General features: G+C 41.3%; 1 protein-coding gene across 2 annotated transcripts; it reads left to right on the top strand.

The window, feature by feature from the left end:
• On the top strand, window positions 34161-48353 carry LOC109232052 (beta-glucosidase-like SFR2, chloroplastic). 2 transcript variants are annotated; one of them, XM_019397702.1, is made up of 10 exons: window positions 34161-34520; window positions 35274-35628; window positions 35831-35969; window positions 36594-36760; window positions 37160-37381; window positions 46362-46530; window positions 46635-46868; window positions 46965-47114; window positions 47181-47310; window positions 47864-48353. In XM_019397702.1, exons 1-10 carry the CDS (start codon window positions 34343-34345, stop codon window positions 48058-48060), a joined length of 1941 nt encoding a protein of 646 aa, XP_019253247.1. In that variant the 5' UTR covers window positions 34161-34342; the 3' UTR covers window positions 48061-48353. The 2 variants fall into 2 exon arrangements, with proteins under 2 accessions (XP_019253247.1, XP_019253246.1); XM_019397701.1 differs by having other exon boundaries at window positions 34162-34520; window positions 35271-35628.

Below are 72089 nucleotides of genomic sequence, written 5' to 3'. Positions count from 1 at the left end.
GAGCCATTACTTGCAAACTTGGTGCTGCCTCATTCGAGGGCTTACGATTCCGGAGTCTCCGGCCCGGAGTCCATGTGGCTTTTCAGTTTTCGATGCCAGTCCTCGAGTGTTCGGGGAATTTCCGACCTTGGAGATGTTTTGTGATTTTCATGCTGCCTCGTTGAGGGCTTATGAGTTTGGAGTCCCGACCTGGAGGTCGTTCACGTGTTAGATTATTGACGCCAGTCCCCGAGTGTTTGGGACGTTTCTGATAGAGGAGCCGTTTTTGCAAAGAATACCAAGATTCTCTTGACGTGCGAAATGCTTTGATGTAAAGTATTCTTCAATCACTTGGTACAAGTATACATGCCTTTGCTGTTAGGAGCTTGGTTGTTCTATGCGGACACAGTTCGTTTGACCGTTTGGTCCGGTACATTATTTTCCTATTGGGACCCTGTTCAGCATGTCTTAGCTTTTCCGAGAAGGTGATCTTCCAGGGGGGTGCCCCCCAGTATTCGAGGTCGATTGCAAAAGAAGCCCTGAATACTTGTTTAGTTTGCTTTAGGTAGCATGTAGGTGTTGCCTCGTTAAAAACCTTGCCGGTAAAACCCTTTTTGGGATGAAAACCCGATCGAAGGAAAAGAGTGCAACGCGTGCTTTTGAAACCTAAGGCCTTCAAGTTAGAGAGTGCTTTGGCCGCTTTGATCGAATACCTGCACATACGTCAGCGTAGAATGTAATTGAAAGAGAAAAGAGACGGTCATACCTTAGTGTGGAGCGCGCCGGCGATGTTTCAACCGTTTGTTATGAGGACGCGGTATGGTCCTTTGCTTCGTTTGGTTCGGACTTAGCCGAGGGCGTAGCTTGCTATCGTTATTTTACTGTTTGATTATCCTTTGTCTCCTTCAAGGGTGGATGCACTGGTGTTGGTGTTACATCGTGCACCGCGAACATTTCCCGCCGCATGCTATTCCCCGTAGACAATTTTAATCCCATCCTTTGTCGGGAATTTCATCATTTGGTGGAGGGTGGATGGTACTTTTCTCATGCAGTGTATCCACGGCCTCCCAAACAAGGCGTTGTACCTCATGTCTCCTTCAATGACATGGAATTTGACATTTTGGGTTATGTCGGCCACGTTGACTGGGAGGGTGATTTCTCCTTTTGTTGTTTCACTCGCCTTGTTGAATCCGTTGAGGACTCGAGTGGTGGGCACGATTTGGTCAAGCAATCCAAGCTGCTCTATTACCCTCGACCTGATAATGTTGGCCGAGCTACCTAGATCCACGAGTACACGTTTTATTTGAAATGTATTTACGAGGAAAGAGATTACCAGTGCGTCATTGTGAGGTTGAGACAAGGTCTCAGTATCCTCTTTGCCGAATGTGAGGGCGTCTTCGGGTATGTACCCCCGGGTTCGCTTCTCTCTGGTGATGGATATTTTTGTCCTTCTCATCACGGGTTCCTGTGGAGCATCGATGCCTCCCAAGATCATGTAGATGACATGTTCTGGCTCATTTGCTTCGTTCTTCTTGGCCGCCTCTCTTTCTCGGAACTGATTTTTGGCCCGATCATTAATAATTCTCGGAGGTGACCTTTATTGAGTAGTCTGGCTACTTCTTCTCTGAGCTGGTGGCAATCCTCGGTCCTGTGGCCATGTGTGTTGTGAAACTCACACATTAAATTATGATTCCTTTGTGAAGGATCCGATTGCACAGGCCTTGGCCACTTGGCATCTCTGATTTTGCTGATGGCGAACACGATGTCTGATACATCAACGTTGAAGTTGTTTTTTGACAAGTGAGGTGCCTCTGCTGGCCCCGTATGCTTATCAAACCCGGTTCTATTGACGATTCCCCGAGGATTCTGTCCTCGGTCCATCCTTCGATCGGTGCGGGGTACGTTGCGCCTCGGGGCGTTCCTCCTATCTTCGATGTATGGTTGATATCTTTCTTTGTTTGGCTTCGGTTCCTTTGTCAGGAGTCTACTTAGGTATACCGAGCCCGAGGGGGCCCCAATTGGTCGTCCTGGACCCTGATTTACGACTGGTATTGATTGTGCACATCCGACCAAGTCACGGCCAGGTACTCGACCAGGTTCTGCTTTAGCTATTTCGAAGCCACCGAGCTCCGTTCGTTTAGACCTTATGTGAAGGCCTGTACTGCCCAGTCATCAGAGACCGGTGGCAGTTCCATTCGTTCCATTTGGAAGCGAGATACCAACTCTCGCGGCATCTCATTATCTCTCTGTTTAATCTTGAAGACATCGGATTTCCTTGTTGCTACTTTGATGGCGCCAGCATGTGCCTTAACGAAAGAATCCGCTAACATGGCAAATGAATCTATCAAGTTTGGGCCCAGGTTGTGATACCACATCATTAACCCTTTAGAGAGCGTTTCCCCGAACTTTTTCAGCAGGACGGAGTCGATCTCGTTGTCCCTTAGGTCGTTGCCCTTTACTGCACAAGTGTAGGCGGCGACGTGCTCGTTAGGGTCTGACGTTCCGTTATACTTTGGGAGGTAGGGCATTCTGAACTTCTTTGGAATGGGTTTCGGGGCCGCTTCCTGTAGGAATGGCTTCTGTACGAACTTCTTTGAGTCCACACCTTTCAAGATTGGGGGCGCTCCTAGAATTTGGTCGACCCTAGAGTTGTAAGTCTCGACCTTCTTATCATTGGCTTCTATCATTTTCTCGCCCGATTCGATCCTTCTGGTGAGGTACTCGAACATATTTACGATGACGGGATTGGCCATCGACCCATTATCACTCGACCTCTCTGGTACCTGTTCGGCCGGGGGAGCTGTCCTCGGTGGTATTGTGCTAGGGGTTTTCTGGTGTCTTTGCAGCTGAGCTATAGCCAACTGTTGTGCCTGCAACATTTCAAAAATAACATGAAGGCTAACCTCCCGTTCTCCCTGGGCTGGGGTTTTCTGGGCTTCTTGTTGGTTGCCTTGGTGCATGCTCCTGTTAGTGTGGGAGCTTATTTCGATGTGTTGAGCGTCGCGCGAGACTTCGTCCACCGGAATTGGTCCTGGTGCGTTCTCAAGGTTTTGTGGTGGCTCACCAACACCTGGAACGGCCACACCATTCTCTCCGTGGTTCTCAAGGTTATTGTTTACTGAATCAGACATTCCGACTTGAAATCAAAGATCTTTGGACAAGAAAAAGCGTGAAAGATAACTTGCGTTGTGTAATGGAACCAGCAAGAAAATAATCACTATTATTTTTAGCCCCACGGTGGGCGCCAAACTGTTTACCGTGAAAATGGTAATTACAACTAAATTTGATTATGGGACTCTAAAAATACGTGATCTATTTTTATGTCGGTTGTTAAGCAGTTGATGCTATGTTTGTGAGACTTAGAAGCAAAATAAGAGTTAAGGATGAAATGATAATCAAACCGATAGGTAGACAATCGGGGGCCTCGAGCTTGTCGATCCGGGGCCTCGAGGTTGATTCCAGGGCTCGACCGTGAGCTATCGAAGGTAGTCGAGGTATGACTAACAGTTATGATAAAATCATAGAAGGCTCTTTATGACCAATGATAAGCAATAAATGATGAACAATGATGAAGATAATAAATGAGAGCAATAATATCAGGAAAATATGTAAGAGAGCAGAGAGAATGTTGTTTTATATCTCTTATGGAGCAGCTGAAGCAACAGATCCTTTACAATATGACAAGGACTCCCTTTATATAGGAGGGAAATCCCCACATAGTAAAAAATACATTAATTACATAGATATGGGGATGGGATGGCTGAATGACGCCCTAATTTACCTATTTGCTTTTATTGTTAGATTTTTGGAATAACTATATCTTTTTATATTTACATTTTAACTCGCCTACTTGAAACTTGGAGTCTTGAGTGGGATGATTCAATGGAGGATAAGCTTAGGTGGTGTTGTTTGCTCTCTATTTCCTCTTTTTAGAGTACCATTATCTACCCAACTAGGATACTAAACTTATAATTTGTGTTGTTCATGACATGTCAACAGTTTACATTGAATTGCCACAACAGAACTTGGTAAAACTTACTTTTGCATTATAATTCTCAGTATAGTTTTATGCAAAGGTATACCGTGGTCAGGTATACATATCATGCTGTGCCAAAATCTATCGCATTTCTAGTGCCACCCTCGTGCTTTGGTTTGAATATAACCGTTGCAAAAGTCTAAAAGACCTTTCTTATAAATTACATCAATCGACCAAGATGATGATTTTGTAGAGGAGTGAGTTCTGTTGTAAGTGTGGAAACTCATCTTTTTCCCTTACTTTTTTCCTTTTTATGAATTTTTTATTTATTGAGTAAAGTATATTATCTATCTATAATCGTAGGTGACTTTATCCCAGAATGATCATTGGAAGAGGAGCGTAACTGCCTCGAGTAAATTACATTGGAGAATCAAAATAAGTAATAAAACATAGCAAAAAGAAAGGAAGTGAAAATGTGTACAAGGTAGAAATCGACGGCTCGATTTCACGAGCATCAAGGCGACTCGAGGGTTATCAGTAATCGACCCCGAAAATTCTCGATGGGCGACTCCGAGATAGTATAAGCGGTGACCGGCCCCGAGGAAGGGTGAATTAGCGGTCTCGGCGGATCAAGGTGGAGTTCCTAAGGCGCGTACATATAGCTGGCCTAGTCTAGTGGGCTAGTCAGAAAAGCGAATCAAGGCATTAAATTGTTGTACCGGCCCCATATCTTTGTAATTAATGCATTCGTACTATTTTGGGATTCCCCCTCCTATAAAAATGGGATCTTTGTCATTTTGTAGAGGTTGGTCGCTCAATACTAAGAAACACACGAACATTTTCTGTGCTCTCTAACATATTCTCTTGAGTTCGTTACTTTATTTATTGCTTATATTTATTGTGTTTTATCTATTGTTCTTCATTTATTGCTTATTATTGGGCATAAAGAGCCGTCATTGATTTTATTATAACTGTTAGTCGTCCATCGATTACCCCCGATAGCGTCCAGCCAAGCTTCAGACTCGACCCCGAGGTCCTCGAATAAGCCAGCTCAAGGATCCGGCTATTAATAATTCGGTTTGGTTATCACCTTGCTCTCAAGCTCTAATCTCGTTTCTAAGTCTTTCACATAGCATCAACTATTTGACAACTAGCATAAAAATAGATCACGTATTTTTAGAATCCCATAATATAATTTAATTGTTATTACTATTTTTACGGTAAACAAAATGTAAATGTAAATGCTCAAGTTACATTCGTTAATTTTTTAAAACAATTTTTATCTCTTTCTTTTTTATTAGACATTTAAAATATATGAAAAAGCTATAAAAACATAATTTTAACTTCCAAGAGGAATATACGTATTTATGTACAAAGTTAAAAAAATATAATATTCATAAGATAAAGTTGAAATGTTTCAGACAAAAAAAAAAGTTGAAATGTTAAAATTATGTAACAAAAAACTAGAGGAAACAATATTTTTGTAACTTCTTCAACCACTATTAACTTTCATTGAATAGATCAACCTTTGTTTGGTCGCCTTTAAGCTTCGCATTATATTGCTATATACGACCTTTTTTCAAGTCCACTAATTCGTAAAAATTGTACGGGGCATTCTATTTGGTTGCCCCCATTTAACCTATACTTATATTTTTAAAATTATGTAACCTATATCCTAATTTTGACAACTTCAGACACTTCCTCTTCTTCCTCCTGACCTATGCGCTCCTTTCTTCCTCCTTTTCTTTTCTGATGAGGCTGAGAACAGTTCAATTTAGGACCTGACCAAACCTATTAGTTTTTCCCCTTTTCAAAGAGGATGTGCTTTTGAGATAAATAGTGTAAAAGGATGCCAGTGATTTTGAGCTGACCGTTTTTCCTTGAATTCTATTTTTAATGCTTTTATCACCTATTGTTTCTAGCCGTATAAGGGGAGTTCTCTAGAAATTTCCTCTCAAAGTTCCAGGTTATGTTATATATTGCTGGGCAAAAAGTTAAAAATCTCAAAACATCACTGATGTGGAAATTTGCACTACAAATTATCTGAAGTTTGCACTATCTGAAGTTCAAATATAACAAGTTGATTTTGTCCTGAAGTTTGCACTATAAATTGAAGAACTTCGGATTAATTTTCCTGGAGTTTGCACTATGAAATGAAGTTTTCCCGATTACCTTTGCAAGTTAGGCAAAACATCAGGTGAAAATATTTTGAAGTTTTGTTTTAATAAGGCCACACTTCAGGCAAAAAAATTCTCAAGTTCAAACTTCAAACATACACAATTGAAGTGAAGTTTTCCCTTGCTATGAACTGAAGTTTGCCTCATTGCCTTTGCAAGTCAGGCCAAACTTAAGGCAAAAATATCAGAAGTTTTGCTTTGATAAGGCTACACTTCGGGCAAAAAATTCCGAAGTTCAAACTTCAGACATACACAATTGAACTAAAGTTTGCCCTTGCACTATGAACTGAAGTTTGCGTGACTGCCTTTGCAAGTCAGGCCAAACTTCAGGCAAAATATTTGAAGTTTTGCTTTGATAAGGCTACAGTTCAGGCAAAAAATTTTGAAGTTCAAACTTCAGACATAATTTTTTGCTACATCAGGCCCGTATGTCTGGAGTTACCCGAAAAGTAGGTACACTTGCAATTTTTTGTGTAAAACAGGTATAAGTTAAATGGTGACTCAAAAACTGAGTATAGATGCAAATGCGCCCACTAATTCGTATGATTTATCATGTCAAGGATCCTTTTCTGCATTCCCTAATATATGGAGATGAAATGTTTCATCTAATTATTATTTTTACCAAATTATTATTAAACGTTCGCTCTCTTTTTCATACTACTCGATGAAGTCAAACCACCTCCTTTAGTATGTGGATTCTTGCAATATCATTTTTTTCCTATTCAAGTTCATCAACATCAATAAAACTTTGTTTGCTCACCTAAAATAGTTTTTGCAGTTTTATGCTAGGATGGTTGTATACGGTTAAAATCAGGGTAAGCCGATTTTAAGGCTTTGATGGCGTTTTCGAGCCCGACCTCGGTAGGATCGAAGCGCAGTTCAAAGCTCGTCCTCGAAGCACTCGCCTCAGTAGGGCACATCGAAGACTCATTGCAACGTACCTCGAGGTAGCATGAAAATCGACGATCGTCATAAAGAGGCAGGAGGCTCCCGAGAGCACGTGATGAGGACTGACAGAGTCTGCAAAAATAGTATAAATCCATACTGAGCCGTTGCACAGCTGTACTAGTAGCATTTATTCTTTATTTATTAGACATGTACTATGTTGGGATTCACCCCTCCTATATAAGGGGGACCCTTGTCATTTTGTAAGCATATAACATATTGAATACAACAACATTCTCTGCTCTCTTTGCTAACACAACTGTTCTACACATTTATTGCTTATTCTTACATTGTTCACTCATTGTTCATTTATTGTTCTTCATCTATTGCTCATTATTAATCGTAAAAGGACATCTTTAAGGCCTTCATTACCATCGATTCTTTATCAATAGTTCATCGTTATTAGCCCCATCTAGACCTCGAGGTCCTGCTTCAGCCAGCTCGAGGCCCAGCTTTGTGACCCCATTGGTTTGCATATCTTTTTCTCTTTACTTATACCTAGCATCTATTACTTAACAACTAGTATTAAAATAAATCACGTATTTTTAGAACCACAAAATCAAATATAATTGTAGTTACCATTTTCAAGGGTAAATAGGTTGGCGCCCACCGTGGGGCTAAATATAATAGTGATTATTTTGGTGCTGGTTTTCTGAAAACACAAGTTATTCTTCACATTTTTTCTTGTCCAAGAGTCTCTGATTTCAAGTCAAAATGTCTAACTCAGAACATGCACGCGAAAACAACGGCATTGGGCTTCAGGGAGAAAATAGTGCAGACGTCGGTGTACCACCGCAAAACCCAGGGGTAGCACCAGCAGATGTCGGTGTACCACCACAAAACCCAGGGGAGGCACCAGTACAAATTGCCATCGACGTGAGCTCACGGAACGCTGCACATGTCGATGAAAGCTCTCCTACCGACGGAAGTGTGCGCGGTGAGGAAAGAGACGTTAGTCTTCAAGTTACTTTTGAAATGCTTCAAGCACAACAAGTGGCCATTGCTCAGCTAAAAATCACCAAAAAACTCCAAGCACAGTAGCACTGGAAACGGCTCCTCGAGTCGAGCAGGCACCGGAGAGATCGAGTAACAATGGGTCAGCAACAGACCCCGCTATTATGAAGATGCTCGAGGACCTCACCAAAAGGATCGAATCAGGAGAAAAAAAATAGAGGATAACGATAAAAAGGTCAAGACTTATAACTCAAGGGTCGATCAGATCCCGGGCGTACCTCCGATCCTGAAGGGCATAGATTTAAAGAAGTTCATACAGAAACCATTCCCACTAAGCGCGGCTCCGAAGCCCATCCAGAAGAAATTCAAAATGCCCGATGTCCCGAAGTATAACGGGACCACGGACCCCAATGAGCACGTTATCGCCTACACTTGTGTTGTAAAAGGGAATGACTTAAAGGACGACGAAATTGAATCAGTCCTGCTAAAGAAATTTGGAGAGACGTTGTCGAAGGGAGCCATGATGTGGTACCATAACATACCCGCGAACTCGATAGATTCATTTGCCATGTTGGCAGACTCTTTTGTCAGGTCACACGCTGGTGCCATTAAGGTCGCCACCAGGATGTCCGATGTCTTCAAAATCAAGCAAAGAGATAACAAGATGTTAAGGGAATTTGTATCCCGCTTTCAGATGGAGCGGATGGAATTACCATCGGTCTCTGATGAATAGGCAGTGCAGGCCTTCACTCAGGGCTTGAATGAACGAAGCTCGGTAGCTTCGAAGCAGCTAAAACAAAATTTGATCGAATATCCCGCCGCGACTTGGGAAGATGTACATAACATATACCAATCAAAGATTAGGATCGAGGACGATCAATTGGGAGGCCCCTCTGGCTCAGTATATCCAAGCAGCCTCCTAGCAAAGAAATCAAAGTCTACAGTAAGGGAGTCGAAATCAGACAAAGAGAGGTATCAGCCATACTCCAAAGATCAAAAAGACACTTCGAGGCGGAACGTACCTCGAAAAGAGCGGAGAGTGGATCAGGGCCAAGAATCCCGAGGACTTATGGGCAAGATCGGGTTTGACAGGCATTCGAGGCCAATTGGGGCACCCCGATTATCAGAATACAACTTCAGCATCGATGTCTCAAACATCGTATCGGCCATAGGTAGGATCAGGGATACCAGATGGCCAAAACCCGCACAGTCAGACCCTTCTCGAAGGAACCCCAACTTGATGTGCGAATTCCATGGCATCCACGGCCATAGGTGTCACGCCCCAAAATCCGAAGAGCGTGACCAGCGCTCAATCGAGTAAACCCGACTGAGCAAGCCTGTTAGGTTTCATACTACCCAAATTCGTCTTTGAATAAAGAGGAAATGTACACCATTAATCAAATTCTATAAACATGTCATTAACGATTTCCATTTCATTTCCATTAGCAACTTCGTTCACAATTTTGAAGATATTACAAGTTTTATACATCATTGCCAAACATCAATATTTCTATTTTAATTCCAATACCCGACACTACCCACAACCTGTCTACGGAGCCTCTAAATACAGCTGAAGAGTAAGATGGAAATACCGACAACAAGGCTCCGGCTATACCTCAAAATACAAAGTACATGATAAATAACGGTACAGGACCCCGAAATGAAGTGGGGCTCACCAAGTCAGCTGAAAGGAAGATGCGTCACTAGCTGCGACCAACACTGCCTGCTATGGAACCACCTACATCCATTTAAAGATGTAGCGCCCTCGGCAAAAGGGACGTTAGTGCCGTCGAATAGCACTAGTATGTATAACTAAACACCATCTCATTAGAAAGAACTATCATACAAAGACAAAGAAATCATGAACACCGTCTCATTAGAAAGAACTATCATACAAGAATAAAGAAATCATAAAGGTCAATCAAAGCTTTAAACAATCACCACATCATCAAATCGGAGAATCATATAATTTTCACATAATTTCCATAGCTTTAGGTTGGGGTATTTCATACTATTGCATCATCATTTACATTACTACCGCTTTCTTGCGCGGAGTCCGATCACGGCCCGATCGGCTAAGCTGCCTCATTTGAGACATATACCTCAATCACTATTTCATTCTCACTTTTCGGGTTCAATACCAACACAATACCACCATGTGTGTAGCATGGCGTCCGATCACGGCCCGATCGGCTAAGCCGTCTTACCAAGACGTTTCCCTTTTCCATCAATCATCTCATTTCAATTTTTATTTCACATATATCAGTTTATTGGCACTTGGGGCCACAATTATCATATCATACTTGGCACTAGGCCATATTTCGTAACTCACATTCCACATCACTTTCACTTTCAACATCAAACTTGCAATTTATGATAATGGGAACATACAAGAGCAATTCAAGTTATAAGCATAGAGAGGAATTCTCATGATTCGGCATAATAATCACAATTTAAACTTGACTTGAAATCTAGGCAACTTAGCATATAGTTCACACTCTTCACATATCCCCAATTTACCAAGAATAGCACATTGAACACATTGAGACACACCTTTCACATATATTCCTGCAACACCAAATCCTTTGAAATAACAAATACTACATAAATCAAATTCCCGGACTTACAACATATGCGGGGTCACCATGGGAGCTCAACTTCTAAGAAGAGGGGATTTTAGCCATATGTACCTCAAAGAGCTTTTCCTTATGTTACTACAACATTCCGGAAATTCTAGCAATTCCAATCCACTTTGAGACATAACAAAATTGAACACAAATTAGGAAGATATTCATGGTTTTGGCTCATTTGAGCATTTTATCTAACACTAGTTGTGCATCTTGATTTCCTTCATTACCCAACCGAATCTTTACTTATTCGTGTTCAACAATCTTCCCACAAACCTAATTTGTACATGCATGTATACATAATACTATTACACCCAAGAATCATACCTCAATAACCCATCTTATACCCCAAACTCGAAATTAAAGTCTAATGTATAGAACCTTACCTCCTAGATGAAGAACATGTGATTGGGTTCTTTGATTCTTGAAGACTTGAGCAAGATTTGGGTGATTATGAAGCTAGGCTCCTTCTTTCTCTCTCTATATGCTCTCAGCTCTCTCTAAAATCGGTAGAAAAATGACCCCAAATGAAGCTCTAAAGCCTATATATTAAAATGGGGTCGGGTTATAAAAATAGGAAAAATAAGCATCCGAAATTGGGTCTGTGGTCGCATAATGGACGCAAAACAAGAATGTGGGTCGCAAAATGCATCACGGAACTAGTGCCCAAAACTGGGCTACACTGGTCCAGTTTGCGACCAGATTTGCGGTCGCAGATCAATTAAGCAAACCGCATAATGGTTTTGCAATCGTAGAACTGACACAGGATCGCATTTTTCCAGCCTTTAGTAATTTGATCATAACTTTGTGTAGGAATGTCCAAATGATGAACGGTTTAAAGCGTTGGAAACTAGACTCGAAGACCTTTCATATGATAGGTTTATCATCACATAAAACCCTTTATGTATTTACATATGCTCGTTCAAAATGTGGACTTGTGCAAACTCATTTGGAATTTTAGCCTATTATGAAATTTTCCAATTTGACTTAGACTTAGGCCCCTCCTTGGACCCCACATTACTTATTATAAGACTTATACACTTGTTTACCAAATCGAATTGATGTCTATCATGTTAATAGCACATAAAACATTATAATTAGTCTACCTGGCACCACGAAGTCCTAAATTACTTAGCAAACTTTTCCGGGGCCTTACAACAGGACCGAGGATTGTAGGCAGCTCCGAGAAGAGGTGGGCCGACTGATCGACGAAGGGCACCTCTGGGAATTCCTAGGCAATCGAGCCAAGAACCACTTTCGGGAAAAAGAGGTGGACAGAAAAAATTGTCCAGAAGAACCTCGGTAAATCATTTACATGATCGTTGGAGGAACCGACGTTCCGCGGGGACCCAAGTTCAAACGGGCCAAAGTGTACGCCACAACGGCAAGGCAAACTCAGTGTTATATACCCAAAGGTGCCCTTGTATTTGTAGAGGAAGACATCGAGGCTTTGTCCCAACCACATAATGATGCGCTGGTAATTTTTTTCTTTTGAATAACGTTCAAATTAAACGTGTGCTCGTGGATCCAGGTAGCTCGGCCAACGTAATCAGGTCGGAGGTAGTAGAACAGCTCGGACTGTCCGAACTGATCACACCCACCTCTCGAATCCTCAATGGATTCAACATGACAAGCGAGACAATGAAGGGAGAAATCATCCTCCCAGTCAACATGTCTGGTACGGTTCGAGACACCAAGTTTGAGATCATCGAAGGTGACATAAGGTACAATGCCATACTTGGAAGACCGTGGATACACAACATGAGGGCGTACCATCCACTCTTCATCAGATGATGAAATTCCCAACAAAAGATGGTATAAAGATAGTGTACGGAGAACGACGTGCAGCAAAGGAGATGTTCACGGTAAGCGATGTAGCACCAACAACAACCCTCCCAGTCCAGGATGAATCAGGGAACAGGATGACTCCCGAGGGCTAGGTGGTCTGTGAGCATTTGTACGAAGATGATAAAGAAAATTTCCTCACTCCTCGGACCTTCGTTCCTCCTGAAGAGTCGGACGCAGCAAAATCAACGGTCGAAGAACTCGAATAGGCCATCTTATCGAGCCTTTTCCAGATCGAAAGGTATACCTGGGGACGGGATTAACCCCCGAACTCAAGAAAAAACTCATCTAATTTCTGATTAACAACATTGATTGCTTTGCCTGGTCCCATTTAGACATGATAGGCAACCCGCTGGAGATAACCACCCATCGACTAAGTGTCGATCCCAGGTTCAAACCAGTGAAGCAAAAAAGGAGGCCTCAATCCTAGGTAAAACATGCGTTCATCAAAGACGAGGTGACAAAACTCCTCAAAATAGGATCAATTAGGGAGGTAAAATACCCTGAATGGTTGGCTAATGTAGTAGTGGTCCCCAAAAAAGGAAATAAATTAAGAATGTGCGTAGATTATAAAGACTTAAATAATGCATTCCCCAAAGACTCATTCCCGTTGCCCGACATCGATCGCTTGATCGATGCCACGGCCGGCCACGAGACCCTCACTTTTCTCGACGTCTACTCCAGGTATAATCAAATTCAAATGAACCTATAGGACATGGAAAAGACTTCGTTCATCACAAAATACGGTACGTACTGCTATAACGTAATGCCCTTCGGGCTAAAAAATGCAGGAGCTACATACCAATACCTAGTTAATAAGATGTTCGAACATCAAATAGGCCAATCTATGGAAGTTTATATTAATGACATGCTAGTTAAATCCCTGCGCGCAGAGGACCATCTGACTCATTTGCAGGAAACAGTCAATATCCTTAGAAGTTACAACATAAAGCTAAACCTCGAGAAATGTGCCTTCGGAGTTGGATCGGGCAACTTTTTAGGCTTCATGGTATCGAATAGGGGGATTGAGATCAACCCCGACAAAATCAAGGCCATTGAAGAAATCACAGTGATAAACAATGTGAAGGCCGTACAGCGACTGGCCGGGCGGACAGTGGCCTTGGGCCGATTAATCTCAAGATCATCAGATCGAAGTCATCATTTCTTTTCCTTGCTCAAGAAGAAAAATAGCTTTGAGTGGACTCCGGAATGCCAACATGCTTTAGAGGGATTAAAGCGGTATCTCTCGAGCCCGCCTTTGCTCCACACCCCGAAGGAAGATGAAACGTTGTACTTATATTTGGCCATATCCGAAGTAGCGGTAAGTGGTGTGTTGGTTCGGGAAGAGCAAGGTACGCAGTTCCCTGTTTATTACGTAAGTCGGATTCTAGGAGATGCTGAAACCAGGTATCCACACTTAGAAAAATTAGTTCTTGCATTAGTAAGTGCAGCTCGGAAATTAAAACCTTATTTTCAATGCCATCGTATATGTGTTTTAACAACATATCCTCTTCGAAACTTCTTGCACAAACCAGAACTATCGTGCAGACTGGCCAAATGGTCCATTGAGCTCGGAGGGTATGATATAGAGTACTAACCCCGGACGGCCATCAAGTCCCAAATTTTGGCGGACTTCATGGCCGATTTCGCGCCTGCCCTCGTGCCCGAAGTAGAGAAAGAACTTTTGCTAGAAATGGGCACGTCATCAGAGGTATGGACCCTATTCACCGACGGTGCCTCGAACATGAAAGGGTCTAGGCTCGGCATCGTTCTGAAACCACCTACGGGCGGTATGATTAGGCAATCTATAAAAATGCCAAAATTTACTAACAACAAGGCCGAGCATGAGGCTATGATTGCAGGTTTCGAGCTAGTCAAGAGCCTAGGGGCAGAGATCATCGAAGCAAAATGCACTCCCTTCTAGTAGTCAACCAAGTAAATGGGTGCTTCGAGGTTCGAGAAGACAGGATGCAAAGATACCTATACAAACTTCAGGTGATATTGCATCGTTTCAAAGAGTGGACCCTGGTCCACATTCCTCGAGATCAGAACAGCGAGGCCGATGCACTCGCGAACCTGGGGTCGTCCGTCGAAGAAGATGACATACTCCCAGGGGCTGTTGTACAGTTATCCAAGTCGGTAATTGAAGAAGGCCGTGCCGAGATCAACTCGACAAGTCTAACATGGGATTGGAGGAATAAATACATTGGCTACTTGAAAAACAGGAAGCTGCCCGCAGACCCAAAAGAATTGAGGTCCCTCCGAGCCAAAGCTACCCGATTCTCGCTCGACAAAAATGGAACACTATTCAGAAGGACTTTCGACGAGCCTCTAGCCATATGCTTGGGATCGGGGGATACCGATTACGTACTTCGAGAAATCCACGAGGGCACTTGTGGGAATCATTCTGGCGCCGATTCTCTAGTTCGAAAGGTCATTAGAGCAGGCTACTATTGGGACTTCATGGAAAAGGACACCAAGGAATTCGTTCGAAGGTGTGATAAATGCCAAAGGTTTGCCCCAATGATCCACCAACACGGTGAATAGCTATATTCAGTCTTATCACCATGGCCGTTCATGAAATTGGGGGATGGACATCGTCAGCCCCCTACCAACAGCGCCAGGTAAAGCCAGATTTATTCTGTTTATGACTGACTATTTCTCAAAATGGGTGGAAGCACAGGCCTTCGAGAAGGTAAGAGAAAAAGAAGTCATCGACTTCATCTGGGACCACATCATATGCAGATTTGGGATTCCATCCGAGATTGCTTATGATAATGGGAAGCAGTTCAAAGGCAGCAAGGTGACGAAATTTCTCGAAGATCATAAAATCAAGAGGATCCTATCAACGTCCTATCACCCATGTGCAAATGGACAAGCCGAGTCCACAAACAAGAACAGCATCCAAAACTTGAAAAAGAGGTTAGAAAATGCGAAGGGAAAATAGAGTGAAGTATTGCCCGAAGTACTATGGGCATACCGAACAATATCAAAATCGAGCACAGGAGAGACACTTTTCTCTTTAGTGTACGGGTCCGAGGCTTTGATACCGGTTGAGGTCGGAGAGCCAAGCGCCAGATTTTGATATGCAACCGAGGACTCGAATAGCGAGGCCATGACTACATCCCTCGAGCTACTAGATGAAAAGCGAGAAGCTGCACTAGTCCGAATGGCCGCCCAAAAATAAAGGATCGAGAGATATTACAACAGGAGAACAAACCTCAGATACTTTAGAGTCGGGGACTTAGTCCTAAGGAAAGTCACCCTCAATACCCGGAATCCAAATGGGGGAAGCTAGGCCCAGGATAGGAAGGATTGTACCGCATCCTCGGAATAGTAGGCAAAGGGTCCTACTAACTCGGTACCATGGAAGGCGAGCAACTTCCAAGCAGTTGGAACATATCAACACTCAAATGCTATTATTGCTAAAGTATAACCTTCTCCCTTTTCGCTCTATGTTTCATACTAATTTCTCACAGGTGTTCGACGAGAAACGCCAAAGAACCTTTTGACTCGAAGACCTTGGGATTTAAAGCATGCGTTGCAGTCTTTTTCCCTTAGACCGGATTTTATCCCGAACGGGTTTTACCGGCAAGGTTTTTAACGAGGCAGCATCCATATGATACCTAAGGAGAACTCATCAAGTATTCGAGGCTTCTCTTCAATCAACCTCAAATACTGGGGGGCATCACCCCAGGAGGTCACTTCTCTGAAGAAATCAAACTATGCCTAGGAGGACCTCGATAGGAGAATGTTGCATTGGGCCAAACGGTCAAATGAACCGTGTCCACATAGAATAATCGAGCCTCCAAAAGCAAAAAGCATGTACGCATATATCAAGTAATCGAGGAAGCCTCTTTGCATATCAAAACACTTTGCGCTTCAAAGAAGTTCACTATTGTCGCGCAAAACGGTCCAAGAGCCAAAAAACTCTCAAACACTCGGGGACTGTCTTCGACAGTCAGCTCATCGGGTCGTCAAAAACTCGAAATCGTAAGACCTTGATCAGGCAACCTCGAGCTCATAAGCCCTCACTGAGGCAACATCAAATCTGTAAGTCATCAACAAGGCATGCTCAAATCTATGAGACCTTAAAAAAGGCATAACCCCCGACATTAAGGCCAAGGCTATATATTCGAACTTGTAAGACCCCTAAAAAGGCATACCCTCGATATAGACACCAAGGTCACCGCACACGAGGACTAAAGGCTACGGCCAAACATAAAGACTACGGTCGAACTAAAAGGCTACGGCCGAATTAACGCGGCTTAGAGACGTCCGACTGCCGCCATAAAACTAAAGGCCTCCAAATACTTCGAAAGTACTTTGAAAAGAACCGGTTAATCAGGCTACCCTCGGAAAAAGCAAAGGAGCTTCGATAATATCAGCCCCTAAACAATAAAAAGGCTTCGAAAGCAATCAGCCTTCGATGGAAAGGTTTTGAAAACTCAACCTTGGAGCGGACCTCCCGAGGTGCTCAGCTATCGTCACATATCGACTCATAATCAAGGTTCTCATTTGAGCCGTTGAAGAGTCGGACGAACATAAAACATGCCAAGGCATAATCAAAACTTCAAAAGTCTTTAGCCAAACTGAGGAAAAACTATAGCCATATCAGAGGTCGCATCGACCCAACCCAAAAAGAGCCTAAGGGCCAATGCGTAAGAGCCCAAGGGCCAGCTCAAAGAGCCTAAGGGCCGATCTAAAAGGGGGCAGTATGTTAAAAACCCAAGGGGCTTATATTATAAGTTGAATCAACATCGAACCAGGCAAAGGGAAGACAGGAAATGATGAAAAGCAAAGATCTTTATATGTATATAAAAAAAGTCCACAAAGATATATTTGCAAGGCTCGTGTATGGAACCCTCATACAAAAAGGAACGAATAAAAAACTAATCTACCGCAGGGGTTGATAAATAGGGATTTTGCCATGTTTTATACTCCTTCTTGCTTACGCTTTGGTTATAAATTGTTACAAAATAGTCCCAAAAGGCTCATAAGTGTGCTTGATTGCAGGTTTGATCGACAAAGTGACGAAATGTCAAGGATCGGCTCAAAAGGGAGTGAAACCTGCCCAAGTATCAAAGACAAGGCAAAATGAAGATATAAAGGCCTAGTGCGGCCGTATTCGACTTTGTGCGGTCCGCACTAGGTAGATTCAGAGAGTTGGCATTTACGAGCTTCAAGCAATGCGGCCGCTGTATATATTGTGCGGTCTGCGCTGAAGGCTCCACGGTCGCACGACCATTCTGTGCGCGGAGTAGAGATTCAGAGAGTTGAAATTGCCAGATTCCAAGCCTTTGCGGTCCGCGGTCATCTTTGTGCGGACCGCGCTAGCTGCCTCCGCGGCCGTGGTCCATTTTGCGCGGTCCGCGGAGCCCAACTTTAGAGAGCCAAGTTTTGAAATCCAAGAGCCTTGTGCTGCCGCGGTCATTTTTGTACGGCCCGCACTGACCCCTCAGGGGTATTTTTGTCCAGTTTTTTCAGCTCAGTATAAATAGAACATTTTACCATTTTTAGGTAATCAGCTAATATCATAATTGAGCTGCGCTCGTGAGAACAACTTTTGTAGCTATTTTTGGCATCTTAGCTTCAAATTAACGATAGATTCTTGTACTTTAATTTAGTATTTAATTAATATGTCTTGTTCTTCATCTATTTCTTCATTTTCTCCTTCAAGCATGTGTAGCTAAACCCATTAGCTAGGGTTGTGGCTCAACCCTAGTGTGGGTAATTGATGGGTGTTGCCATCTAGGGTTAGATCGACTATGGGTGTTTGCTATTTGCGTTGATTTTATGTTTTAATCTATAAATTGGTGGTTGCAAACACTGATTTGTGCTTTGTGGATTTGACTCTTCTTGAGAAAGAGAGTCTAAGTCCCCAAAATTGACCTAACAAGGAATTGGGATGGACTCATGAGAAATGATAGTCCCAATTAACGGGTTAAACCTCGAGAGAGTAATCACCCTACTTGAACCCTAGTTGCTTGATCTAATTTGCCTACCCATTTGGCCTCGAGAGAGTCAATTGGGCAAAATCACTCTCTCTACCGAGAGGTGTGAGAGTGGGTAAAATTATGCAACGGTTATAGCATAAGCCCTAATTATGTCAATCAAACCTTAGTAACATCTACCCGTCAATTAGCCACCTAGGTAATGTCACAACCCTAGTGCCCTTCTTCCCATTAGATACAACCTTGGCAATTATTTTGTAAGCATAGTCTAGTTTCAATTAGTAGCTTGATAATAGTAGTTTATAATTGAAATACCCAAAAATGATAAGAAGATCAATTAAGAACATACACGCTATTCTAGTCTAAGTAGATACCCAACTCCCTTTCTAGCTCTCTAAGGAATTCGATCCCGACCCTCATATCGGGTAAAAGCTATTGCGAACCTCTCTTCCTACTTTATAGTAGTGTGGAGTTGGCAGCGATCACTTTTTGGCGCCGTTGCCGGGGAGCTAAGGTTTTGGCTATCTATTTAGTTAGTTTTGTGTGTTGTTCTTCTTTCCTTCTTAATTACTAATTTGTGTGTGTGATTACTACAGGTACCCAATGGATTTAAACGCGAATGACCCTCTTGGAAACGTGCTTGCGGGGGAGGAGGTAGATGAAATTGGAGAGTATGAGGTGCCTCTTGTACCTCCCGGACCAAGACGAGGCCGCCAGGCCAATGCTAATGACAATGTTCTAGACCCTCCTCCGCCACCTCCAAGAGAGGCTCCCAGAGTGCTACCAAATCAAGGGTACGTGAGTGCTATAGTCCCTCCCAGAATCCGGGCGGGCAATTTTCAGATAACCAATGTGATGTTGACCTTACTTGAGCAGCGTGGGTATTTCATGGGCGTTGCGGATCAAAACGCCTACAAATATCTAAAAGGATTCATGGATACATGTTGGGGTAGCAAGCAGATGAATGTGTCCGAAGATGCTCTTAGGTTGATACTTTTCCCATTCTCACTCCGGGGAAGGCATTGGATTGGTTAGAGAGACTCCCCAATCATTCCATCACAACTTGGGATGAGTTGGCGGATAAATTTATTGCTAAATTCTTCTCACCCGGGCACATGGCGGCACTTCGAGATGAGATATTGGCTTTCAAGCAAGAACCCACGGAACATTTGTATGAGATTTGGGAGCGGTTTAGAACAATGGTGAAATAATGCCCAAATAACGATATGACCGAGGCGATGATTCAACAAACCTTCTATCGGGGCATCAATACTACAAATCAATGCATAGTCAATCAATTGGCCGGGGGTAATTTTATGAAGTTGTCTTATGACGAAGCTTGCAATATTCTTGATGAGATGGCCGACACTTCTTCGGCTTGGCAAAGTAGGGCCAATGTTCCTCAAGGTGACCCTACGGTTATTCATTTGCATAAAGAGTTACACGACCATGGACAAGCTATAGCGGAGTTGACAACTACTATGAATCAATTGGCTAAGGCACAGTTGCAACAAGTCCAAAACCCTCGCCAAGTGAATGCTATGGAAAGTGTTAATTTGCTTACCAACAAGAGAAGGCAAAGGAGGCAACAAAATCAAGGGAATTTCGAGCAATTTGATAATGAGTGTGATGGGTTCCAAAATGAGGGTTATGATGAGCAAAATGAGGAGGTACAATATGTTAACAACTATCAAGGCAATAGAGGCAACTCTTCAAACCAACAATGGCGACCTCAAGGAAATTGGGGCAATCAACAACAAGGTGGTGGTAATTGGAACAACAACAATCAAGGCGGTAATTGGGGGAACAATAATCAAGGCAACCAAGGGATTTGGAATGGTAATAACAACAATTGGAACAACAATGGTCAAGGCAATTGGGACAACAATAGAAACCAAGGAAATCGGGGGCAAGGCTTTCAAAGACCCCCGATGTACCAACAACCGAACAATCCACCCCCGTTCCCTTCTCAAGGATCTAGTTCTTTGGGTAATGATATGGGAAGAATAGAAATGATGTTCGAACAAATGATGAAGAAGAACCAAGATTCCGATGCTCAATTGGCTTCCCACAATAACTCCATTCGGAATTTGGGGGTACAATTAGGCCAAATCTCTCAATCGTTAAATACTCACCCAAAGGATGCTCTACCAAGTGATACGGTAGTGAACCCTAAAGGTGGGAACAATCATGTGATGGCGGTTACAACAAGAAGTGGAAGAGGCGGTGATGTGCATGCCTTGAAAGATAAGCAAGTTGTGGATGATGATATTGAGTTGCGGGAAAATGATGTACCTTTGATAGTTGAAGATGTGGTTGAGAACAATGTGAACAATGAAGTGAGGATAGATATTGATGAGGCCGAGGTGGAAACTCAAGACGCCGTGAACCCGTCTAGGGAACATATGATTGATATGCCCGAGCCGGTGGTGCCCAAAGTCAAGGCACCTTTGCCTAGGCCACCTCCACCTTATCCTCAACGGTTAGCAAAGCAAAAGAGTGACAATCAATTCAAAAAGTTCATAGAAATGACGAAAAGCCTTACAATCAATGTGCCCTTGGTGGAGGCACTTGAACAAATGCCGGGCTATGCAAAGTTCATGAAGGATTTGGTCACAAAGAAGCGTTTCATGGATTGTGAAACAATAAAGATGACTCACCAAGTCAGTGCGATTGTGTATTCTATGACCCCGAAACTTGAAGACGCTGGAGCTTTTACTATCCCTTGCACTATCAGTAGTGTGGAGTTTGCTAAGGCCCTTTGTGACTTGGGGGCTAGCATTAGTTTGATGCCTTATTCAGTCTTCAAGACTTTGGGAATCGGGCAACCTAGGCCAACCTCAATGAGACCTCAAATGGCGGACCGGTCGATGAAGTGGCCTTTGGGTATAATTGATGACGTACTTGTCCGGGTGGACAAATTCATTTTGCCGGCGGACTTTGTGATTTTGGATTGTGAGGTGGACTATGAGGTCCCAATTATTCTAGGGAGACCTTTCCTTGCAACGGGGAAGGCATTGGTTGATGTTGAAGCGGGTGAACTCACTTTTAGAGTAGGTGATGAGAAGGTCGTCTTCCCTGTTTGCAAATCCATGAAGCAATCTAATAACACCGAGGTGTGCTCTTTTGTAGACATTGTCACAGCTGTGATAATGGATGATACAAGTTCTATGATTAATGTTGAAGACCCCCTTGTGGTCGTGCCTCTAAATCGGGATGTCAACGATGATGCAAGTAGAGTGAAGTGCATAGATGCTTTACATGTTATGGAATCTTGTGAGCCTAGTAAATTGTCTTTGGATCTTGAAAATCGGGAAACTTTTGCAAACCGGGAGACTCCACCAATAAAGCCAACAATTGAGGAGCCACTGGTGTTGGAGTTAAAACCACTTCTTCCACACCTCAGCCCCACAATCTTTAAGCCCGAAAGTATCTTGGAGGATGCGCAACGCCTTTCTTGGAGCATCAAAGAAGATTAAATGAAGCAGTGCCTGCAATGGTGACATATCCTCATAATGTGTTGACTCTTACAAGAACAGTCACAGGTTGGCAGGGTTGCATAGACTATGGACAATTGAACAGAGTGCCCTGCAAGGATCGTTATCCCTTGCCATTCATTGATCGGATGCTAAACCAACTTGCTGGGCGTGCTTTTTATTGCTTCTTGGAGAGCTTGATGAGAGCCACGTGGTGGTGCTTCTTGGTTTGAAGTGATGTGATGGTAACCCGCGTCGTGCCGCGACGTTAAATCAGGCGCTTCTTGGGAGGCAACCCATGTGTTTTTCTTTTTGTTTTTGTTGATTTTCTTGGTAGTTAGGATTGATTTTTGAGCTAATTAGTTGTGAGATGTTGCAGGGATTGAGTTGATGCAGTGCAGGGCATGAGTGCAAAAATGTCAAGTCTCTGAAGTTTCCAGTGCAGCCGCACGTCCATTTTGTGCGGTCCACACTGGTATGAGCAAGAAATGATGACTCTCTGAAGTTTGCCACCGCGGTCGCATTCCATTCTGTGCGGACCGCAGTGGACCTCCGCGGCCGCGGTCACTTTTGTGCGGACCGCGGAGGTTGCCTTCTCAGACTTCTGCTAAACAAACCCAGCACGGTCCGCGGTCCGTTTTGTGCGGCCGCGCTGGTGGGTAAGACTGGGTCCCACACCTTTTTCTATAAATAGTCCTCAAGGGTCTCCTTTTACCTTTTTCGAACCCTAATCACTCGGGAGCCCTAAAAAGTTATTGTTCATTCTCTCTTTTTCACGAAACTCTTTGCTTAGATTGAACACTTGCATTCCATCTTCACATCTGGTAACATTTCATCCATTTTTCTTTGTTTAATTTTATAGCTTCATTTTATTTTCATGACCAGTAGCCCATAGCTTCTTCTTTTTCTCATTTTTCTCTATTTGATTAGCTTAGGTTAGTTTTAGTTACTAGTCTTTGTGTGAATTATGTGCATAATGAGTGGGAAATTGAGTAGGGACAAAGTAGGTGATGATTTGAACAAAATTGCAACAAAAACTTAAACCCTAACTCAGTGCCCTAAATCAGCACCCCTCGCGGACCGCGGTCACTTTTGTGCGGTCCGCGGTGCATATGTTCTGAGAAATGTCCTGTGCCAGCGCGGCCGCATTGCACTTTGTGCGGTCCTCGCTGACCCACTGTGGCTGCGATACCATTTTGTGCGGCCCGCGGTGGTGAGGTTCGGAGAGCTAAGTTTGGGGGCTTTAAATCTGTGCGGACCGCAGTCATTTTTGTGCGGTCCGCGGTGGCTTCAGTGCGGCCGCACTGCCATTTTGTGTGGTCCGCACTGGCCTGTTCCAGCAACTGTTTCTTCAACTGCTGAGCTTTTGTTCTGCAATTTATTCTGCATCTGTTTCACTGCCTGTGCTTAGACTAACAAAGCTAGATGTGTGTGTTTGCAGACAATGGTTAGACAACAAGGAGGCAAAGGAACAAAACAACCCGGGAGAGGTGGTTCCTCCCGAGGGGGCAAAGGAAAGAGAGTGGTAAAACTCACTCCCCAAGCTCGGGAAAACATCAAAAAGACCCGAAAGTTGATAAAAGCTGCAGATAAAGCTGCTTCCCATTCTTCCGGGAGTGAGTATATGCCATCCCAGGACATCTCCTTAGACTCAGTCCCAACTCACAACACCACCCACTTTCAATTGACTAATACCCTCCAGCATCACCCACTATCAAGAGGCCAGTAAATGTAGTTTTTGATTCATCTGAGGGGTCGGAAGCAGGTAGTGGAGACGACTCCACCTCCCCCACAGCTTCATTATCTAGGGAGAGTGCAGGCGGAAATGAGGAGGAGGTACAGGGTGCTGAGGGTGGTGAGCCTCAAGTCGGAGGCGTTGCTAGAACTAGAAAACCTGAGGAGTAGGAGGATAGTTTTGTGAGCCAAGTTGCATATCATAAGTTTAGGAAGTGGTGGCCGGTGAGACATTTGATGCCGGAGAGGAGCTTTATTGACAAAGATCTACTTCCCCACAACCCGAACGTGCAAAGGGAGTTTAGAACTAGAGTGGGCTGGGAGTTTTTCATGGAGAAGTGTATTGAGGCGAATGAACATATGGTTAGGGAATTCTATTGTAATGTGGCCCACATCGTCAAGGGTTCTACAGTGACCAAGGTTCGGAACAAAAAGGTGGTGTTCGACGGGCAGTCTCTGAATGAATATCTAGGCTTCAATGAAGAGGACGAGACTCTATACTTGGCAAAGTTAGAGATGGGTGAGGGGGTCCGTCCATGGTTAGCACAATACTTGGCAATCCCAGGTACTGTTCCTGAGTGGTTGACTGCGGGGGTAAAATTTTTGAGGGGGACCCTGAACTTCGAAGCTAAGGGTTGTGAGACTTTCGTTTGTAGCAGGTTGGACCCTACCACACATGACCATACTCTTCCTATCTCCCGGGCTGTGTTAGTTGCATCAATCATGGCGGGTTACCCCATCAACATGGGGAATGTGATGTCCCGCATCATCTCTCTTGTGGGTGTGGAAGCTAATCGGAACTACCCTTTCCCCAACACTCTCTCTATGTATTTCCGTGACTTGGAGGTGTAAAAGAAGCCGTATGATGTCAATGCCAAACCGGTTGCTCCATTCTCCTGGTACAGTTTGAGGGGGCCAGACAACCCCAAGGAGAAGAACTACAAACCTCCTACTTCTGCCCCAACTGGCCAGTCTGAAGAGCCAGTTGAGGTAGAGGCCTCCACTGAGCCTGCCTCCACATCTGCTGTCATGCCTCCCGGACCTTCCACTACTGCAGATTTGCCTCTTGGTCCTTCCACCTCAGCTGGCCCGGAGATTCCATCTTCCCGGGCCCATCCTATCACTGCTCACAGACTGCACTAGACACTTCAGAGCCTGAACAACTGGATGTATACTGCTTCATCCAAGTTGTCCACTTTGACCTCCACCATTGTAGCTCAGTCGGCTCCCCCGCCAGTTCAGGTCCTACAGTCTATAGAGGAGGCTTTGAAGAAGTTGCTTGATAACCAGGAGAGGATCCTCAGCACCCAGGCCAAGTTGGTGAAGGCAGTGGCTTCACATGGCAAGGCTCTCAAAGAGCTTGCCAAGGAGCACAAAAAGCTGCGCAAGACACGGGCTTCCAGGGAGTCCGTGAAGGAGCTCAGGGCGGATGTAGAGAGACTGAAGGCAGACCAGTTGCCTTTAGATTTATTATTTGAGGATCCAGCTTCAGCAGCAGTCCCAGCAGCAGCCACAGTTCTGGAGCAGTTACAGAGGCCTCTTAAGAGGAAGAGGACTATCCTGAGAGCAGATGATGCCATTATCCTGTTGACAGACCCACCGGAGGCTTCCTCCAGTCAGCCACAGGATGTACCAGATCCACAGCTAGTCCAGGCCCAGTCCCAGGTCCCAGCAGTTGAGCAGCAGGAGACCGGGAACCAGTCTGAGGTTCCCGAGCATACCGAGAATCCGGGGACCACTCATGTTCCTGTGCAGATGGATGAGGCTTAAGGAGTCCTCATATCCTTTCACTACTTTTTGGTGCTTATTTTTGCTTTAGTCGGCATTGGGGACAATGCCAGCTTTTATTTGAGGGGGTGTGCCCTATTTATCCTTGGATGACTGTATATATATATACTGATTTACTTTATGCTTTCTTTGATTTTCATTTGGTCTATATATAATCTTGCATTTAGTTACTTTTATCATACTTTTTTATCTTTCTTTTGGTCTGTATATAAAGTTTCATCGTTGTATATATTCATTCCCTGTTGTATATTCTTTCCCCTATTGTACATATTCATTCTATTTTCTATTTTCGCAAAAATATTTCGTTTTTAGCTTCTTATATAGGCTCGTAGCCTTTTGTTTTATTTTGGACGTTTTTAATAAGCCTTTGGTTTTCTTAATTCCACGGTTCTTTCCAAAGGTGGAGTTTTGTGTGAACCGGGTGGCTCTTCCCAATGATAGATGGCGTGACAACCTTCTTAAGGGTTTGAGTCCGTTTTTGTTTTTTGTTTTTGGTAGTTTGTAGTTAAGGGTACCTCAAGCAAAGCTTCACTTGGGCCTAGCACATTTGCCTTTGATCCCATGGTCAAAGACAAAATGTTGTGTTTAGGATGGTGAAAGTCGTGGCCTTGAGACTCTTGCGTTGGCCAATAATCATCAAGTGGTTTTCCGAGACCATTGTGTGCTCAAATCAGATCTAAGTTCGTTGTGGGCCCCCGACTCGATGTCTTTAGCAATCCCTTAGCTTGTGTGGTGAGAAATCGAATTGCGAGTCCAAGTCCCGAGCCATTGGTCTAGAACTTGCTCTGAATGTTTGTTGAGGCAAAATCCTAAGTGAAATTTGACTTGAGAAGTGATTATAGGCCCTCCTTGATCCAAATGATAGTTGAACAAATTCCATAGCCTACCAATGATATGATCCCTAGTTAACCCTTTTGAGCCTTAGACCTTTTTCTTTCAAGAACCATGTTACAAGCCTATACCCGTTCTAAAAGATACCCTCTCTTGGCACCCGATCTTTCCTTGAGCACATGGCAAAAGCATAAGTTTGGGGGAGAGACGAGGATGACAACAAAGTGGTATGAGGCACAAAAATGAAGAAAAGGAAAGGCAATGAAAAAGAAAGAAAAGCAAAAAGACAAAAAGAATACTCAAAGTGAGAAAGAATAAGAAGGGATTCAAGAAAAGTAAAAGAAAGAAAGGTGTGGAAAAATTGAAAAAGGAGAAAAGAATTGAAATGCATAAGAAAGAGTGACAATGTGTCTCTCTAACCCCTTGGAAGAGGTGAAATGACTCAAAGGAGTCAAGTGAATTGCGCCAAATGAGTCAAAAGAAGTGCTTAAGGGAAGATTGAACCCACTTGAACAAAAATATGTCCTATCCTTACCCAAAAGCCTTCACAATGACTCCACAAAAGCCCTATATGATCTTGAGTTGAATGAAGCTTACATTAGTGGATACTTACATAAGGGGCAAGCATATGGTACTTAGAGCCGGACTTGCGACCTTTTCTTGAGAGAGATGAGTGAATTCCCATTAACCTCGATTTGTGTGTCAATACTCTAAAAAGGTGAGGTTTGCCTAGGGATAGTTGAGGATGTGTGAGTTTGGGTTCCACAATGACCAAAGTAATTGAGAGAGTTCTTTGATGTAATGAGTCAACTCTTGATGCTCTTGTGTCACACTAGATCCATGGTTTTTCAAAGGTTAAAAGTTGTTAATGATTCATTCGTAATGAGGGCAATTGTTAGTCCCAATTGATGCTTGTTGAGGATACTTTAGGACAGCTGAAAATACTTGGATTTTCCCTTAAGGGGTGGGTCTTATTTTGTTTGCTTGAGGACAAGCAAAAGCTTAAGTTTGGGGGAGTCGATAACTAGGGATTTTGCCATGTTTTATACTCCTTCTTGCTTACGCTTTGGTTATAAATTGTTACAAAATAGTCCCAAAAGGCTCATAAGTGTGCTTGATTGCAGGTTTGATCGACAAAGTGACGAAATGTCAAGGATCGGCTCAAAAGGGAGTGAAACCTGCCCAAGTATCAAAGACAAGGCAAACTGAAGATAAAAACGCCTAGTGCGGCCACATTCGACTTTGTGCGGTCCGCACTAGGTAGATTCAGAGAGTTGGCATTTACGAGCTTCAAGCAATGCGGCTGCTGTATATATTGTGTGGTCCGCGCTGAAGGCTCCGCGGCTGCACGACCATTCTGTGCGGTCCGCGGAGTAGAGATTCAGAAGTTGAAATTGCCAGATTCCAAGCCTTTGCGGTCCGCGATCATCTTTGTGCGGACCGCGCTAGCTGCCTCCGCAGCCGTGGTCCATTTTGCGCGGTCCGCGGAGCCCAACTTTAGAGAGCCAAGTTTTGAAATCCAAGAGCCTTGTGCGGCCGCGGTCCATTTTGGGCGGCCCGCACTGACCCCGCAGGGGTATTTTTGTCCAGTTTTTCCAGCTCAGTATAAATAGAACATTTTACCATTTTTAGGTAATCAGCTAATATCATAATTGAGCTGCGCTCGTGAGAACAACTTTTGTAGCTATTTTTGGCATCTTAGCTTCAAATTAACGATAGATTCTTGTACTTTAATTTAGTATTTAATTAATATGTCTTGTTCTTCATCTATTTCTTCATTTTCTCCTTCAAGCATGTGTAGCTAAACCCATTAGCTAGGGTTGTGGCTCAACCTTAGTGTGGGTAATTAATGGGTGTTGCCATCTAGGGTTAGATTGACTATGGGTGTTTGCTATTTGCGTTGATTTTATGTTTTAATCTATAAATTGGTGGTTGCAAACACTGATTTGTGCTTTGTGGATTTGACTCTTCTTGAGAAAGAGAGTCTAAGTCCCCAAAATTGACCTAACAAGGAATTGAGATGGACTCATGAGAAATGATAGTCCATATTAACGGGTTAAACCTCGAGAGAGTAATCACCCTACTTGAACCCTAGTTGCTTGATCTAATTTGCCTACCCATTTGGTCTCGAGAGAGTCAATTGGGCAAAATCACTCTCTCTACCGAGAGGTGTGAGAGTGGGTAAAATTATGCAACGGTTATAGCATAAGCCCCAATTATGTCAATCGAACCTTAGTAACATCTACCCGTCAATTAGCCACCTAGGTAATGTCACGACCATAGTGCCCTTCTTCCCATTAGATACAACCTTGGCAATTATTTCGTAAGCATAGTCTAGTTTCAATTAGTAGCTTGATAATAGTAGTTTATAATTGAAATACCCAAAAATGATAAGAAGATCAATTAAGAGCATACACGCTATTCTAGTCTAAGTAGATACCCAACTCCCTTTCTAGCTCTTTGAGGAATTCGATCCCGACCCTTATATCGGGTAAAAGCTATTGCGACCCTCTCTTCCTACTTTATAGTAGTGTGGAGTTGGCAGCGATCAAGGGTCACTCGGCCGGTCGGAGCTCCCTTAGAAGATATGCCTTCAATGGCTTGGTCCTCGACCCCCAGAACGTCAACGGCCTCTTCCCCCTCGGGGACTTCGCCTTCATCTTCATCATCCTCCGAGCCGCTGCACGAGCCACTGGCTGAACCATCATCGAAAGAATACAAGGCTGCTGATTCCTCCTCTAGGGCCTTCACCCTCTCTATCTCAGCTGACAAATCGATTCTCCCTGCGTACACATCCTCGGGAGCCTGTCTTCGAGATTTCAATCGGGCATGCTACAAGGCTCGGGTCCGTCCGAGCTCAGCCTCTTCAGACACCTTCCTGGCCCGAGCATTTGCAGCAGCAATATCTTTTCGGTACGAGGACATGAGCTCATCAGCTTCAGACTTGGATACAGATAGCGCGACGACCGATTCAGCATAAAGATCCTTATACTTACTACTATCCGCCCTCGCATCTTGAAGATGACGCTCAACGGAGATAAACTTCCCCTGAAAGGCATCTCTCTTGGAGGCTATCTCATCCACACGCTGCTTGAGTTCGAGAATCTCCATATCCCTGGCTCCAAGTCCCTCCCTCATCAGGTCATCTTTCTTCTCAAGCTACAAAGATCAACCCAAAGGCGTTAAGTGCCAAAGTCGGACAAACACGAAAATAAAAACATACGAGGACTGTATTACCTACTCAGCAAGGTCAGTCCACTATTGAGACATCACCTCTAAACGAGTCCGAAGGTCATGAAGATTTTCCTCCATTTTAGTTAAAAGGGCTCTGAGCTCGTCAACCTCAGACGAGAGCCTCCTACACTCTTCCTCACAGCGGGTTGACTCAGCTTGGGACTTAGCAACGACTCGATTATAAAGCACTACAGTCTGAAAGCATAAAAGAACAAAATCAGTAAAGATGAGGATTGAAGCTCGAAGCGTAGTCAACGACGGATCACCTATTTGCATAGCCTCTCGACTTCCTCGAGGATGAGCGACGCGTTAAGTTCAGGATTTTCTTCGACCCCAGTAAATAATCCTTCAAACAAGTCATTCTCCCCGAGGGATGCCCCGGCATCGAAAGTCTTTCTAATGTGGACATCCCGTATCTCCCTCAGAGATAATGCCGGACCCAACGGAGAACCATCCACGTCCATAACTCTAGTTGGATCGATTGGGGCCTTCTCTTGCCTTCGGGGAGCCTTAGAGCTGGGATCCCTTAACTCATTTACCAAAAGCCCCTCGGCTCAGGGAATGTCTTGGTCACCGACCGGCTCAAGGGCATTATCTGATCCATCCTCGAGAGCCTCTTCGGCCCGAGGTGGGACAACATCAGCAACTTCTGGTTTGGAAACTTTCGGCTCAACAACCATCGGCCCAGCAAGACCTGAGGCAGACACACTTCCTCTTCCCCCGGGCGCATGCAGGGAGTCATCCTCCTCTTCGCCCCCAGCTCGGGGACTCTCCGTTTCTTCCGAAGTTAGGGCCGCTGAATCAACCTTAGGCTTTTGAGTTTTTGCCTTCTTCGGTTTCAAGGATTTAGTCGGCGATTTTCTTTTTCTCTTCTTCTCCTTGGCAATATTTGAGGTACCTGCCTCCCCGGGGGAGTTTTCCCCCATCAAAGAGGCATCTCCCAGGTCTGCACAAATACAAAGGGCAGGAGGTACGAAAATTGAGAATACGGCTAAAGGATACCTTCTGTGACGAGCTCAAGTACGGTAGAAGAAAAACCTTACCATAGTTTTTAGCTTCCCATCGGGCCTTGGCCAGATCGCGCCACGCGCGCTTAGCATACGGGCAAGTCAAATCAAGCTGGCGAACCCAGCCCGAAAGATCCTTAACTGCACCAGGGTACCACTCAGCAGCTGCACCATCGAGGGAAGTTAGTTCAAAAGGAAGAATGGTCCTAAGGAAAGAAAAAATATTTAGTCGATATATTCACTTACGGTTCATATTCCACTCCTCGGGGAATGGCATCCTTTTAGCAGGAATTAGATCCGAGGTCCTAAATCTCGGACAAAACGGCACATCCACCCCCTGCTTGCCTTCGTCGGTACAGGCAAAGAAAGCCTTTGGGGCCCGATGTTGAAGCTTAATCAGACCACCTCGGTAAAGTTGGGGGATGTACATCCTAATCAGATGGTCGAGGGTAAAAGGTAGCCCCTCGACCATGTTTGCAAAGTGCCTAATCATGTAAACAACGCGCCAGAATGATGGATGAATCTGGCCGAGCGTCACCCGGTACTGTCCGCAGAAGTCAAGGATTACGGGGTCTATAGATGGCGAGGATGGTCCTACCGGACCCAAGGTAAAGGGATATGTGTATACACTAAGGAAACCGGGTTTGACTGTTGTTATATCTTCCTCCCGTGAAGGTACCTCCACTTGCACCGCCTCTCCCCAGCGGCAGTCGGTTTTCACCGTCCTAGTGTCGGTTATCAGGCTGATGTATCGGGACATGGGTTCACACCACCCCGGTTTCGAAGAAAGTTTGTCAACCGTAAAATTGGGGGATGTCTCACAGGGTCCGGGGATGCATTCCTCAAGACTAGGAGGCGTTGTGGCCTTGCCCTTAGACGAGTGTGAAGACGAAGAAGCTTTATCACCTTGGGGAACGGTTCTAGAGGTCTTCGCCATTTCTACTAAAAGATTTCAGAGGAAAAGAGATAAACTGGGTAAGAAACGAGCACAGGAAAGAAGTAAGGAGAGCTTTTTAAAGTTCGAAGATGTGATGCATAGAAAGGAGTGAAGGATTGGGGTATTTATAGGGGCCAGTAGTGCACATTGGGGAAAACCCAGGGATGGCCAACCGTCGTAATCAATTCGAGGCTTTTTTGAGAGTTGTGGGAACGTGACTTTTAAAATCCCTTTTTTGTCACATCAACCGCTCGTGTGACGTAACTGCCATAATGATGGATGCATTGAAGAGTTAAAGAATTCAAATCATTCCTTGATATTTCATTCCAAGGAACACGGGGACTATCTGTATACGGTTGAAATCAAGGAAATCCGATTTTAAAGCTTCGATGGCATTTTCGAGCCCGGCCTCGGTAGGATCGAAGCACAGTTCAAGACTCGTCCTCGAAGCACTCGCCTCGGCGGGGCACATGGAAGACTCATCGCGACGTACCTTGAGGCAGCATGAAAATCGACGATCGTCATAAAGAGGCAGGAGGCTCCCGAGAGCACGTGATGAGGACTGACAGAGTCTGCAAAAATAGTATAAATCCATACTGAGCCGTTGCACAGCTGTACTAGTAGCATTTATTCTTTATTTATTAGACATGTACTATGTTGGGATTCACCCCTCCTATATAAGGGGGACCCTTGTCATTTTGTAAGCATATAACATATTGAATACAACAACATTCTCTGTTCTCTTTGCTAACACAACTGCTCTACACATTTATTGCTTATTCTTACATTGTTCACTCATTGTTCATTTATTGTTCTTCATCTATTGCTCATTATTAATCGTAAACGACCATCTTTAAGGCATTCATTACCATCGATTCTTTATCAATAGTTCATCGTTATTAGCCTCATCTAGACCTCGAGGTCCTGCTTCAGCTCGAGGCCCAGCTTTGTGACCTCATTAGTTTGCATATCTTGTTCTCTTTACTTATACCTAGCATCTATTGCTTAACAACTAGTATTAAAATAAATCACGTACTTTTAGAACCACAAAATCAAATATAATTGTAGTTACCATTTTCAAGGTAAACAATGGTAATCAACAACAAAAAATTAACAGTGAATTATTAACTTTACATTGATTAAAATGTGACTTGAAACTAACTATAATATAAATAAATTTTACTTAATGACATATGTAAAGCTATAGGCGTTGTATCATGTAGTGGGACTACATCTATAACCTACAAGTTCAAAAATAATAAAGGTCAATAGTACTTTTGTTTGGAAGATTAACTACAGTTTGTGATTGGCATGCATATAAATCAAAAAACTAAGAAGTCAAATATAAAAGAGAGAGATCGCTCAAATTTTAAAAGCGAGACTCATTAAAGTGTAGGTAATGCCGTCATCACCAGAAAATATGAAGGAGATAAAAGACACAATAATTAATGTCAGGGGAACATCTATATCATTTGGATGTAAAAAAAAAAAAAAAAAAAAAAAAAAAAACCAGGTTTTAGATTAATAATTTAAAGACAATAGTGTCATTGGTCTTGACTCTTGAGTAACCTATATGTATCAGTAAGATTGTTGCTCGACCACATGATTTACTAGTTTCAGTATGAACTCACACTTTTTTAACTCTAATCTGGTAAAATTATTATATATGTAATTTAATCAATATTTAGGACTAATGTTTGCTTGATACAAAAAAAAAAAAAAAATTATTTTGTTTCATCTCGATTGAAATTACAACCTGTCATTATAAATTTTTTATGTTTTTACGATCTTTAATAGTAAAATTTGAAATTTAATCTATTTGGATTTGAAAACGAAAAAGAATCTTTATTTTTTTGTATGTTCAAATGTTATAAAAAGGTTTATCGCGCATATCTAATAAGGTTTTTACGAACAAATGCACTTGTAATTATTATACTCCCTCCGTTCTATTTAAAGATGACACTTTCTTATTAGTCTGTTTCAAAAAGAATGACACATTTTTATATTTAGAAACAATTTAATTTTAAACTTTTCATTTTACCTACTTTATTCTTAATGATAAGCTTTTATAACCACATAAACATTATCACTCCACAAAATTTTTGCCCTTTAAACTTTAGGATCAGATGTTTCAAAAATCATTTTTTTCCCCTTAAACTTTATGATAAGTCAAACTAAATCATCTAAATTGAATTTTAAAAACTAGGTATAAGATCCGTTATTTAAAAAAATAGGTGTTTATCGGGCGGGCTGGAACGGGTTGAACAAAAAAAAAACCAGCCCGTCCATTATTGGACCGGGTTGGTTAGCGGGCTGGGATAACGAGCTGGTAGCGGGTGGGAATTTTCGGGTTATTGTGGACCCGTTCGGGCGGGCCGAGCTAGTGTAATTTTTTTTTTGTTTTTTTAATTAAATTTTGATCGTTGGCAACGGTCCAAATAATTTAAAAAAAAAAATTGTAACGATAACCGCGCTGCAACCCCTTAACGGGCTTAGCGGGTACGGTGCACCATTATCCAAAATATGTTCGTCCAAAACCCGCCCCGACCAACCCGTCCCAACCCGCACATTAAGCTATAGTAACGGGCTAAACCGGACTGACCCAGGTTGAAGCGGGTTGAAAACGGGTCAGCCCGGCCCGATTAACGCCTATAGTTAAAAATAGCATCAATAGGCCAAAGTGGCGTGAAAATATTGAACTTTTAACGGATGGCAATCACTGTGTGCTCCGTCGTCATCAGCGTTGCGAATGACTCCAAATTTTATTTAAAAGAAAGCACAGTGCTTCACGCAAACTGAGTTTGTATTGGCTCGCAGGGGTTCTATTCATCACACAAACAGCCCCACAGTGCAACTGTCTGCTTCTGGATTGTTAACCATGTCAGTGATTGCTCTTTTCACGGCGGCGACGAAGCTCGCCGGAGTCTTAGTAACGGTCACTGTTGCCGCCAATGCTTTTTCCTACTCCGTCTACCGGAAGAAGAACCTCAAGCAATTTCGCTCTCCCATAGACGACTCCGCCGATGTTCTTGCTCACTTCAATGTCAATCCCTCTGGTAATTGAACTCCCTTTAGCTTCTGAACCTAATCGAAAACATTTCAATTAGCCTACTCTATCTGTTTCATTTTTTTTATGGAAGTGTGTGATTGAACATGGAGTTTAAGATGCTATGGAAGGAAAGGAATTTGGTTAATATAGTTCGACAGAGAAGATGTTATGTACAAGTTGAGCGAGTACGTTTTTCCATTTTGGATGGTCAGTTGATATAAATTGACTTCGTCAGTAAGTTAAATGAACATTTGGTCTAATCATTGTGAAGCAAGATTTTATTTTAGCTTATGCTTACTTAAAGTCTGGATAGAAAGGTGGATGGTCCCTTATCCCTGAAAAGAAAAAGAGGAAGGTTGATGAGCCTTACCTGAATATCCACCTTCCTAAAACTCTTATTCATCCTACACTTGTATCCCCCATATTCTAGGGTTTCAATATGATTTTTGTGACCGATACATGCTGATAGCATTCTTATGTGAAGTTAGATTAAGTTAGTATTCTGTGTGCTGCAACTAACTTCACATTAGTGTTCAATAATCCGTGGTTTCCCCGTAGAATACTCGAGGGGGGTATTATGTTATCATACAGTTTAATGCTGTAAATATGTTTATCTTTTCAGTTATACAACTCTTGCTGCAGTTATATGGTTCATCCCTTCACATAGATGCATATGATTGTCCACAAGAAATTAACATAATTATCGAATATCTGTATGTGTGAGTTTGTGGTTTGACCTCTCGGCAATAATATCTAGAAGGGGAGAAAGGATTCTTTTTTGGATTGGCTACAGCACCTGCACATGTTGAAGACAGGCTCGATGATGCTTGGCTCCAGTTTGCCGAAAATACTTCCTGCGACCGGTCAGAATCACATGAACACACGCACCCTCAACCAGCAGATGCTATTATGGCCTCTGCTACAGGTGATGGTGGATCTCAGCAAGCCCCCTTAACTCAGAGAGAAGCTACCAAAACAATAAAGAGGAAAAAGTCCCTTAAGATAGCCATCGAGGCACAAATAAGAGGATTTGAGAAGTACGTAGAAGTGGAAGAGCCAACTCCAACTGAGCAGTGTGATCATAATGTTGCTGCCTGGCATAACGTCCCACACCCGTAAGTTATGTGGTTCGGCTTAGACACTTCTATTGAAGTCTCAGAAATTATGGGTGCATAGCATGCTGAACTCTAACTAAACTAAACTCGTAAAGCTTTGCTCTCTGAACTTGTGAAGTCTCGATAACCTGATATTAAATATCAATAAACCCATTATCCACTTTATTTGCTTTGACTTGTTGAATATTTGGGCTTGTCTCAGGGAGGAAAGGTTAAGGTTTTGGTCTGATCCTGACACTGAATTGAAATTAGCTAAAGATACTGGTGTTCAAGTCTTTCGAATGGGAGTAGATTGGTCCAGGATCATGCCTGAAGAGCCACTCAGTGGATTGAAAGAAACTGTAAGAACTTAACAATGAAATGCATTAGTCTACTTTTATATTGTTATTGTATTCTGTATGTTAACCATTCTTACATTTTGTGCTGACTCCTTGATTTCTAAAACTCACTTTAGCACATAAATATAACCTACTTCTGTATCACTAGAAGCATGCCGTTTTGGACGTTATGGAAATGGATTTGATGTAAACATCACCTGTGCTAAGTATCACCAATTTCAGGCTATTGTAAAATTTGTTTCCTCTGTTCCGAATTTCATATCAGCCTTTGTTTTTGTTTTCTGAAATTAATTCCCCCCTAAGAAGATCATATCTTCTACCCAAAGTAATATAACACCAGAATTTATGTGGACTTGCTGGTACTTTAATAATAGAGCCTTTCTCTTTTTCACTTTTCTAAATCTGGAGTGAGAGGTAGCCCTCACGTGTTCTCCCACCTTACACTAAAGAATATATTTTTTGATTCTTATCTTTTTCATTTTTGGTGTCAAGGCAAAATCAGATTACATTTTGATATTCTTTTGGGGAGGGGGTTTGGGAGTATGAAGTTCACGTGGTTAAAGTAATGTGGTGCATATGCTTTACATACTCCCTAAGACATATTAAGTTACTTGATATATCCTGTAGGTCAATTTTGCGGCATTGGAGCGATATAAATGGATCATCAATAGGGTCCGATTCTATGGGATGAAGGTCATGCTGACATTGTTTCATCACTCTCTACCACCATGGGCAGGAGAATATGGGGGATGGAAATTGGAAAAGACAGTTGACTATTTCATGGAATTTACCAGGTTTGGTTACTGTATATTTTAGTTCTTCAGGGTCAGGCTCATATAAAACAACAACGACATACCCAGTCCCACAAGTGAGTTTTGGGAGGATGGAGTGTACGCAGACCTTACCCCTACCTTGTGTGAGGTAGAGAGTCTGTGGGATCAGGCTCATATATATCAGATAATTACCCATCATGTAGCTTAAATTATAGGTACTTGATACTTGTTCTTTACTCCTATATCCTTAGTCTGCCAATCAACTATCTAAATATGATTTACAATTTGGTAGCAATTATGGACAATCACATGTAACACACTTCGTCAACCAGCATAATTATGCAGTTCATGTTTAACACTGTAACGGGCTTGCAAGTGATACTCTCCTGTTACTAATGGGTATGTGCTCCATTGTTACAGGCTTGTTGTTGACTCTGTTGCAGATATAGTGGACTATTGGGTCACTTTTAACGAGCCTCATGTCTTTTGTATGCTCACTTACTGTGCTGGTGCCTGGCCTGGTGGTAATCCTGATATGTTGGAGGTTGCTACTTCTGCTTTACCTACTGGTGTCTTCAATCAGGCCATGAACTGGATAGCAATTGCGCATTCAAAGGCATACGATTATATCCATGAAAAGAGGTATCCAGCTACTCCATGTACTTCTCTTTCTCTTTTCACTCCATGGTACAATGAGATCTTCATTTCCCCATCATGTTTAAAGGCATTTCAGTGACTTCAAGTTTGTTATTTGATTGATTTTCTTTCTACTGTTTTAGAGTTTGTTGTTAATATTATTTTTTTCTTCCGGAGAGGAATTATTGTGAGATTGGACTGATCCAAAAAAAAAAAAATTTATTGTGAGATTGGAAAGATGTTTTTGAGATGTGTACTACACCACTACATTAAAGAGCTCCATATACCCAGAGGCAGATCCAGGCTTCAAGAGGATTAGTGAGCCTATACTACCTTTAACATAGCCGTTCAATCTGATTATATGGAATTTGATGGTGATAACAACTAAATAAGCAATTTTAGTTTGTTGTACTATCAGTACCATACGTAACGATAAGACCAAGGATGTGATTCAAAATCATAGAGAGATACTATAGCATATAGGGATTAGACTTCGAAGAAAGAAAGATATGAAACTTTTTTTGTCTTTGGGAATTTTATAACCAGTATCAAATTTGATCTAATCTTATTTTGTAAGAAAATATCCTACATCTATTAAATGCAATTTTAATTTAATTTATTAGGTAATAACTAGATATTACTTTGCATTTTATCTTTATTTGGTGATACTAGATATTAATCCAAATTTTTTAGTTTCTTAGAGATTTATGTAGTATTTAAAAGAAAAATCATGCATAAATATCTTAAGTTAAATATATATGCTAAATTGTGAAACTAGTTACTAAGTATATGTAGGGGTGTTCATGGTTCGGTTTGGATTCGTTTTTTCCTAAAAAGAAATCAAAACCAAATAAGTCGGTTCTTCAAATATTGAAACCACCAAACCATTGAGTCGGTTTTTTATCGATTCGGTTTTTATCGGTTTTTGTCTGTTTTCGGTTTTTTCGGTTATTTATTGGTTTTTTTCTTAAATATGAGACATATACTACCAAACACATATTCCGGCGACTATATTTTCAACGTTATAGTATCAAACTAATTGCTCTTTGAGAAATCTATCATTTACCAAGATATATTGATGATAATTGAATCAAATAGTGATAAATAATTTAAGTAGTCAATTAAAAATCGATTATTTTTAACATGAAATAAATTCTTGTATTTAGCAAAAGAAAACTACCAATCAAACTAGAATGTAAAGGCAAACAATTAGATTATTATAATAGCGAAGAACTAGACTAAAAATACAAATGACTAATATGTACCATAAAATTTTAGAAACTTTATATAAAAATATACATATATATAGGTGTAAAAATAAACTTAATAGCTACTTTTATAGTTGGTTTGGTTCGTTTTTTTTTTTTTAAATTAAAACTAAAATCAAACCAAATTTGATCAGTTTTTAAAGTTCAAAACCAAAACCTAACCAAACCTAAAAAGTATCAGTTTTTTGGTCGATTTGGTTCGGTTTTCGGTTTGGTTCGATTTTTCGGGTTTTTATGAACACCCCTAAGTATATGTATATAGATAAATAAAATGTTAATTACTGACTGAAGAAGAGAAAGTTCAAAGAGAAAATAATTCTATAGAACCGGTTGAAGCAAACCCAATCAATATTCCCACTCTTTTAGGAGATAAATTTTTATATAGAGAATAGGATTTCACCTAACCTACTAGTTTCTGGACAAAGTGCGTTACACGTGTATTCCGAGTTATTTTTTATAAGATTTTGAATAATCGCATGAGATTACTAAAACATTCTTTTGAGTAAGAAATAAACCAAGCGACTGTTTGTGGCTGATGAAATTAACAATTAGATATTAATATTAATAAAATTCAATAAATAAGGTAGAATAAGATTGATCCTCCAATTAGGAAAACATAGAGAAAATAAGGGTAAAAGGTTTACAAAGAAGAGAGAGAAAAAATAAATACATTGCTTGGAGTAAGAAAGGGTGCCACACTACCTCTATATAGATCAAGATTATATTTATATATATACATATATATATATATATATATACACACACACACACACAAGACAGTGAAGCGTCCAATACTAATATACTCTCAATAATCTTGAAGTACATTTCTATACAAAAACTTTCTTATGCCAAAGGGTGTTGTCAATATGATCAAACTTGTAAGTTGGTTAAGGAAATAATGGCTTTGGCTCCCTAGCAGTAGGCCTTGCATATTTTGTTCCTTTGTGGCCTTAGAATAAATGGCATGCATCAACACATAGTACTCCTAATAAACACTAATGATACTAATGTTACCAAACGACTTTTTGTGACACTAAAAAATATTGGCAAAGAAAGCTTAAACCCTACACACCAGAAAAGGGAAACTGAAAGTCCATGGAATAAGTATGGAGGGAATTTAATACATATGTGCAAAAATCTGTTGTGAAAAGGAAAAAAGAGAAATTTAATGGCAAATACATGAAATTAAACACCAACCAAACGTGAAGCTTTGTATCTTCAGATATAGGGTAAACTTATGCCCTTTTATACACACACACACACACAAAAAAAAAAAAAAAAAAAAAAAAAAAAAAATTGAACTTATCCCTAGAAAAATTAGAGTAAATTACGAGTACGAATTAGATTATTATCTGAAGAGCCAGATCAGGAAAGTTCTTAATGACCAAAACACCTTATTGGGAGTTGTTAAAGAAAAACTCAGCCCTTTCATACTGTGAGAAAGCACGGGAGAAAATATATTATTGATGTATATTCATATGTTACAATGAGCCCTATATATATACACACATAACATGTCCTACTCCTAATATATATTGGATTAGGGTTATTTATTTACTCCTATTTACATGACTATTCTAACACTCCCCCTCAAGCTGGTGCATATAAATCATATGTACCGAGCTTGTTACATATGTAGTTAATACGAGGACCAGTGAGGGACTTGGTGAAAATATCTGCAAGCTGATCATTCGACTTCACAAACTTTGTAGCAATATCTCCCGAGAGTATCTTTTCTCTAACAAAGTGACAGTCAATCTCAATGTGTTTAGTTCTCTCATGGAACACTGGATTTGACGCAATATGAAGAGCAGCTTGATTATCACACACAAGTCCCATCTGACTAATCTCACCAAATTTCAACTCCTTGAGCAACTGTTTGATCCAAATTAGCTCACATGTCGCCATAGCCATCGCTCGATATTCTGCTTCTGCACTAGACCGAGCAACCACATTCTGTTTCTTGCTCTTCCAGGACACCAAATTTCCTCCTACCAAGACACAATATCCAGACGTAGAACGTCTATCAGAAGGTGATCCTGCCCAATCAGCATCTGAGTATCCAACGATCTGCTCATGGCCTCGACCCTCAAACAATAAACCTTTGCCTGGAGCTGATTTTATATACCGAAGAATGCGAACAACTGCATTCCAATGACTATCACACGGAGAATCCATAAACTGACTCACAACACTCACAGAAAAGGAAATGTCAGGTCTTGTCACTGTAAGGTAATTTAATTTACCAACCAACCGTCTATATCTTGCAGCATCGCTAAGAGGCTCCCCCTGTCCTGGCATAAGTTTAGAATTCGGATCCATCGGAGTGTCAACCGGTCTACAACCTGTCATTCCTGTCTCTTCAAGAATATCTAAGGCATACTTTCGTTGTGAGATCACAACACCTGAGCTAGACTGAGCGACCTCAATACCCAAAAAATACTTTAGTTTGCCCAGATCCTTAGTCTGAAAGTGTTGCAAGAGATGTTGCTTCAATTTAGTAATACCATCCTGGTCATTGCCGGTAATAACAATGTCGTCAACATAGACCACCAGATAAATACAGAGACTCGAGGCAGAATGCCGATAGAATACAGAGTGATCAGCTTCACTCTGAATCATGCCAAATTCTCGAATTACTGTGCTGAACTTACCAAACCAGGCTCGAGGAGACTGCTTTAGACCATAAAGTGACCGACGCAAGCGACATACAAGGCCACGAGACTCCCCCTGAGCAACAAACCCAGGTGGTTGCTCCATATAAACTTCATCCTCAAGGTCACCGTGTAAAAAAGCATTCTTAATGTCCAGCTGATAGAGGGGCCAATGGCGAACAGCAGCCATGGATAGAAAAAGGCTGACTGATGCTAATCTTAGCCACAGGAGAGAAGGTATCACTGTAATCGAGCCCAAATATCTGAGTATATCCTTTGGCAACAAGACGAGCCTTAAGACGATCAACCTTACCATCCGGACCAACCTTGACTGCATACACCCAACGACAACCAACAGTAGATTTACCTGAAGGAAGAGGGACGAGCTCCCAAGTACCACTCGTATGTAAAGCAGACATCTCGTCAATCATAGCCTGTCGCCATCCTGGATGAGACAATGCTTCACCTGTAGACTTAGGGATGGAAACAGAGGACAAAGAAGATAGAAAAGCATAATAGGGTGATGACAAACGATGATAACTCAAACCGACATAATGGGGATTAGGATTAAGGGTGGCCCGTATACCTTTCCGAAGTGCAATCGGTTGATTAAGAGGAGACAAGTCCGCAGTATTAGCAGGGTCAGGTGCAGGACGTGAATCAGCTGGACCTGATGCTGGGCGCGGACGACGATGATATGTCAAAAGTGGTGTTCCTGTGGCAGGGAGTCTAGGAGGAGCCACACTAGACTCCTCAACGGCTGGAATGGATAAGACTTCTATAGCGGAAGGTGAAGGAGGAGCTATAGGAGACTCGGGTAAGACTTCTGTGGCGGAAGGTGAAGGAGGAGCTATAGTAGACTCCTTAAAGGTCGGTATAGGTAAGACCTCAGATATATCAAGGGGGTCAGAAAGGTCAGAAGAGGTAAAGAAAGGTTTAGACTCAAAAAATGTGACGTCAGAGGACATAAAGTACCTACGAAGATCAAGTGAGTAACAACGATAGCCCTTCTGAACACGAGAATAACCAAGGAAGACACACTTGAGAGCACGAGGAGCTAACTTATCTTTCCCAGGGGCTAGGTTATGAACGAAACAAGTGCTCCCAAAAACACGAGGGGGAACAGAGTATACGGGTGATTGGGGACACAATACTGCATACGGTATCTGATTCTGGATGGGAGAGGAAGGCATCCGATTAACTAAATAACAAGCTGTGAGAACTGCATCGCCCCAAAAACGCAGCGGAACATGAGATTCAATGAGAAGTGTGCGAGCAGTCTCAATGATGTGCCTATTCTTTCTCTCTGCAACCCCATTTTGCTGAGGGGTATAAGGACAAGAGGTCTGATGAATAATTCCTTGAGAAGTCATAAACTGCTGAAATTGAGAGGATAAATATTCTAAGGCATTATCACTGCGAAAAGTGCGAATGGAAACACCAAATTGATTTTTAATTTCAGCACAAAAATTCTGGAATATAGAAAACAACTCAGAACGATCTTTCATTAAGAAAATCCAAGTACATCTTGAATGATCATCAATAAAACTAACAAAATAACGAAATCCCAAGGTTGAACTGACTCTACTAGGACCCCATATATCAGAGTGAACTAAAGAAAAAATAGACTCTGCGTGACTCTCAATACTACGAGGATAGGAGGCTCGGGTATGTTTCCCGAGCTGACATGACTCACACTCTAATGTGGATAAACTAGACAAACCAGGCACCATCTTCTGAAGCTTGGATAAGCTTGGATGTCCTAAACGTTTGTGAATTAGGTCCGGAGGATCTGTAACTAGACATGCCTTGGAGGATTTTAGGGAGTTAAGGTAGTAAAGCCCTTCTGATTCAAGTCCTGTTCCAATCGTCTGCCCTGTACTGCGGTCCTGCATAATAAAAGAATCATCAATAAAATATATACCACAATGGAGGGCACGAGTCAAACGACTAACAGATGCAAGATTAAAAGGACAGCCAGGGACATAGAGAACGGAATCTAGAGTGACAGAGGGTAGGGGATTCGCTTGTCCAACTCCTTTTGCTTTGGTTTGAGACCCATTGGCTAAAGTAACAGTGGGAAGAGACTGTGAATACGCAATATTTGACAAAAGTGATTTATTACCAGAGATATGATCAGAAGCGGCTGAGTCCACAACCCATTGTCCAGGAGGACTAGACTGGGAAACACAAGCAAAAGAATTACCAGCAACAGAAGTATTAGTCTGAGCAACAGAAGCTACTTGTGGAGATGTCTGCTTACTTGCTCGATACTGAAGGAACTCATTATACTCCCCTTCAGATAAAGAAAATCCCTGGTTACCTGTAGTCTCAGTCTGAGCAACATAAGCATTTTTGGTTGGGCGGCCATGTAAAGAATAGCATACATCACGAGTGTGTCCAAGTTTATGACAATAGGAGCACTTGGGTCTAGATCTTCCAAAACGACCTCCTCCTCGTCTATTTTCCATAGTATGAGATGCCCGATTGTCCACTGATTGGGATACGAGGACAGATGAGTCAAGTGTCTGTGATGAGCTCACTGGGTGACTAGGTGCTGCAGCAAGGCGAAGTAATCGAGAGAATAATTCATCAACTGAGGGGACGGTTGGACTAGCCAAAATCTGGTCACGTACTGAATCAAGGTCATTAGGGAGTCCAGCGAGTGTAAGAACTAGAAACATCTTCTGTCGTTGCTCTTGTTGTTTTTCAATACTAGCAGAAACTGGCATCAACGTCTCAAATTCTTCCATGACTGCCTGAACTTGTCCCAAGTAAGTAGACATATCTAATTCCTGTTTCTTCAAGCTTGTCATTCGCGATATTACATCATAGAAACGAGATATGTCATTAGTGTATAGATTACGAGCCTTTTCCCAAACTAAATAACATGTCTGGAATGGACGGAACAAGGGCATCAACTTGGAATCAATAGATCGCCACAGGATACTACATAACTGAGCATCGACCTTCTCCCACTGTGTTTTGGCCTTTTCATCACCTTCGCTAGCCTTTTTTGTTAAATGATCTTGAACTCCTTGACCTTTACACCACAACTCGACAGATGAAGCCCAATCTAAGTAGTTTGAACCTCCCATTAAAGGTTCTGAGGTAATCATAACACTGGAACTGCCAGAACCCGGGTTTCTAGACCCGAAAGCATCGACTCCCAAAGACATGGTTGGATTATCACCAAATAACAAAAAGAATCAACTGAAAATTCTCTGAAACAGATGAAGAAAACACTGTGTTTGCCGGAAAAGTACTGTAGCTGCCGGAAAAATCAGTGTAGTCGCCGGAAAAACTCAAAGTGGTCGGAATCAAACGAAAAAGGTATGGACAGACTCGGAATTACTAGGCGATCCGACTGTCCAACTGGAAGATTTTCAAAAAATGGCCGAAACAGTGCTCACGCGCCGGCGCGTGGGGGCGCGTGGGTCAGATTTGCCGGAATATCGCCGGCGCGTGAGGGCGCGTGAGGGGGTGTTTTCCGGTGGGGTTTACTGGGGTTTGGTCGCCGGAGCCTTGGGAACCCTGTGGTGGTGTTGGTTTTTGCACAACACTGATAATTAGTGACTTTGACGCAATTAGTCACTTAGGTCACCGGAAAATTGCACGGTGACTGAGTTGTTTCTTCCCGGATATCGTTGGAATGATGCACAACGATAAATTTCTCACGGTTGCTCTGATACCATGTGAGAAAGCACGGGAGAAAATATATTATTGATGTATATTCATATGTTACAATGAGCCCTATATATATACACACATAACATGTCCTACTCCTAATATATATTGGATTAGGGTTATTTATTTACTCCTATTTACATGACTATTCTAACACATACTATCTCTTAAACTAATGCAACTGCCAAACAAATTATGACTTAAGAGTACGCTCTATGCATATGATATACTACTTGTTATGTACTAGTGAAAGCAACATTATATATTTTAAATTCTAGCCTTTGATCACGAAACATCTTCGTGAACACGTGGAGGGAATAAACCAATTACGAGAGGAGGAATATCACAACCCAAAATCCCCACCGCGGGGCCGTGATGGCGCCTAACGTCCACTTGCTAGGCAAGCCAACATTAATACACAATTACTCATTTTAAAACCAATTTGGAAGCAGTTTAATAAGAAATAAAGCTGTAGAAATTCAAAATAGATATAATAACTTCAAACGTTCAATAAAAAGTTAAAATCTTAAAAAGATGAGTGTCTTTAAGCGACTATAGATAACGAAAATTACAGTTTAGCAAATAGTTATTCTATTTAGTGCAATGACAGTTCTACAACAATTTATTCACAACAATCAAAATGAACAAAAAAAAAAAAAAGAGAGAGAGAGAGAAAAAAAACAAACAAACAAACAAACAGAAGCAAATACATGCTAAGCCTTTGAAAAGTGAACATTGTGCTAAAAGTGAAAATGGTGTACAAGAGCGTTTGGCAGGAGTAGTATTTGAGACGTGAACTACTCAAGTGTTGGTGCAACTTCAGTTCAAATTTTAGGGATGTCTTTAGGTGATTTATTTTTTCGATAGAGAAGTCTGCTACTAAGTCCTCAAATTGAAGGAAAGTGACATTTTTGTTACAGATATGGAACAGGGTTCTTTCTGGTATTTCCAGGCATAAAAGTACACATGTTCTTGAGAAATAGATCCTAAACGTTTTAGTAAATGGATAGAAAGCTTGCACATACTATCTGGAAAGCAATATTGTCCTACTTCAAGTTAATAGCTCATTGCAGGCCATTCCGGTCCATAACTTCCAAATGGAAACCATAGAGAAACTTTAAATTTTTTGAATACCTAAAGTTGCAAAGACGTGCTTTCTTAAGCTGTAGTATCGCTTCTTCATTTATTCCTTTGTACTTCGTCAGGAAATTGAGTCCTATTTCAGCACAATTGAACTTCGGTTTAGCAGCATGCAGCCCTTGTGCATTTGATCATTTGGAACATTTTAATTAATACTACTGTGCGTTCTATCTTGATTTTCTTCTGCCCTTCATCAGTCTTGATTTCGTTTGATTGTTCTTGACCTATGTTACTCAGCAAACCAGCTAATGCCATTGTTGGAGCAGCTCACCATGTCTCATTTATGCGTCCATATGGACTATTTGACATCGCTGCCGTCTCACTTGCCAATTCTTTGACTCTTTTTGCTTTTCTGGATAGTATTTCCGACAAGATGGATTACATTGGAATCAATTACTATGGACAGGTATTGGAGTGTTTGGACAAAGTTCAAATGGAAAAACTCTTGTTCTGCTTTTCTATTGCCTCATTTTTTTGACATTAAACTCTGTGCTTCTTTGACTTGAGCAGGAAGTCGTCTGTGGTGCAGGATTGAAACTAGTGGAGACAGATGAGTACAGTGAATCTGGGCGTGGAGTCTATCCTGATGGCTTGTTCCGTGTGTTGCTCCAATTTAATGAAAGATACAAACATCTTAATCTTCCCTTTGTAATCACTGAAAATGGTGTTTCCGATGAAACGGACTTGATTAGAAAACCATACTTGTTGGAACATCTGCTTGCAACTTACGCAGCCATGATAATGGTTTTGACTCTTTGGACTTCATCTCTTAATATATTCTAAGACTTCACCAACTTTATTTGATTGATTATGTGGACTTGCTTCTTTTTACTAATTCAGGGTGTTCGTGTGCTTGGGTACTTGTTTTGGACTATCTCTGATAACTGGGAATGGGCGGATGGGTATGGTCCCAAGTTTGGACTTGTAGCAGTTGATCGTGCCAATAATCTTGCTCGGATTCCACGTCCTTCATACAATTTGTTTTCAAAGGTAACCCTTCTTTCTGATATCTCCTCGTATTCTTCTTGATAATTTTGCTGACGTCATGATTTTCAGATTGTAGCATCTGGAAAAATAATGCGGGAAGACAGGGAACATGTGTGGGGTGAGCTCCAAACCGCCGCTAACGAGGGAAAAAAGAGACCGTTCTATCGAACGGTGAATAAATATGGCTTAATGTATGCAGGTAATACCGAAAAGTCAAGTCTACTTTTGGCCTGAAACAGGTTCCAGACAATTCAAGATTTTAATCAAAATTTTGATTTATATCTCCTTGGAAATCTAAATAAAAGGCATCTAATTGGACCAAATTTTAGATCTAGAGTAGACATACTGCAATTTTGAATGTAAAAGAAGCTACATCATGATGGATTCTTCCAGATGCTAATTTGGTGCCACTGCTCGGTAGTTCCATTTGTCTGTTGATCTAGCCATAAATAACTTTCATATGAAGGATTTCTGATGTCTTTACTCATGGTTTAATCTCGTGGTTGACCTTTGTCGAGTATTTTTGCTGTGGTTGGTAAACTAGGTTAGCTTAAAGGGAAATGTCACTTTAATTGCCTTAATAGTTTAGCAGGCTACCTCAAGCATGACAGTTGCATGGGAGAACAAATTCTTTTTTTGTTTCCTCAATGATAAAGAATGTGAAAATTCTGTTTACACAGTGATTCCGCCCTCCTTATCTTCACAAGTATTACAAATTGCCAATTATTGCTAATGATCTGTTCGTTTCTCAGGAGGCCTTGATGAGCCCATATGGCGACCTTATGCAAAAAGAAATTGGCGGTTTGGGCACTATAAGATGCAAGGTTTGCAGGATCCTTTGAGCCGTTTTGCACGATGTCTTCTGCATCCTTTCTCACACAAAAACAAGGCAGAGACTGAGAGAGAGAGTGGTACATTGACTCGTGAGCCTCTCATGGCAAATATCTAGTTACTACTGCATCAGATTGTTTAAAAAATTCTCCTTGAGAATCCTTAACTGGATGCTATAGTAAGGTATGCCTGTCAGCAATGGCCCTGCCTTTTTTCCCTCATGGATGAATATTATTTTTCCATTGAACGCCTTTTTTCCCTGATGTTATGATTAGGAGATAAATAAGATCATGCAGAATGCTATTATTTCTGTAGTATATTTTAGTACTATGTATAATTAGTTTCTTATTAAGCTTCTTTAATATTTATTTACTTAGGAATCTAAATTTAGATGGAGGGTATTGTTCTTTATCTAGGGTTTTGTGAAGCCTCTGACTTCAACTCTGCTTTTAGTTTTTTATTTTACTAGTCTTAGAGTAAGCATTTTGCTTGTGTACCTTTATCAATAATATAACTAACTTCTTATGAACAACATAAATAATATTGAAAATAGTTTTGCCTTATAGAATAAAAATTAACAAAAACTTGCCAGTTCTTGAAAATAATGTGTTAATCATGTCTGGTGTATGGATCCACTTTAGTAATTTTTCCTCCGGTTTGCTTCAGTATTTACCAATTGTAAAAACGATATATGGAATAGTCTTTCTTTTTGTAATGTTTGTGCAAATCCTAGCTTGTGTACCTATTTTAACGATTATACAATTTAAAAAATATTTTTGTTCGCCCGCCAAATAAATTTCTTTTCTTTCTCTCTCCCAATTGTTCTTTCACCACAAGAAATTATAGGATTTATTTATCTCTCAAGTATTCAACTGAAAGTTTTTGGGTAGCTTCTTTCATTAAACTTTTTTTCTGATATTTGATGTGAATAATATAACATCTCCAACAAAATGAAATTTAAACTTTTTTTCATGAGTTTATGTTATTAATTTTATGCATTGTGCATATAGAAACGCTAAAAACCCTTTATCAAATTCACTTTATTTTGTTTATTGTTTGTTCTTTTTTTCCTTTGTAACCAAAAGAGTATACAAATTCTTTTTCTTTTGAAAATAGTTGTTATATTCTTCAAAATCGTGGCTTTACTTATAAAATTATCATCATTTAATATGTTGGTGCATGCTTTTTATATTTTATTTAAAAGCAATCATTTCACCATAGTGCATGTCATCCTATATAATATATTATTTTATGTAAGTGTGAACTTATGCAAAAGACACAAACATGTTTAAATGATATTGTTGTAATTTTTCAAAACCATGTGTAGTATATATGTAAATCTTATTGTAATTATATCGAATAAGAATTCAGTTCCTAAAGCGTTGTTATCCAGCCCTTCCCCGGACCCTGTGCATAGCGGAAGCTTAGTGCACCAGGCTGTCTTTTTTTCTTTATGTATAGTAAATATTTAGATGTTGTTATAATTATATCGAATAAGAATTCAATTCCTAAAGCGTTAAAGAAATTAATTTGATATTTGACTTGACTTTTATGTTTGCAGAATCATTAGTGTTATTAATTCCTTCCAGCCATTATATCTCTCCCTCTACATCTCCCTCTTTCAAATTGTTATATATTTTCCAAGTTATTTATTCTAATTATTGCGTGTAGTTTTTAAATATTATACAAAAAAATTAGTGAGTAGAAAATATATAGTTTGGGTAGGAAGTAGTTCAAATATAATATGAAGATGTATTATAGGTCATATATATAGTCAAAGGTGATATGGAATTAATAAAGTTACTTTACATTGTTTAAATAAAAATATAATTTATATAAGTTTTTTGAAATTTTTATTTATTTAAAAGTCCTAAATATTTAGACTTTGTACATAGTTTAATAAGTAAGAATTTAATTTTATTGATTTCAAAGTTTTGAGCAACCTGTGCTAAGTGTTTCGAATAGTAAATCTTAATATGTCATATCTTGATTATAGAAAAGAATGGCTTAAACGGAAGAGAGATACTTGCGATGAATAATTATTCTTATTAAATGGTTCGTGAATAAGGTAAGTAAAAACGTATAATGTTGAATAGTGGTCCTTGACTAAAAGCGTGGTTTAATTAGTTGGAGTGAATACAAAATCTTAACTGATACCAAACTCCTATAAATTAGGACTTTTTACATAATAGCTCTAATAATAAAGATTTAATAATAAAAAAATTTAGTTAATTTGAAAGTTCTAAATATTAGAAAACTAATTTCAATTAAAAAAATTTCAAATGTAAAATTAAGTTTTAAAACGACATTTCGTTACTTCGTGCTTTTAATATAATAAAATATGAATATAGTTTATATTTTGACAAGTATGAGCACTGGGCTAGACATCTTTTGAAGACCCACGGAGGAGTTGGAACATGCATCTGACTTGATATCAATAAAATTAAGAGTAGTCGGTAGATGTCAGGGCAGTCAATCTTGCATAACTAGTTAGGCTTTGGATCTTAAAATATTTCAATTTTACACTTCGCGCATCGTCAGTGGCGAAGTCAAGGATTTCCTCTAGGGCGTTCAAATTTGAAAGAAGTAAAAAAAAATTCCGACAAAGGGTGGTCAACCAAAGTGTGGCTTCGCCCTTGCGCATCGTGCGTGTACTTCGTATCATCAGTATTTCCTCCGTTTCAGTTTATGTGAGTCTATTTCCTTTTTAATCTGTTCCAAAAAGAATGTCCCCTCGCTAAATTTAGAAGTAATTTAACTTAAACTCCCAATTCTACCTTCAACGAGAAGTTTTTATAGCCACAAGTGTAGGACAACAAGTTTTAAAAGTCTCATTTTTTCTTAAACTCCATGCCCAGTCAAATTGGTTAACATATGGAGTAATATTTTTTGAAAAATGATGTAAATATTATTAAAAATATGTCTGACTTGTAAAATTAAAGGAAAGTATAAGTTCTTAAAATTGATCAATATTGACTCTGTTTAGCTAATTTTGTAACCAAAAAATATTGCCCACATTGACCCAAAAGGTCATCTTTTGTTTTAGAATTCGTTTTCGTGTTCTGAGGTCTTGAAAACCTCCTTTTATCTCTCCTCAATTTGCGTGCGCAGTCCGGGCGCGATACCGGAAAGCTTTTGTGTGAAAATTTAAGAAATAATAATTTTTTGGCTTAAAAATATAATTTTAGTTGACTTCGGTCAACATTTTGGTTAAACGGACCCGGACCCGTATTTCGATGGTCCCGGAGGGTCCGTAGAAAAATATGGGACTTGGGCGTATGCCCGGAATCAAATTCTGAGGTCCCTAGCTTTAGAAATCAATTTTTCAAGAAAATTATTTTGCTGGTTTTTAAAGGAAATAAAGAAATAAATTAATGTTTGAACTTGTTGGTATCAGGCCCGTATTTTGGTTCCGGAGTCCGGTACAAGTTTGCTATGATATTTAAGTTCTATCTGCGAAATTTGGTGAGAATCGGAGTTGATTTGAGGTGATTCAGACGTCCAGTTGTGAAAATAGTAAATTTGAAGTGTTGTTGAGGAAAATCATGAGTTTGAGGTTAAATTCGTAGTTTTTGATGTTATTTTAATGATTTGATCGCACGAGCAAGTCCGTATTATATTTTTAAAATTACGTGCATGTTTGGTTTGGAGCCCCGAGGGCTCGGGTGAGTTTTGGATAGGCCACGGAGTGATTAGAACTTAAGAAAACTCAGATGTGCTTCTAGTGTTTTGCACAGGCCTCTGATCTCGCAAATGCGAGATCAGGCTTCGCAAATGCGAAGTCTGCCGGCCTGGGAAATGTGACAATATTGTCGCAAATGCGAAGAAGGCCTGGGAAGGGCAACCTCGCAAATGCGAAACTTTGGCCAGAATTTACGAAGGCCCCAGAAGTCGCAAATGCGGCATGTGTCGCAAACGCGAAGGCAGCAGTAAATTCAAAGGGTTTGCAATTGCGAGCCCCTGATCGCAATTGCGATAATTGCAGCCTGTTAAGTGAGATTTTAGACGGGATTTTCACTTCACTTCTCAAATTTTCAAACCCTAAGCTCTCATAGGCGATTTTCTTGAAGAGAGTTCTTCCCCAAATCATAGGTAAACAATTTCGAACTCATTTTCTTCAATCTATTTCATCTTTTTGCATGATTTCATCTCAAAATTTAGGGTTTTTCATGGGAAATTGGGTGTTCTTGGATAGAATTTAGGAATTTCAAATTTGGGGGGTTTAGACCTCAACTTGAGGGCGGATTCCGAAACTAATTGTATATCCGGGCTCGAGGGTGAATGGGTAATCAGGTTTTGGTCCGAACTTCGAGTTTTGACCAAGCGGGCCCGGGGTCGATTTTTGACTTTTTGGGAAAAATGTTGGAAAATCTATAATTGTGTATTGAAATTTGTTTCTTTAGCATTTATTGATGTTATTAAGTTAATTATTGCTAGATACGAGTGAATTGGTGGTGGAATCGAGAGGTAAAACGGTGATTGAGCTTTGATACACCCTTGGCTTGAGGTAAGTGTTTGGTCTAACCTTGACTTGAGGGACTAGGGATCCCCATCTTGTTTGCTATGTGAAATATCATGTGTGTGGCGTATAGGTGTGGTGACGAGTACCTATGCATCACCAAACTACTTGTTTAGCCCGTTTCCTTTTCCCGTTTTCTTATATATTGCTTTCCTGCCTTAATTGCTACTTGCTCATAACTGTTTCCATGTCTAATTGCTTCATGTTAACTATTGTTCTCTTTGGTGAATTATTTAATTGTTCCATGTTAATCGTTGATGTTCCCGTTGAAGTATCATTGATTTCGTAGCTTCATTTTATTACCCTGTTGGCTTATATCGATTTATTGGTGCCTTATGGTGCACCTTGGTTGGTCTTGCTGAGTAGTTTTCATTGGAGAAGTTTCATAATCGTAGTGATATCCCATTGTGTGGATTGAGGTATAAGTAATGTGGGGGATTTGAGTTATCTTGTGAAACTCTTGTCTTTATTCTTTTGTGTTTGGTGCTGATATATATATTGGGATCGGATTGCACGCCGCAACAGGAGGAATAAGGGTGAATTGTGATTGTCTGGTGGGATCGGGTTGCACGCCGCAACAGGAGGAATAAGGGTGAATTGTGATTGTCTGGTGGGATCGGGTTGCACGCCGCTACAAGGAGTAATAAGGATGGACAAGTGGGATCGGGTTGTGCGCCGCAACAGGAGGAATAAGGGTGACATGTGCTGAGGAGTAATAAGGGCGGACAAGTGGGATCAGGTTGCACGCCGCAACAAGGAGGAATAAGGGTGAATATTGATACTGTGTTGTTTATATGATGGGATCGGGATGCGCGCCGCATCAGTTGTTGTTTTAAGTATTCATTTATGCTGAAATGCATTACTGTGATGTTGAAACACCCTTAAGGATTGGTTATAGCTGAATACTAGTGGAACAACTGGGCTCCGGATTTACTTTATGCCAGTTATTGCTTTATTACATTCTGTATTCCCTTTCTGTTTAGTATAGACTGTTGCAGGTTGTATATGTTGTAGGCCCCGCCGTAGCTTCGTCACTACTTCGTCGAGGTTAGGCTCGACACTTACCAGTACATGGAGTCGGTTGCACTGATACTGCACTCTGCACTTCTTTTGCAGATTTCGGAGCTAGTGGCTGATCGAGAGGTTGGTTGCTGTTGCTGCTTCCCGGAGACCCAAGGTAGTCCTGCAGGCGTCCGCAGGCCCTGGCGTCTCCTTCTATCCTACTTCATTTCTGTTTTTATTTACTTTCAAGACAGATGTAAACTTTTGTTCAAACCCTTATTTGTAGTATTCGTAGACTGTTCGTGAGTTGTGACACCAGTTCTGGGTGGAAATTTATTACGGTTTTATTATTAGTATAAAGATAATCTTTTAAACTGTGTTCTTCCGCTTTTATTTTCAATGATTTACTTTTGTTAACTTGTAATTGTTAAAAAAATAAAGGGAAAAGATAAAATAATCTATAACGTTGGCTTGCCTGGCTAGTACAATGTTAGGCACCATCACGGTCCCGACGGTGGGAAATTCGGGTCGTGACACATAAATCCTCATATGCCTTGTTAAAATTTTGATCCATGAGTTTTGTATTTGATTTAGAAACTCAAATAGAGTAAGCACAATGTATTAACTTGTAGTATTAACATTTTTCACTTTCCACTGAAACCTTTACACGTCTTTTTAAGAAATTACTTTAAAAGGTAATTAACTGCATATAGTAAGCATGCAGATCAAAGCAGTAACGTACGCAGGATTTTTTATAAGCGGTGTCACTATTTTTAGTAAGAGGCTCGTAACAGTCAAAAAGTATTTTCTGGAGCCAAGGGAGTTCGAACCCAAGACCTCTCACAACAAACTTGAAGATGTCAACCACTAGACTACTAAGTTATTTTGTTGCAAGTGCTGTCACTTTTAATGGTTTTATCTTGTATTTTTATTTTACTTATTATTTTTATATATATAAATAGTAAAAGTTTCGACGAAGCGGTGTCCCGTGACACTGCTTGGGTCCATGTAAATCCGCCCCTGGATCAAATATGATGGAACAACAAAGATGATCATTGCCATTATAAAAGAATTTTTTTATTATCTATATTACTTTTGAAACTTATTGTTACGATCCAAAATCCCACCTTAAGGATTGTGATGGCACCTAGTCCCTAGGACTAGGTAAGCCTAGCACATGCTGAGTTATTAACAGATTTAAACTATTAAATATAAACCAGCAAATGACATACATAGCTAAAACGATCAATAGTTGTATATTTTTCGAAAACTGGTAGTACGGAGTCATATGCTCTACTGAGAGTGCACTAGAAATCACTAAATACAATACTTTTTGGAATTAAAGTAAACATTAGCAATAATCAATAGAAGGTGACTCCGAGGCCTGCTAGCAGACATGTAGGTATACCTTGAAGTCTCCACAGCAACTCTGATAAATAGCTCGCTAACCCCCAGCTTGCTTTTAGGTACCTGGATCTACACAAAATGTGCAGAAGTGTAGTACGAGTTCACCATAATCGGTACCCAGTAAGTATCAAACCATAATCGGTACCCAGTAAGTATCAAGACTAACCTCGGTGGACTAGTGACAAGGTCAAGTCATGACACTCATTGTCAAATAACCTATACAGAATATCAATATATAGCTAAAAACGGAAAAGCAAAGTAAATAAATGGCAATAACGGGTAATTATGTGATAAAACAACAAAATAATCAAAGCACGGATAAAATAAAAGTGATAGCAATTAAGGAAAAAACAACGATAGTTCTAACCATCAAACCATTCCGACACAAGATTTACAACAAGAACCACCCCGAAGTACCACACTTCATAATCACAAATCACGAGTCTCAAATCACGAATCATATACACATGGAATCTCATGCCCACTTTATATATCACAATCTGCCCGATGTAGTCACATGCTCAATATCATAATCCGCCCGGCGTGATCGCAGGCTCAATACAACAATCTACCCGGCGTGGTCACTGTCACGACCCAGCCTAGTGCCGCGACGGATAACCAATGCTTAAGTGCCGATCATCACTAAACCTACTAATAATCTACTAATCATGAATATAATTGATAAACTAAACAAATATAAGCATAGCTGATAAGTACTGTACAATCTGGAAAGCCGACAAGTCTAACACAAGTTGACATATAAAAACACTAACTGCAGAGGTGCATAACTATTGACCTCTAAATTGAACAAGCACTGGACGAAACATGGCCCCATCATATCCAAACTAGATGACTATATACCTACCAAAAAGAAAAGCAACTTCGGGAGTAATCGAAGTGACTCCAATAGCTGGTGGATAGCCTACTGATGTGGCTCAAGCGCTGATCTATATGTACCTAGACGACATAAAACACAACGTCCCGAAAAGGATGTTAGTATGATATGTAAAAAGTATGTAGGGTGGGAAGCATATGTAAAGCGTACTAAAGTATGACTATAAGCTGAAAATCTGAATATAAGCTAAAAGGTAAACAAGAGTCTGAACTAGAAACTGATCTAGAACTTAACCGAAGTTTAAATTGAAATTGTGTTCAATTTGAACAACTATTTGAACTGGTACCTATCTGGTGTTATGGGCTTTATCCCCCAATCAGGTAACTATACAACTGAGCTAGCCTCATGTATAGTCGTGCAATGCAAACTATAGCTATATACGCGTACATAATATGCCTAACTGGCATTATGGTCTATATCCCCCTAGTAGGTAAATATATAATCAATAGGCACGACTGATGTTATGGGCTATCTCCCCCCAGCATATAATCAATAGGTCTTCGCTTGTGTTATGGGATATGTACCCCCAGCATAATTAATGTAAGCATTTTTGAGGCATAACACGTGTGGCATCATCATATTGACTCATGAGATCATGAAGGAAACAATAAACGGAATCACAAACGTAATCCAACGCTCGTCGCCTATAAGTTGGATGGAGGAGCCTATCCCCATTTTAGGAACTAAGTATGTACATGAGATACTAAGGTTAATTAACTCATTAGAATCCCCCTAGAATAAATTTAGAACCAATGAACTCAAGATTTGTCCATCTCTTTGAATTTTCAAAAATTGCGCCAGAGTTTCCCCTAAAACTGGATGATCCCCAAAAATAACAGCAAGTACCACAATATACACAGGAATGGATAATCGTCCAAGATGATAACATCAAACTAAATGAGATCCAGTTATCCACAATAGTGTCAAACCATCAACAAAACGGAATTGTGAATGTAATGTCGACTCATACTGGCTAACTTGTGACATGAAAGTATAAATGTGATTTAGGAATAATCTTTTCACGACCCGAAATTCCCACCTCCGGACCGTGATGGCGCCTAACATTTCACTTGCTAGGCAAGGTAATGTTAGAATAATATTAGACATTTTAAACCATTTTAATTTAATTAATAACGAGGAAACAAATGCGAAAATAAATTCTGAAATAAAGTAATTAATCCATAATAATAGCGATGTCTAAAAACCATCCCAGAACTGGTGTCACAAGTGCACGAGCTACTAGAAAAATACAAATAAGGGTCTGAACGAAATAAAGTTGTCTGAAAGAAAATACACAACCAAGATAAGTAGAAGGGGACTTAAAGCTGCGAACGCCGTGCAGCTATACCTGAAGTCTCCTGTGGATAGCTGAATCTGAGCAAATCTACTGTGCACCGCTGGGATCAACTCCGGTATCTGCACAAGAAGTGCAGGGTGTAGTATGGGTACAACCGACCCCATATACCTAGTACGTGTCGAGCCTAACTGATAGGTTATATGTGTATCCCTGTTGTGTTTTGATGATCTAACAACCTTACTGATAAGAATCAGATACGAAACCAGATACACAACCTCAAGAACTTAAAGATAACCAAGTCTCCAGTTGGAGAGACAATCAACTCTTCAGGGTTAAAGGAACAACATAGGGAACAGTAGAGGGACCAGATAGCTACCAGTTCCCGAGGAGACTATACAAGTCAACTGCCCTAGCTGTAAAGTTACTGCCTACACACGCTATAGTGCAGAAACAATGCAGCAGTCAACTTTATGGGGAATGCCCTTAAACTAACTTGTTTACATCATTCAAGTGGTGTGACAAATGAGATATTAACATTAAGCAAAGGTAAAACAAATCACTTGCACATTCAAGAACTCATCAAGCATTCTCTCAAGTCTATGCCAATCTTGCAAGTGATTCTCAAGGGCATCAAGAACGAAGAACAACATAACCAAGGACCAGTTACATGTATTAAAGTTATTACATGTCCTTAGTTGTGTTGTACCTTTGTTAAAGCACTCTGCTTGTAATTCCTGCTTAGCTTAGTTAGAATCATTGTGTAGGAAATTTTTGTAAATCATAAACCCTTGTGTTTGTGTCTTGGCTAGAACTAGTCGAGTTGTAAAGTCTTTGTAATAGAGTTATTACAAAGTGGCTTGTAATAGAGTGTTACAAGTTAGTGAGGGATTAAGAGGTTAATTCCTAAGTTACAATAGGTTGTAATCTAAAATTGCTCAATAGTAAAGTTGAAATCCTACAAGGGTAGGTCGTGATTTTTGATCCTGTAAGCTGGGAGTTTTCTATGGAAAACTCCATTTTGCCCTATACTTTCTGCAGTGTGCGTGTGTTTTGTGGGAACTAATAGAGAAGCTGGTTCTCTATAGTGTTTGGTGGACCCTTAAATTCTATCAATTGTTATCAGAGCAGGTTCTTTCTATCAGGTTAACACCTAGAAAGGATCCTCATGGCTGCTCCTCCAAACTTCGAAGAAGGCCAATCTACTTACAGGCCACCAAGGTATAGCGACCATTATTATGGATGGTGGAAGACTAGGATGCACGACTTTATCATGGCTGAAGATTTCGAGCTTTGGGATGTCATCTGTGATGGACCTTTCATCCCTATAAAAACTAGTGGTGACCCAGTGGTAACTGTTCCCAAAACAAGAAAGGAATTCAATGACGCTGATCGAAAGGCCATAGAAAAGAATTTTCGTGCAAAGAAAATTCTTGTTTGTGGCATTGGTCCTAATGAGTACAATAGGATTTCAACATGCCAATCAGCTAAGGAGATCTGGGAAGCTCTCCAAACAACTCATGAAGAAACAATGTAGGTAAAGCAGTCTAAGATTGACATGCTAACCACATAGTATGAGCTTTTCAGAATGACATGCCAATCAAATATTTGGGGTTATGAACTCAAACCCTCGATTTTAGTCTTTTCTGCCCAGTGATTGCCGCTTCTGCTCTCATAGGACCACATCTGTGGCCCCGTACCTGCGGAAGAATCATCGCAGGTGCGAAAGCCACTTAACTGGGCTGGGGTCACATCTGCGGCCACATCTACGAGCCTGCATCTGCGGTCCCCCAGCCGCACCTTCGATCCTAGCTTCCAAGGTCCATATCCGCATTTGCGGCTCCATACCTGCGGTCCAATATCCGCAGGTGCGAAAACAACAGGTGCAACAAACTTCAGCAAAGGCATATGTCCCAAACCAATCCGTTAAGCATCTGAAACTCACCCGAGGCCCTCGGGACCTCAACCAAACAAACCAACCAATCCTAAAACATCATAAGAACTTAGACAAGCCCTCAAATCACATCAAACATTGCAAAAATCACGAATCAACCTCCAATCCAAACTTAATGAACTTGAAATTTCAAAATTCCACAACCGATGCCAAAACTGACCAAACCACGTCCGATTGACCCCAAATTTTGCACACACGTCATATTCAACACTACGGACCTACTCCAGCTTTTGGAATCAGATTCCGACCCCTATATCAAAAATTCCACTATCGGCCCGAAACTCCAAAAATTCAACTTTCGCTATTTCAAGCCTAAATGAGCTACAGACCTTAAAAACACAATTCGGACATGCCCCTAAGCTCAAAATCACACAACGGAGCTAATGGAATCGACGGAATTTCATTTCGGAGCTGTCTTCACACTGTTCCGACTACGGTCCAAATTCTAATACTTAAGCTCTAATTTAGGGACTAAGTGTCCCAAAACACTCTGAAACTCAAAATGAATCATCCCGGAAAATCATAATAGCAGAAAAAGATATGGGGGAAGCAGTTAATAGGGGATCGGGACATTAGTTGTCAAAACAACCGGCCGGGTCGTTACAACTGATATGGCCTATCGGACAAAAAGGTTTCAAAAAAGGGTTCACATAAATGGAGGCATTCCAAAAGGGGGTAGCTCTAGCAAGCCAAAAGGTTATGACTTATGTCATAAGTGCGGCAAGCCAGGACACTTCATCAAGGATTGCCCTCTTCTTAAGCAAGATCAGTACAAGCACAACACTGATAAAGCAGCTAAGAGGAACTAGGTTCCTGAGAAAAGATTTAAAAGAAAAGATGCCACTGACAACATTGTGAAATAGGCTCTTGCTGCATGGGGAGACTCTTCCAGCAAATTCGGAGAAGATGATGGGCAAGGTGACAGCTCTATAATGGCAGTTGAAAGTGAAGCAGCTGAGTATGATTCTATTTTTGCCTTGATGGCGCAGTCTGATGATGATGGAGATGACGACGATGATGATGAGGTAAACCTTCTGGATGTTCAAAGAAATTTGAAATCATATTCTCAAAAGAAGCTTATATCTTTGGCAAATATTTTAATTGATGCTTATCACAATCTCATTAATGATAAAAATGCACCAACCACGGAACTAGGAGAAATAGAACACGAGAGAGATGATCTAGTGGTGGTTGCGGTTGATCTAAGAGAGACCATTGATAGTTTAAAAGGGGAAAGGGATACCTTGACTGAGAGAATTGCAAATATAGAGCACGAGAGAGACGACCTATTGGTGGTAGTTGTAGACCTAAAGGAAACAATTGAAGAACTAAGAAGGGAAAATAGGCCTGTGAACACTCAAAAGGGGAAGGAAGTTGCAGGTAAGTCACACCTTAAGCTTGAAAATGAGTTAAGATTAGTGAAATCTAGTTTGTGTGCCGAGCTTAAGAAAAACAAACCACTTCAGGAAGAACTAGGAAGTGTGAAGAGTGATCTTGAAAAATCACTTAAGTGGGCCTGGTCCTCTGATGTTATCACTGCCTTGTACACAAACAATGGGGGAAACAGGTAGGGAATCGGGTTCCAAAGGGAAAAGACTCCTTACAAGCCTCATAGCAAGTACGTCACTGTACCTGACAATTGGCTTTGCACTCACTGTGGCAACACTGGGCACTTTAAAGAAAATTGTAAGGCCAAAATTTAGTCTCAACAGAAAAATAAAGTTTTTGTTGAAAAAGTAATCGTTGCTAGGGAACCTGGTCTTTCACATAGAAAACATATAATGCCTGCTTGGATAAAAAGATCCCTTATTCACCCCTTTCCTCATTACAAGGGACCCAAATTTGTTTGGGTTCCTAAGTCTAACCCTTGATTTCCTTGTGCAGGGAAAAATGAAAGGGAGCAGTCAATAGTGGTACATGGATAGCGGCTGCTCGAAGTACATGACTGGAAGTACAAATAATTTCCTTTCATTGAAGGCCCTGCAGGGAGGGAGTGTATCCTTTGAAATGGCAAGAAGGGATACATTCTGGGAGTTGGAAGGATCGAGAAGTCTCTTTCCCACTCCATTGAAAATGCGTACTACGTGAAGGGGTTGAAGTATATCTTGCTGAGTATTTCCCAAATCTGTGACAAGGGGATCTTAGCTGTCTGAGTGTTGTTGATGATAATGCTGAGCTATGACACAGAAGGCTGGGTCATGCAAGTTTCACGCTGCTGAACAAATTGGTCAAGAAGGACCTGGTTCGTGGTCTGTCCAAGTCAAGCTTCAAGCATCACAGGGTGTGTGATGCATGTGTAAAAGGAAAGCAAGTCAGATCCTCTTTCAAGCCCAAAAAGGAAGTTAGCATCTCAAGGCCACTTGATCTCCTCCACACGGATCTATATGGACCTATGAGGGTGCCAAGTAGAGGAGGAAAGAGGTATATATTTTTGTCATTATGGATGACTACTCCAGATTTACATGGACCTTATTCCTCAGAACTAAAGATGAGACTCCAGCTGACATAGAGGAACCTGGTCCCTCAATCACAATATCTGAAGCAGAAAACAGAGTTGTGGATTCTATACATGGAACTCCAACTGATGAGGTGAGGAACAAGACACATGATCAAATCCAGAAGAACCTGGTTCCTCTCTTAATATTCAGGTGTCCAACTGGAAGCACAAGAGCTCACACCCTCTTCAAAACATAATCACTCCTCTTGATTCAGGAATGCAAACCAGATCAAAGGAAAGAAACTCACTTGCCTTATCAGCCTTTCTCTCTCAAATAGAACCCAAGAATATCAAGGAAGCATTGAAAGATGCAGACTGGATTACAGCTATGCAAGAAGAGCTCCGTCAACTTGAGAGGAACAGTGTGTGAACCAGGTTCCACGATCTGCTGACAGAACTATTATAGGAACCGGATTGGTATTCAGAAACAAACTTCATAAGTGTGGAAGCATGTTTTTAAACTCGACAAGGCTTTGTATGGGTTAAAGCAGGCTCCCCATGCTTGGTATGAAAGGTTTTCAAAATTCCTACTAGAAAATGGCTTTACAAGAGGGAAAATTGACAACACTCTTTTTCTGAAGAAACGAGGAAGGAACCTGCTCATTGTGCAGATGTATGTTGATGACATCGCCTTTGGAGAAACAGTTGACTCTCTATGTGAAGAATTTGCAAAACTCAAGGGGAGTGAATTCGACATGAGTATGATGGGAGAACTAAATTTCTTCCTAGGACTTCAAGTGAAGCAAACTCCCAAGGGGACAATGATAAGACAACAGAAGTACATCAAGAAGCTGTTGAAGAGATTTGACATGGAGACATCAAAAATCATTGACGCTCCCATCACCACAACTACTCGTCTAGAAATGGATGAACCTGGTTCCCCTATAAATCAGACCATGTATAGAGGTATCATAGGTTCACTTCGGTAGCAAACTATATATTGTTTTCGGTGTGGATCTTTGTGCCAAGTTTCAATCCAATCCAATGGAATCTCATCTGAAAGCTGCCAAGAGAATCCTAAGATATCTCAAAGGGATGCAGGACCTGGTTCTTTACTATCCCTTAGGAGATAACCTTGACATAATAGGGTATGTTGATGCTGACTATGCTAGGTTTCTGGTGGATAGGAAAAGCACTTCTGGCATGGAACTTTTTCTGGATTCATGTCTGATTTCATGGGGTACAAGAAAAAAAAACTCAGTGACCCTCTCTACCGCAGAAGCTGAATATGTGGCTACTGCATCTTGTTGTGCTCAACTATTATGAATTAAACAGCAGTTGGAAGATTTTGGTGTGTTCTCTGAGTGTGTGCCCTTACTATGTGATAATACTAGTGCAGTCAACATGGCCAAGAAACCAGTTCAACACAAGAGAACAAAGCATATTGATGTGCGACATCACTTTCTCAAAGACAATGTTGAGAAAGGGCACAAATGCATGAAGTTCTGCAGCACAGAAGATCAAATTGCAGATATATTCACCAAAGCCCTGAGAAGAGAGAATTTTGAAAGCAATCGTCTGGCATAGGGGTTGATAAAACCCAACTGAGAACCTGATCCCTCAATGAACGGATATGAAATAAATGTACAGGTAAAATTAGCTAAAAAGTGTTTTCTGGAAAAGTCTAACGCATCTCTATACCATTACAGGTAGACACAGATGAAGATTAAAGAGAAAACAAACAGCTAATGCATTCCATGTTGGTCAAAGGATGAGGCTTACATTTGCAAAATCTGTCAGGGAACCTGGTTCCCTTGACATAGGTTAGTAGTTCCTTTGTACTCTCATGCCAATTTTTCAAACGGCTGAAACGGTGCCATGTCATTAAATTGTCAGTTTCCCTATTTCTCGCTTTTTGAACCCAAGCGTCTCATCTGAAGAGACCCGACTACCCCAAAAAAATCTTTCTTCAACCCACTACACTCCACCATGTCTGAAAATCATTTACAAGAATAGGAGGCTAAAGAAAATATGCTGTCAATAGCTGCCGAGGAAACTCTGGTTGGAGGTTATGAGGTTGTATTAGAGTCTTGGGGGGGGGGGGGAGAAAATGGCGCAGAGGTCAAGGGTAGGGAATTGGTGCCTGTCAAAATTTTGGCACCTAACAGTACTACTGGGAACCAATTGAGTGACCTGATCCCTCCGCCCAAGAGGATCCCTCTACTTCCACTTGGGATAAAACCCATGGTTCTCCACAAGAACCCCAGGTTAGTACTAATCCTACTCCCTCTCCTCATTTCTATGCTGAGCCATTGACAATTGTGGTTCCTGAGATGCGATCTTTGTCTGAGGAAGAAAAGGAGGATAGTGAAGAAGAAGATTATGATAATGTGGCTATGGCGAGCTTTATTAGTTCTAGGAGAAGAACGGCACCTCCCCAGGGGTCGTCGTCTAAGAGACCCATCATGGGGTTGCAAAAGAAGGAAGAACTTGAGTCCGTCTTAAGGAAAAGTAAAAAAAAGGAAAAGAAGAAGAGGAGATTGGTGAAAGATGGAAAAGTTGTCAATGAGAAGGTCCTCGCTCCTGCACTAGTCGTGAATGTGGTTGATGAGGTAGAAAAAGAACCTGGTTCCTCATAGAAGACCAAGATTGGTGACACCCAGGACGCTGTCAAGAAAAAGTTAAAAAAACAAAAACAAAAGGTGTTGTGGGGCCGTACATAAGGAAGCTGAAGGCAAGGAATGCCATTCTCGAAGGTCAGCTCAGTTAGGTTCAGGAGGCACCTAGTTCCAACAACTCTTAAAGCACAGAGGTTATCCGTCTGATAAGAGAAAATGCCGACCTCAGGAAACAGGTTGAGGACCTGAAGGAGAGACTGCTCAATGAGCAGGTTTCAGCCAATGCTTGAATGGACATCCTTCTTCGAACCCTTGCCTCCTCATCTAGGCCTTTCCCTTCCAGTGCTCCTAAACAATGTCCCTTTCCCAAGTGTAAAGTTCTTAGTGTCTGTCCTCTATTTTAGTTCTGATGATGTTTATGATTGGTACTTTTGTTTTTGCTGTTTTTATTTTGTGAATGTGTCTGGAAACAATGGAACTGCTCCTTGCTTAAGCTTCCTCCTTTTGCTGTGTATGCCTTACTCTTATGTTCTATTTTTAGTCATGTTTGTGTGCACACATGTGGCATGAGTTAACCAATATGGACTTCTTATTGCTTAATGCTTGTTAATGATCTTTTTGTGATGCCAAAAGGGGGAAAAATAATTGAGGGGGAACAAGATGGGGAACAGATTCAGGGGGAATACAGGATATGCAAATGTCATTCTGGTTCTTAGGGGGAACTTGAATTATAAGTTTGTCATCATCAAAAAGGGGAAAATTGATAGGTTATATGTATATCCCTGTTATGTTTTGATGATCTAACAAACTTACTAATAAGAACCAGATAAGGAACCCGATACACAACCTCAAGAAATTAAAGATCACCAAGTCTCCAGTTGGAGAGACAATCAACTTTTCAGGGTCAAAGGAACAGCAGAGGGAACACTAGAGGGACCAGATAACTACTAGTTCACGAGGACACTGTACAAGTCAATTGCCCCAGCTGTAAAGTTGCTTCCTGCACACGCTAAAATGCAGCAGTCAACTTTATGGGGAATGCCCTTTACCTAACTTGCTTACATCATTCAAGTGATGTCATGAGATATTAACATCAAGCAAAGGTAAAATAAATCACTTGCACATTCAAGAACTCATCATGCATTCTCTCAAGTCTATGTCAATCGTGTAAGTGATTCTCAAGGGCATCAAGAAAGAAGAACAACATAACCAAGGACCAATTCCATGTATTGAAGTTATTACATGTCTTTAGTTGTGTTGTACCTTTGTTAAAGCACTCTACTTATAATTCCTACTTAGCTTAGTTAGAAGCATTGTGTAGGAAAACTTTGTAAATCATAAACCCTTGTGTTTATGTCTTGGCTAGAGTTAGTCGAGTTGTAAAGTCTTTGTAATAGACTTATTACAATGTGTCATGTAAGAGAGTGTTACAAGTTAGTGAGGGATTAAGAGGTTAATTCCTAGGTTTAAAGTCTTTGTAATAGAGTTATTACAAAGTGGCTTGTAATAGAGTGTTACAAGTTAGTGAGATTAAGAGGTTAATTCCTAGGTTACAATAGGTTGTAATCTAAAGTTGCTCAGTAGTGAAGTTGAAATCTTACAAGGGTAGGTCGTGGTTTTTGATCCCGTGAGCTGGGAGTTTTTCACGTAAAACTCCATTGTGCCATTTACTTACTGCAGTGAGCGTGTGTTCTGTGGGAATTAATAGAGAACTCGGTTCTCTATAGAATTTGGTGGACCCTTAAATTCTATCACTTACATTACCTGTACGCAATAATAATATTGACAATAATAGGAAAACATGAATAGAAATTAAACAGGTAAACCATTTTAGCAATCGATCCAACTCGCCCTTCATAACCAATCCTTATTTCAATTAATTTTCGTTGCGGCGTGCAACCCGATCCCACAATATATTCATATTCAGTTCTATTACGGCGTGCAACCCGATCCTCAATATATTCATTTTCAATTCCGTCGCGGCGTGCAACCCGATCCTCAATATATTCATTTTCAATTCTACTGCGACGTGCAACCCATTCCTCAATATATTCATTTTCATTTAATTTCGTTGCGGCTTGCAACCCGATCTTCAATATATCTTTCATTTTCAATTCTTTTGTGGCGTGCAACTTGCTCCTCCAATATATTCACTTTCATTTCTTTTGCGGCGTGCAACCCGCTCCTCAAATAATATAATTTACCAATTCTTATAAAATAATTTTCTCCAATAAATGCAACAACTAATATGGAATTATATGACAAATAAGCATACAATAATTATAATTTATTTAGGAAACAAGTAATGACAAGTATCAATTAATTGTGGAAATTAAGGAGGGAATAGGCAATTTAATATTTAGTATGCTAAATGTCAAGCAGTAGCTAAATCACATAGATCAAATAAGCATATAGCAACCAAAGCATGGATTCAAGGCATAATATTGAGCAAGGAATATGAGAGAAATAATTAATATAACAACTAATTCATGATTTAAATTATTTATGATTTTCAAATAATTCTGCAAACAATTAATTTGACGACGTATAGACACTCGTCACCTCGCCTATACGTCGTCCACATGAATTTCGCATAACAAATAATTCAAGGGTTCTATTCCCTCAAGTCAAGGTTAACCACGACACTTTCCTCGCTTTGTAACCAACTTCAAGATTCCAATAAACCTTTGCCTCGCAAATTCGTGTATGAAAGCATCAAATCTAGTCACAAATAATTCAATATAGTCAATATGAATCGTAGAAATTAATTCCATATGAATTTACTAATTTTTCTAGATAAAATCCGAAATTTATTTTAAAAATAGACAGCAGGACCCACGTCTCGAATCCCGAAAAACTCACAAAATCCAAACATCCGTTCCGATACGAGTTCAACCATACAAATATCGGATTCCAACATCGAATTGGCTATCAAATCTTAAATTTTTATTTTTGGAAGATTTTATAAAAATCCCAATGTTTTCCATCTAGATCCGAAATAAATGATGAATATTGACATGAATTTATGAAATATAATCACTTTCGGATATAGAATACTTACCCAAGCCGAAATCATGAAAAATCCCTTTGGAATCGCCCAAATCCGAGACTCAACACTCAAAAATGAGTGAAAATGGCTAACACCCGATTTTATGTATTCTGTCCAGCATTTTTGCACTTGCGGACTATATTTTCGCACTTGTGGACTCGCTTTTGCAAGACAAAGCTTGCATTTGCGGAACAGGGCTGCCCAGCAGAGGACCGCATCTGCGGACCTTCACGTTGCAGAAGCGACTGCGTAGAAGCGCGAAGGAAGTCGCGGAAGCGAGGAGGATTGCACCTGCGATCATGGCACCGCAGAAGCGGGCACCGCATCTGCGCTCTATGCTTCGCAGAAGCGAAGCTTCTTGCCTGGCCTTGGGGTCGAAGAAGCAACACTGCCTCCGCAGAAGATATCACGCACTTGTGGCCAAAATTGCGCAGGTGTGACCAGAACCAGACCTGGGCAGCTTGTTCCAAATGCTCCGTGGCTTGTCCGAAACTCATCCGAGGCATTCGGGACCTCGTCAAAATATACCAACAAGTCCTAAAATATAATACCGACATACTTGGGGTTTCAAATCTTGTTAAACAATGTCGAATTTAAAATTCACACCTTGATTCAAACTTTTCATTTTCAAACTTTCCAATTTACAAAACTCGTGGAAAAACATATTAAATGAATCCGGAATCACTTCAAATTTGGCACATAAGTCATAAATTACATAACGGAGCTATTCCAATATTCGGAATCTCAATCTGAATCCGATAAAGTCAACTCCGCGGTCAAACTTTGGAAATCTTTAGCCTTTAGATTTCTAGTTTCCGTTAAATGGAGATAAGTTGAGCTAGGGACCTTCGAATTCGATTACGGGAATACTCCCAAGTCCCAAATCACGATACAGACCTACTAGAACTGTCAAAACACTGATCCAGGTCCGTTTGCTCAAAATGTTGACCAAAGTCAACTCAGTTGAGTTATAAAGCTCTATTTCACATTTTAATCCATTTTTCATATAAAAACTTTCCAGAAAATTTTACGAACTATGCACGCAAGACGAGAAATGATAAATAATGCTTATCGAGGTCTTAGAACACAAAAATGAATGTTTAAATTAAAGATGACATTTTAGGTCATCACAAATCTAAGCATGAACACATGATAATTAAGCTTATATAATCTTAAATGAAGCTATCAGGATCATATGTGGGTTAGGTATACATAGAAACATCAAAGGAATGAAACAAATGGAAGCCTGGATGGCATAGGCCAACCGGGCGATTCTCTTCTATTTACCGTGAACATGGTAACAACAATTAAATTTGTAAACTGGGATTCTAAAAATACGTGATCTATTTTTATGCTAGTTGTTAGAGCAGATGGTGCTAAGAATATGAGGTTTAGCGATAAGATACGAGCTAGAACAGAGTAATAATCGAACCGAGGGGCTTGCTGCCCTGGCTTCGGTCCGGCCGACGGGGGACCTCGAGGCCAATATCTGGGCCCAATCCCGAGTTATCGGGGGTACTCGGGAATGGGACGACAGTTAGAGTATAATCAAGCAAGGCTCTTTATGGCCAACACTAAGCAATAAATGAAGAACAAGTAAGAAAGTAATAAATGCCAATGGTAGCTTTGAACGAGTAAGTTAGAGAAAAGATAGAGAGAGAGAGAGAGAGAGAGAGAGAGAGAGAGAGAGAGAGAGAGAGAGAGAGATATTATTGATTTTTTGGAGAATAGTTGAAGAAACATCAGCCTTATACAAAGTAGTGTAGGTTTCCTTTATATAGGAGGGGAACTCGGCCATAATACAACATGCACTAGCTGTAAAGTATGGAGATGGGACGTCTAGACGCGACGCCTCGGCGTAGGCTCTGGATAGGCCGGCTCTGTTAGACTTAGCCGTGTGCCTTGGGAACTTCCCCACCCATTCCAGCTTCAACCCCTATCTTCTTCGAGTCGAGTCTCGACGAACCCCGAGGGAGGGGACTCGATCGTGACTCCATGTCCTCGGGGCCTCGAGGCATTCTTCCGAAATGGCCTGATAGCGAGAAATTAAGTCCTCTGGTTTCGCCGCATACAGAGAGTCTCCATGTTTCCCAGAACGAAGTGATGGGAAATGATTCTGACACCTAACTCCTCGAGCCCTTTACGGTGATGTCATACCAATGATGCGACCTGTGGCGCGAGCTTTTGTGTCAACCAGGGTGTCCCATGGACTCGGGCACTTTGACATCATTACTGCCGATTCCCGTTCTCCAAGGTGAACGTACCGCTGCCAATTCGGTTCTTCAAGAATGCAGTAATTACGTCCGCCGGTCAATCTTCCCAAGCCTCGATGACTGTGTCATTACCCCCTATAAATGGGGGTGCCTTGGCGTTGTTTTTCCTATCTCTGTACCTTCGCTGGCTCATTTGCCCATTTCTTCTTATCGTCCTCCTCTAACCTTGGATATCATGTTTGGGGCTCATGGCCTCAAGGCCGTTAGGCAGAGCTCCCGTAGGCTGTGTTGTGGCCTCTTGCCGGAGATTTTCTTTGTTGATCATGATCACGCTATCCTGTTGCTGCTGTGGTCGTTGTTATGTTCGCCGTTGCTGTTGGTGTTGATCCGAGATGATGATATACGGGGGTCAACTTTCATTGCTCGCGAAAAAGCTCTTCGGATTACATACCGCTGCTCACAAGGGGGCTCGGATTATACACTGCTGCTCACCTTCATACCCCAGCTCGATGTGGTACTCTGCCCCGAGCTGGTGACCTGCGCAGCTGGATATTCCAAGAAGTGGACTCTAAGTAGCCGTGTAAGTGGGACCGAGGCTCACTCGGTCCGCTATCTCTCCGAGGTTCTCTTGGCCAGTGAGGGTCCTCGAACTTCGGAGACATATTGCATTTTTTCGTACCTCCCTGCTCCTTCCACCTTCTTTTTCGTCTTCTCCTCTAAAGTGCTACTTTGAGGGACTGGGGCGAGGTTGTTGAGGGCGTACATCCAGGGACATAATGCTCGAAGATTCTGCCACCGGAGGTATAACTTCGAGGGTAGACAAGGTTTTAGGCTTTTTCTTCATGTATTCCCCTTTTTTTTCTTTGCTTCTGTGTAGGGACCCTTTGTAAGCTCTCGTAATCGTATGTAAGGACCCCTCGAGGGCCATTGTAGACGAATATTTTATGAATATAAAGATACTTTTTTGATTTCTGTCTTCGACACCTGCTCTGTTATTGTATACTCTTGCATACTTTGAGTACTTTGAATGTTTCACTTTGCTGATGATTGCTAATATCTAACCCGGGTGTGAACATTCTTCCCGATCTTCAGCCGATTGAAATGGCTTCTATCCGAGCCCACCGTCATACCCCGGACCCAGCCTAAATTAATCCGATAGGCTCGGGCTGTTTGCACCCCCTAGTTGCATGGAGATAGTACACCGAGTTTTGGAGCTTTCGAGAGTGGTATCCAGAGCGAAGGCCAACTTCGGGTACCTGAGGGTCTGCTTAGGACTTGATGCAGATAGCTTTTTAGAGCGTAGTGGATAGACTTCTGTTGAGGGGTTGCCTATACTTAGGGGATGTCTCGAGCCCTCCCGGAGCCTTCGTGATCGGAGCTTTGCGTGCTTATTTTCCTTTTTTAGAAAAGAAAACCCACGAGTTCGGGCACTACCTCGAGGCTGGAGACAATACAGCTGACTTCTTGAGGCCTAGCTTCTTGTCGATGGATGCCTCTGGGATCTGGCATTACCTCGAGGCTGTATCGAGGCTGCTGGCCTCCAGGGGATCACTCTGGATAGGCGAATCGTCGCCGTTTCCCATATATACGTGGGGTGGCCTTTGCTTCTTTGGGAGATCTAATTATTTTGGGTAGCTATCCTTCCGCCTTGGCATCGGGTCCTTCGTCCCTTTTGGCATAAAAAGCATTGGCGCACATCCTTGCTTGAATCTGTCGACTCTGCCATAGTCATGGTAGCTATTTCGGGGCCGGGCCGGCAGGGAGGGGAGAGTTCTACTCCCAACGCTCAGGATCCGCGGGAGTTCGCTCTGAAGACTGTGTCTTTGATGAAAGAGGAACATCTGGAGGTGGTAAGGAGACACTGCGGATGGAGCGAGGAGATAACGCTACAGGTGCTTTCCCCGTATGAGAGTATTACGGACTCTGCTGATGGATTCTTGAGCGTATACCTATACCCTTTCGCATTTCGCCCCTTTGATAGAGTCGTGCTCGATTTCTGCTAGAAGTATCGAGTCACTTTGGCACATATACATCCGTCGTTTTGGGGAGTGGTGTTGATGATGAGGTTCTTTGCAGAGAAAGCCGGGCTTGAATTCACGCTCAGCCATCTCGTCAGGTTGTACCGGCCCTTTTATCACCGACGCCTGTTAACCTTGCGGTGCTATTCGTCCAAGCCCTTCATTGTGGATGATAAAGAAGACGGCGACCAAGAGTGGATCAGTTGGTTCGTCCGGGTCCGGACGGCTGACACTATCCCCGTGGAGCTCATGCCATTTCCCGAGGGATGGAATTATGCGCGTGAGTGGAGTGTCTCGTGCTTCCTTGGTTTAGCTTATAGCGAAAACCAGTTGAGTAATTTGTGTTTCCTTCCCTTTTGCAGCAACTTCATGGATGCCGGGCGAAGTTCTCGATCTGCCCGGCTGGGTTCGGAAGTTGGCGACCCATTCGACTTGCGATGAGCATAGGTGGCGAGCTGTGTCTCGTGAAAGATGAGAAGCGAAATATCCAGGTATGCGCGTATGCTGTTTTTACCTTGGTCTTCGTGTATTTGAGATGATATTTTCCCCTTTTTCTTTTGTGCTGGCTATGTCGCCGCAGGTATCGGGCGGTCCCTTGGGGCAAGGCTATTTTCCCCCGGGAAGGAGGGGGAGTCGTCGGCCCCCGAACCAAGGGGAGATGGTAATAAGAGGGATTTGCACCCGCAGCGTGATGGAGCTTTAAATGGGGCTCAACGGGCACGTGCCTCCGAGGAGAGGACG

Source organism: Nicotiana attenuata, chromosome 9, assembly GCF_001879085.1.
Source record: "Nicotiana attenuata strain UT chromosome 9, NIATTr2, whole genome shotgun sequence".
Taxonomy (NCBI): domain Eukaryota; kingdom Viridiplantae; phylum Streptophyta; class Magnoliopsida; order Solanales; family Solanaceae; genus Nicotiana; species Nicotiana attenuata.
This window is presented reverse-complemented; position numbering and strand designations above follow the sequence as displayed.

What these genes read in the sequence shown, in the direction of transcription:
- LOC109232052 (XM_019397701.1), top strand. Translation starts at nt 34,343, where the DNA reads ATGTCAGTGATTGCTCTTTTCACGGCGGCGACGAAGCTCGCCGGAGTC. An exon ending in CTTCAATGTCAATCCCTCTG is followed by an intron (nt 34,521 to 35,270) that starts GTAATTGAACTC and finishes AATAATATCTAG; the next exon opens with AAGGGGAGAAAGGATTCTTT. An exon ending in GATTATATCCATGAAAAGAG is followed by an intron (nt 37,382 to 46,361) that starts GTATCCAGCTAC and finishes TATGTTACTCAG; the next exon opens with CAAACCAGCTAATGCCATTG.